At 41.2% G+C, this 60,948-nt stretch overlaps 1 protein-coding gene across 1 annotated transcript; it reads left to right on the top strand.

Annotated features, from left to right (window-relative positions):
• Positions 1-266: 266 nt before the first annotated feature.
• On the top strand, positions 267-48,468 carry col28a1a (collagen, type XXVIII, alpha 1a; the record flags this gene model as incomplete). The annotated part of the gene is made up of 34 exons (XM_038724294.1): positions 267-378; positions 2,336-2,901; positions 4,523-4,543; positions 4,786-4,845; positions 6,626-6,679; positions 6,777-6,821; positions 7,119-7,145; positions 7,417-7,461; positions 7,558-7,602; positions 14,001-14,054; positions 14,162-14,230; positions 14,350-14,418; positions 15,359-15,427; positions 15,837-15,905; positions 16,015-16,083; positions 17,286-17,354; positions 18,251-18,319; positions 18,408-18,479; positions 25,483-25,551; positions 25,865-25,936; positions 27,310-27,378; positions 31,922-31,990; positions 32,387-32,455; positions 32,547-32,615; positions 35,704-35,772; positions 35,870-35,938; positions 36,130-36,198; positions 36,292-36,372; positions 38,686-38,721; positions 38,812-38,848; positions 39,063-39,617; positions 40,095-40,243; positions 43,757-44,072; positions 46,883-48,468. Coding segments are annotated over 34 exons (3,555 nt in total), but the record flags the coding sequence as incomplete, so codon positions are not given.
• Between the last annotated feature and the right edge of the window lie 12,480 nt (positions 48,469-60,948).

Raw genomic sequence — 60,948 nt, 5'->3', positions numbered from 1 at the left:
GTTGAGTTGTGTGATCTGAATGCCTGCCTGCCATCACCATAGGATGCTGAAGGAAGTCAACCCTCATCTGTCAGCAGTTGTTACAGTCTTGTCTCCCTCTTGTGTCACTGTGAAATCATTGCAGTGTTTGTGCTTGAGTGACCCTGCATGGCAGATGCCAGCGGACTGACAGGGTCCATTATTAAGTCTCAAAGCAGCATGATTTACCACATTTAATATCAATTTCTCTCATTTTCCAGGTTTAGCAGCTGGACTAAACAATAACTATGCAGTGGCTCCTAAAGGTTTTGATCCTGACTTTGGCCCTGTCAAGCCCAACCAGATGCCAAAGCAGAAGGAGGAAAGGCCAAAGAGAAGTCATCATTAGTGAGACCAAAAGTGAGTGTTAAATAGCCATGAAATGTATCAGTGCTATACATCACATTGTCCAAAAATGATTTGAATTAATAGAGTTAATAAGAGATCGATAGAGTAGAACTAATTTCTTTCAGCATTTAACTGTAGGAAAAATGAATGGAAGTCTGTGCAGCTTTACAGGATTTAAAGGAGTGTGTGTTAATACAGTGTGTACTGTAACACTATGATCGACTGCACAGTTGATGCTGTTTTGGGACACAAATGATTTAATTCATTGTCTGACAGTTGCATAATGTTGCCATTTGCAAGGGGGGGGGGGGGCTCCAAACTGTTTCAGAGGAGGCTCATTGTTATGTTAGTTATTACATTAAGGGTGGGGCAGTGCTGGATAAGACGCCTGCCTTTGGTGTGAGAGACCCGGGTTCAATCCCCCACTGTGACCCATCCACCATTGTGTCCCTGAGCAAGACACTTAAACCCTAGTTGCTCCAGAGGTGTGCGACCTCTGACATGTATAGCAATTGTAGGTTGCTCTGGATAAAAGCGTCAATGTAAACATTAGCTACCAGAAGGAGATCACATAGAATAGCCAACATATGTGATTTGAGAGAGTTTGGACATTTTTTAGTCTGAAGTTATGTCAAACAGTAACATCAGGCCATCTTGGCTCAGTTGTTGGATATCCCCTTGTTAGTTGTTTAGTTTTCAAGATGTCTTGTCATCGAACAGGTTTGTCCAGGAAAAAGTCTGACCCAATGGTAGCACAAGATGGCAGATCAGTGTATTACCAAAGTCATCAGAAATTCCCTATCTGTTCACCATGATATTTCATACCAAATAGTCAGTAGTGGCTTGTTCTTGAGAGTTGAATGGGTGAAGGGACCATTGCTGGTTGGACAATGGAGTCTAACATTTCTAAAATATGCAACTATTTTGATAGAACGTACTTATAGAACACCAACTTCTTGAAACCTCTCTAAATGTTTGCTATTGCAGTTTTTCTCATTTGCTTTGGTTCAATTCTTGAATGAGATTTTGTTTCGAAACAATGAGTTAGTTTATTGGTCACAATGAATTTTTCATTCATTCAAGCAAATTGTGAAAAATGTGTTTTGGCACGTGTGCAAAAGTGTAAGAGCAATTGTCTATAATTTGCACCATAACCACTTGCACATGTCTGAGCCATCATGTGCAAAATGTTTGTCAAAAGACATACACGCACAAGATGGCATGGACGTCATTTTGTGGCAACGTTTTTATTCATTGTATGTGCCTTTACAGGTGCAGCTCAAACTATTTGGATTTTTTTTGTGGAAGTGTGGAATGGGAATCATGGGAAAATGACTGCAGTCAGCATGAGGCTAAGTGTGGGAATTGTTGCTGAGAAAACACTGGCTGACTTTTTGAGTTTGTAAGACTGAGAAGTTAAGTTAAATCATAAATTTGACGTAATTTACAGTATTAAAAATACAGGTGCAGCTCAAATTATTTTATTTTTATAATTTTTTGAGATGCACCTGTACATGAAAGGTCAAAGGTGAATTTTCTGCTTACAGTAACACCCTGCTACACAAATATATTTACTTTATACTTACAAATGTGCATTATCCATTTTCTGTGTACTACAGTACTGTACAGTATTGACTTTTTAGTATGGTGAGCAGTCAGTGTACACAGAAAAGTAGAACTCAACAGAGATTTGCATATAAGAAACATTTCCAGGGTTGACGTTGGCTGTTCATGGTGAAAAAACTAAACTCTCCTGCTCACACTGACAAAACAACACTTTTGATTTACTGACACTGTAACTAGGTTGTAAATGAAACCTACCTTTTGTTGAAATGTAAAAGAGTAGTGATGTCCCATGCAACGACTGTGCTTACAGTTTAGAGAATGTTCAGACTGATTCAAAAAATGAGACACAGCGATTAAGAAAAACTCTAGAGTGTAAGCCTGCTGTGTTTTGCCTCCTGCTTAGCCCTGATCTGCCCGGTGGAGATCATGTTCATCGTGGACAGTTCAGAGAATGCCAAATCTCTGCTTTTTGAGCAACAGAAGGAGTTCATCCTGCGCTTCAGCACCAAGCTCATGCAGCTCCATTCAGCCGGCTGGCGTCTGCGTCTGCGACTGGCCGCGCTGCAGTACAGCAGCACCGTGTCAGTGGAGCACAACTTCAGAGACTGGCAGGACATGGACGTCTTCCAGAGCCGGGTGGCCTCCATGACCTTCATCGGCCACGGCACCTACTCGGCCTACGCCATCACTAACGCCACCCAGGTGTTCAGCCGCGAGACATCTTCTAGCAGCCTGAGGGTGGCGCTGCTGATGGTGGATGGATCGGATCACCCACGAAGCCCCAGCGCTGTGACAGCTGCTGCAGAGGCCAAACGGCACAACATCAGGGTGTTCACTATCAAGCTTTCAGACCTGCCCAAGGACGGTGCCATGGGTACAAAACTACGATCCATTGCCAGCGCCCCCCCACAGCAGCACGTCTTCAGCCTCACTGACAGCCAGCTGGATCACAGACTCTTCAGTGAACTGGTCAGTCATGTTTGTGTCACTTTGCACCAGTCTGCAGTTAGTCTTCAGTGTCTGAAGCATCACAGATGATGTTGGTGCACCGCCAAATCTACTGCCATTCATGAGGAGGAAACAGAACGTAGATACAAAGACATAAAACAAACAGTTAAAACAGATGAATATAAACAATGAAAGCAATCTAGGGTTACATAACAAGTTGAGCCACCACATTGGTCATGTGACCACACATTTTGAGTCCCATTTTACTCACCCTGTGATGGAGAGAGGCACATGGAATAAGCGATGAGCACATTTACGTTAAAAGAACAGATTTTTGCCATTCAGAGTGATTTTTTTCATTCAAGTAGTCATGAGTCTGAACTAGGGCTGAAACTGAAGATTGTTTTCATAGTTTATTAATCTGTTGATTATTTTCTCGGTTCATTGATCACTTGTTTGGTCTGTAAAATGTCAGAAAATGGTGAAATATGTTTAGCGGTGTTTATCCCAGCCCAGGCTGACGTCCACAAATGTCTTGTTTTGTCCACAACCCAAAGATATTGAGATTATTGTCATAGAGGTGCAAAGAAACCCAGGACATATTCACATTTAATAAGCTGGAATCAAAGAATCGTGACTTTTTTTCTTAAAAAACAATTTAAACCGATTAATCGATTATCAAAATAGTTGGCGATTAATTTAATAGTCAACAACCAATCAGCTAGCATTTTTAGTTTTAAAAAAGTAAGCTTTAAGTTACAATATGAGGTGTTATTTAACTGTAATTCTACACTGCATTTTTACATTTTACCACCAAAATGAATTTTAGGCCAGAAACCATCATGCCATGCTTCTGTAAACGGAAGACAGACAGGGCTTTAGCTCCTCCTGTGGATTTGGTCAGAGCAGAGGGGGAGGTACAGAATGGGAAGTCCATAGGTGGCAAGGGACATGAAGACCAACATGATGACTTTAAAGCGACACACTGATGTGAAACAACTAGGAGACACAGTTGCAATGTTTCACAATTTAAGTGCAATGAAATGTTGTGAACCTGCATTTGAGCAACACAATTACAATGATGTCCCTGACCCCCATGTGGCTCAACTTATCCTCTCCCTTTGCTCATCTTACAACTTATCAGGGCCAAGAGACCACTTTATCCTTTTTTCTTTCTTCTGGAAAGTGATATTTTAGATCCAAAGTGATTATTTCCAGGGATGCACCACATCCTGAAATATATGTACATATTTCAGTCGGATACATTTCTGTCATGTCCTCACTTTAAAGACGCCTCGAGCAAAAACTGGCTGAACTCACAGGGCTCTCCCCTATGCTGCTGACAGTGTGAAAAGTTTTGGATTAAGGTTAGGGCATATTCAGGCCGTCATTGGCATTACAGCAAGAAATGTAGCCTTGTTCGTGTCACTGAGACCACTATGTGGTGCAGCACGTCGCACTAGCTGAGGCCTCATGGACGCACATAATGTTTGGATAATAAATGTTAAAAGTAAACAACATATAGGCCTGTATGACTGGAAATGATGCATAGCCCTTAAGTGTGTTTTTATGTTGGTGCAGATTTGTGATTTCTGTAGGACTGGACAATAAGTAACTCTCCTTTTGTCTTTTGTTCTTTCAGAACACAATTGTCAAAACTGGGGTAAGTACTATGAGATTTTTAACTCCTATTATCCCTATTTGTTCACGTGATCGTCTTCTGTGTTATTTTATTTTGACATTTGATGCTTTTCTGACAGTCAAGATTAAAGAAACAGTAACACTCAGCAAGCTATCAAAATTCATTTGACAGTTTTGTAAACACAAAGTGGAGGAGGCTAGAATTGTTCTTCCATGTTTCTGCTAGCTATTTCACCTCTTCGTTTTCCTATGTCTTCATTTCAGTGCCCACTGCCTAAGACCTGCCTGTGTGAGAGTGGGGAGAGGGGTCACCCTGGAAGCCCGGTGAGTGTTTTATAGGATCTGTGCTATCATCCATAACACTGTGTTAGACTTCTGTCGCTATGGTACTATTCACACAACTATGTGGTAACATTTCACCACTCTTAGTACAAAAAACACAACAGATCATCAAAAAGGACCTTTTTTCACAACTATAAGTACATCTGACATTGACTCTGCACAACAAAACATGTAGAAAGACATGTTTCCCATTGAAAGACATTATGTTCATAGTACATGCAGATTGTTTGTTAAGATTTTCTTCTCTATTGTTAAAATACCTTTTACTATCACTATGTTCATTGTTCCTAATTGATCATCACTGAAACATTTGCTTAATATTTGCTTAATGTATTGTTGTTTCATTTGCCTGAATCAGAATCATTTCACTGCATGTGACTTCATTGGGATTCAAACCCACAACCTTGGTGCAAGTAGCTTAGTGCTCTATGTAACAAACAGAGCCACAAAGGACCCCTGCAAGGATTTTAGCATGTACAATATAATACTGCAAAACACACTACGTGATTACCATCCGTAATTACATTGGTAATTTCACGTGGTGGTAAACTCAACTGGTAACCATATACTGTGGAAGGGGGGTGTGAACACCAGCAACTCCTTTCAACGTTGAGCAGAATAGGCAGCAAAGTAGTGGTATCGATCAGATCTTGTGGACAGGCTCAGACAATGTCTTCATTGATCACAACTTGATTCCATATAGGATAGATATTATGGAAATTATAGATTCTGTAAATGTTGTGTAATGTAAGTGTACTGCCTACTGTGAAAACTGTGTAATCTGTCTTTTACAGTAAACTGTAGCATAGTACTTTCAGCACTTCTAAGGGGATTTGAAACATGTATCTTGTATTGTTTGGTATTGGCTTCTCTGATAGTTAAAACCACTAAACTGAAAAGATATCATTATGTTGTGTTTTGGTGATTACACCATATGTTCTCATGACTTTCACGAGAAATCTAAATTTTGAAATTCATTCTAAAGTTTTGTACCAAGAGTTGTAAACTTTTACCACGTACTTGCAATAATAGTACCAAAGTGATAAAAAAATAACTGTACCATATACATAACCACTTGTTACTTCATTGAAAAGTCATATGGGTAATAATCTTTGGGCATATCAGTGTTAAACATTTTCATTCCAAATGTATTAGCTGAAATTCTGTACTTACTATAACTAACAGATAGTATTTGCCAAACTCTCTTTAATGGACATGAGATAGATAGATAGATAGATAGATAGATAGATAGATAGATAGATAGATAGATAGATAGATAGATAGATAGATAGATAGGCCACACACAGCCCAGTAAGCCTCACACTGTGGCTTGTTTTCCCTGGATAGCTGGGGATTCTCTCAGCCTCCGCAGGCTGGCGGCCTCCATCAGCAGGTGCGCCTGGCCTGCATCCAAAGCACTACAGGGAAATTATGTGAAAGAGCAGGAAATGTTTCCCACAATGCAAGTGTAGCAGGTGGAGAGAGGACCAGCTGAAAGGGCTGTTTTCACTGGTAGCGCTACTGAAGAGAGGCCCTTGGAAAGAAGCAAAGGTCAAGGATGGAAGATTAAACCTGAGCAAACACACAGGCTGCAGTGATCTGAGAACCTGCTGCGCTCAGTTGGAAGTTTATGTTGGACAGGGGTTACAGACAGGTCACATTGAGAATGCCCTACCTCACCTTTGCCTATACATACACGTCCAAACTAAAAGGGGCCCAAATATTCTCATTCGGCACAACCTCTCCCTTTACTTTCATCTAGGGGAAACCAGGCGAGCCGGGGTCTGATGGCGCTCCAGGTCCAAAGGGATCTCGTGTAAGTCTCTATTGTCTTCATAATCCAGTGCTGGTAACAGAATAAATCCACAAAGTGTTGTTTGATGTGCTGTTTTGTCTGGGCTCGCTCACTTCAGGGGGAACCTGGCATTAATGGACGTCCAGGAATGGAGGGCCTTGTGGTAATCATCAAATATTTTTCTCAAAATTCTCTTGCCTGGATTGCAGGTTTTCAAGATGTAAATCTGAGTATGGTATATTCCACGGTTGCCCCTGTTATTACAGTTTTTTTTTACCATTAAAACAAGTAGCAAAATGTTATTCTGTGACATCTCCTGTGCTCCCATCATATTAAGTAGTCCTGTGTTGATGTTAGTTGGCTGTTTGACTTTCTTTACCAGTACCATGATGGTTGGTGGGCAGGCAACTGTCTGCTATAAATTAGGAAAAGGTTTAATGTAAAATTTCCTTTTCTCTAGGGTCGGCCTGGTAGCAAAGGGGAAAAGGTTTGTATTGTTATTGTTTTTGTTGTGATATTTGATAAATTAAAATGTTTATTTATGAGGAATCACCACTACTGAATCCAGGTATGGAAATATCATAAACATAAGCATAATTCTACATGAAATCCCATAAATACAGATCTTGCCAGTTGTCACAGTTTCAATACTAAAAGGCCTACAGACCTTTAGCCAGTGTCAGACAGTGTGACTTGGCACGGTGTCCAGATTAGAAAGTTGTTTGCTTACCTGCACCTTTACTGGTTGTATTTTCCAGGGGGAACAGGGTGAATGTGGTGCCCCCGGTAAAAAGGGTGAACAAGTAGGTTTAATACATTTTTAATGATTTATTTGCAACGGAGTGTGGCCAAGTGCTGAATGTGAAAATAGTGATATATATATTGATATCTTTCCTTAGGGTGCAGATGGACCTCCTGGCTCCAGAGGGCCCAGAGGAGAGCAGGTGAAGTTTTTATACTTTTTATCCCATTAACCAATACTCTGTGCACATTGTGCACAAATGAAGGGCTGTGTAGCACACTGATATCCCATTATACACTGAGCCTGAGTTAACGTTTTCCCACGACAACTGATTGTGTCTTAGCTCAGATGTCTTCCCTCACACCGGATACACAGCTGATGTGTTGTAATCATTGTGAATGGCAAAATGATGCGGTGCGTCAATGTTGGTAATCTCATGTAATAATAATAATAATAATAATAATCTTTATTTGTAGAGCACTTTTCAAAAACAAGTTACAAAGTGCTTCAACAAGTGCAAAGACAACAATACCCAAAAGACAACAAAACAAGCAAGAAAACATTGAGACCAAAATACACGTTTAAGATAAATATAAAATAAGTAAAATAGAATAAAATAAAAGGGATAAAATAAAGTCAGATAAGATCGGGAAAGGCTCTCCTATAAAAGTATGTTTTAAGAAGGGACTTAAAAGAGTTCACTGACTCAGCCGACCTGATTTCCTCGGGCAGGCTGTTCCAGAGCCTCGGGGCCCTGACAGCAAACGCTCTGTCCCCTTTAGTTTTCAGTCGAGACTCTGGAACAGACAACAGACCTCTGCCCGAGGATCTCAAGGTACGTGCTGGTGTGTATGGGACTAAAAGGTCAGAAATATAACAAGGCGAGAGGCCATGAAGAGCTTTAAATGTGATCAATAGAATTTTCAAGTCAATTCTAAAACATACTGGGAGCCAGTGTAGTGAAGCTAAAATAGGAGTAATGTGGTCATATTTCTTTGTTCTGGTTAAAAGCCTGGCAGCTGAGTTCTGGACAGTCTGGAGTCGATCAATAGATTTTTGGGTTAAACAGGTGAAAAGGCTGTTGCAATAATCCAGGCGTGATGAGATGAAGGCGTGTAAAATGGTCTCGGTGTCCTTAAAAGTTAACATAGATCGAATTTTTGCTATATTTCTAAGTTGATAAAAACATGATTGAACAAGTTTTGTGGTGTGCTGCTCGAAAGTTGTAGTAGTTGTTTACAAACACGCAAAACTTCCTATTTGACAGGTAGGATGAAAACTATTCTAGGGCAGTACCAGAGATCCCCACCCAGTGCCTCAGTCTGTCTAACATGATGTTGTGATCAATGGTGTCAAAAGCAGCACTAAGGTCCAGGAGTACCAGGACTGAGCACATGCCTTCATCAGCCGACATTAAAAGGTCATTGGTGACTTTAAGCAGGGCAGTCTCAGTGCTGTGGTACTTCCTAAAACCAGACTGAAACTTTTCAAATATTTTGTTATTTTCCAGTACAGTGAGCAGCTGTTTGGACACAATTCTTTCTAGAATCTTTGCAATAAAAGGCAGTTTTGAAATTGGTCTAAAATTATGTGGGAGGGAGGGATCTAAACCAGGTTTCTTTAAAAGTGGGTTCACGCAAGCCGTTTTAAAATAATCAGGGACACAACCAGTAGATAGGGAGCTGTTGAAAACAGAGATCAAATGGGGGCCAACAGAATCCATTACTTTCAGTAAAAACTTTGTAGGTATTACATCAAGTGGGCTGGAGGACACTCTCATTTGTGATACTGTTTTTAAAAGCTCAGACAAGTCGATGGGATAAAACTGGTTAAAACTCTCTTGTTGCTGGTGAGGAACCTCTGAGTAAGAGGCCGCGGGGGTAATAGAGGCTCTGATTGACACCACCTTATTGGTAAAATAAGATAAAAACAATTCACAGTCATCATTACTTCCAGCTGAGGCACAAGGAGGGGTTGGGTTTACCAGCTGATCCACAGTCTTAAACAGAAACCTGGGGTTGTGTTTATGTGTAGTAATGAGTTCAGAAAAATAGTGTGGTCTCTCATCCTTAACCATGTTATTGTAGTTAATTAATAAATCCTTCAGACTGAGATAATGGGCTTGGAGACTGGATTATTTCCATCTGCGCTCTGCTTTCCTGCATTCCCTTTTTAGGCTGCGAATGCTGTCATTTATCCAGGGTTGCTTACTAGCTTTAGACGTAGGCCTAACCTTTAGAGGAGCAGTAATATTTAGTGACGACAAGCAGATATGATTGAAGTGATCGACCAGATTGTTGGTGTTGGAATCAGACAGGTGTTGGCTTTGGCTCTGAAAGAATGTGCAAAACTTTGAAACACTTTGTTCATTAAAGAAGCGAGAACACACGGAGCTTGGTGAGGCGGAATGAGTAACAGGAGAATCGCAGCTAAAAACAATACATCTGTGGTCAGATATGGTCATGTCCACTAATTCCACAGAGGAAATGCTGACACCCAGGGTAAAAACCAAGTCCAGTGTATGACCACGGTTATGTGTTTGACCTTTGACATGTTGTTTGAAGTTAATAGAAGTGGCCATATTTAAAAAGTCAGTTGCATTAACATTGTTGGGGTCATCAACATGAACATTAAAATCGCCACAAAGAACAATTCTGTCATAATTTAAAACCAGAGTAGATAAAAATCCAGGAAGTTCTGATAAAAATCCTCCAGGCAGTTTTGGGGGGCGATAAATTATAACAAATATGATAGGTTGCAGCCCTCCAACTTTAAGAGTGAGAACTTCAAGTTAAATTCATCACAGCGTACTTGATGACATTTTAAATTTTCCCTATACACGCTCACTAGCCCACCACCACGACCACTGACCCTCGGTTAACTAAAGCAATCATATTGAGGCGGACACAGTTCAGCTAGCTGGCTATAGTCATTCATTTGCAACCAGGATTCAGTTAAAAACATAAAATCTAGATTTGCAGACAAGATAAAATCATTTAAGATAAAAGTCTTACTTGAAAGTGATTTTAAATGAGTTTGTTCTGGGTGCTGGAGTTGGTGCAGTTGTCCTAATCCTATCCGATTTCTATTATTTCTGTGTGGGATGTGCACATTTCGGTTTACTGGTCTATGTGTGATGATGACAGGAATAGAAGTCTTTGGAACAGCGCTGGGAGCAGACGGCTTTACATGCCAGCAGGTGGAGACAGTTAGTGGCAGTGAGGCAGAGATCTGTTCAGTGAGCGGTGGTGTGTCCAGGTGTGCTGCATGAATGATTAGTCATTCACGTAAATCATGTGTGGACCGCACCACATGCTGTATGTGCGCAGATAACATTTCTGAGCCCTGTCTTTTTGGGTGAAGTCCGTCTGTCTTAAAAAGAGGCATTCTTTGCCAGAAAATATTAAAGTTATCGACATAAAACACACGATGAGCCCTGCAGGCGGACTGGAGCCAGTCGTGGAGGCCAAGGAGTCTACTGAAGCGGCCAGCACCGCGACCAACTGTGGGAATGGGACCAGAGATAAAAACGGACAATGTTTTGCATATGGATCTACACTCACAGAGTATATAATAATTTCAAATTGTTGATAATTGACAATAAGTAAGATATGTATCAGACAGTGTTATAGTTTTGGCACCACAGCTGCTTGGCTGAGTTTACATTTATGAGGACACTGAAATGGAATAATGGAGATAAAACCCAAATACGCACCTCACATGCTGTTCACTCAAAACTCAAAAGATACATGTTTTTATGTTACTCTGTTGTCTGACAATGCTGTGACTCCACAGCGCTGTGTGTGTTGGTTAAATACAACAAATAGAAAATTCATCCAACAAATCAACCGAGCAGAAATTTTAGGATTAGTTCTACATTTTGGGAAATACACTTGATAACCATCTCATGTCTGTGTGTTAAGTACAGAGCTGGAGTCAGGATGTGCTTAACCTAACTTAGCATAAAGATGTAGAAGCAGGTGGAAACAGCCAGCCTGGCTTTGTCCAAAGTTCAGAAATGTGCCTACAAACATCTCTGAAGTTCACTAACTTCCACTTTGTATCATGTTCGTTTAAACCATTCACAGACTGTGTGGTTCATATTCATATAAATGAACAGACATTTGCATTTCAGGGCGATTTATTATTAGAAGTAGGTGTATGTGCCCTTTAGCTGGTAATGTTTAAGTTTCATTTAAAAGCTTGATATTACCAATATGCAGTACACCTATAATATGTTATCGTTCAAAAATTGAGTTGAACTCTATGTGCGTGAGCCTTCATACCCGAACGGGTGTGTGGTCAAATTGAAAGATTCCTGTGTCCCGCCACATCCGCACTGGAACAATCAGTGGTGCAGTGAAAGCCACACACTCTGGGTCCATCTCCTGCTCTGCACTTGTGGAATGTGAGCTGTGGATTAGATCTTATCCCTCTCCTAATGTAGCCTTTCTAAAGCGGGGAATCCAAGCTTGCAATGTTTGGTTGTCGTCTTTGAGCAGACGTTGTCCCAGAGGATTAGGATTTGGGCACATGTTATCCATTCCCTCTCTCCTTAAATGCTTGTTGCCCCCTTCAGCATCGGTAGAACAACAGCAGCCATCGTTGGAGTGCCATTAGGTTTCACTTCCTTCTGATCTGTCTCCAGTTCCCATGAAATGTACCTACATACCACAGTCAAAAGTTTATTCATTAATCTCTCATAGCAAAGTATCCACCATCATAGTATTAGTATCCACCAGTCCTTAGACAGGTGAGGGGGGAATGAAAGGACAAGAGATGAAGGAGGTTAGGCGCTAAACTTGAACCATACTGATACACACATACTAACTTTGGAGGCCTTCCCTGTCAGGTAATAACTAACTATTTGACAGAGTTTGTGTAGGAGGTTATTATACAGGTGACCTGCTTATGCAGTCACTCTACAGAACGACAGCAATAATCAAATATACATAACAATATTAAATTGTATTTTAGGTATTTTACCTTGTTTCCCCCTATCTTCTGTGATATGAAAATCGGCCTGCAAGAACTTATTTTTCTGAGTCAGGTAATCTATCGCAGTCATCATTACATCTGTTAAAACAAAATCAAAGCATGCATCATCAGAATTATGACTTTACAAATGACTCACAATGTACAGTTACGCCTAATTGGCTCAAAAAGTGATACACTGGACACCTGATAAAAGCCCTGATGGTTTTTACAATTTAATGTTACAGTTACATGAATCAATAGGCATACTTGGCTGCCTTTGGTTATGTTTTCAAGATACAAATGTCTGTAGATTTCTAACATTTGAGGATATGATTTGCATGTCAAAGGTTCATGTTTACACTCCTCTTAGATTCCAGCAGAGGGCAGTCACAGCCCATTAACCAGTGCCACACACTGTGTCTGTGTCACTGTGTCTTCAGAGAAAGCTGAATGAAGTCTAATAATTTGCCTCATGTGATGCCACTCGAGTCTGTGTTGGTTGAGGCTGAAGACTGCAAGTTCGAAAATAAAAAGAATCTGGGTTTGTGGAGTTAGTGAGCTTTCCAGACGTCTGCAGCTCACCCCTCTGTCTGCTTGCTAGAGGCCCAAGACTTCATAAACCGCTACTATCATAGCACAGCCAAATCTCCAACTGAACTGTCTGTAGCTGAGTTGCATTGTGAGTAATGTAGGCTCCAGATTTTGACAAGAAAGTAGAATGTGTGACATAGTTAGTGGTATCTCTGGTTCTGCTGCATCAATTTTTTAAATCTTTTTTAAACTTTCCTTTGAGTCCAACAATGTTATAGGAATGCAATGCTCAATCGAGTTCTCTTTTAACTCTTGTAACATTGTGAGAAATGTCAGCAGTGCAAAGCATATGTGGTTTGCAGTGAACAGGCTCAAGCATGCAAGATATTGGTATGATCTTTTAGAACTCAAACAGTCTAGTTAATGTATAAGGTTATCACTTTCTTCTTTCTCATTATCAGTTTCTTTTACCGTGCTGCATGTGCTCAGTGTCCACTTCTGAATAGGTTTAGCACCTCTTAATGAATCTCTTAGTATAATAAGCTTTACAGCATAAAATACGTTTTCTTGTAATGTTGTCATAACCATTGTGTGGATCCCTTGCTAGCTAACAAGTAACCAACAAGTAGTTCCTCCACAGTGTTGCCTATTTACTGCACATTAAAAAACCCACAGCAGCTGGATTGGCTTAATCCCACCCTTAAATCCTTAAAATTTCACCGTTCACCGTGTGGTTTTGGGTGGAGCAGTTGAAAAAACTCACTAGCCACAACAGGGACTGGGGCCTAATACCCCCTGCTGTGTTAGTCAGTGGGAAGCTGGTAAGGGATCATTTTGTAATGACAGTTAATTCCATAAGTATCAGAAAAGACACACACTTTCCAGAGACAGAACAGTTATAAGAATGGGGAACTTAGCTTTCCAAAAACCAAAAAACAACACAACCATTAAATTACCTGTCTTATCTTTGTTTTAACTTGTATACAATATATCAAGAACATTGACACATTGAAAATGGTAGTGAAATTAGGTAAATTTTATCTTTATTTACATATGTATTAAATGTCGATTCCTGTTTTGTTCCTGTCTCAGGGAGCCAGGGGAGGACCTGGAGACCATGGTCCAGAGGGGCCATCTGGATCTAAAGTAAGAACACTGGCAATCAAGTTTCAAAATAAAGTAAAGTAAATCAGTATGTTAACAGGTCAAAGCTATGGGCGTGTTGGTAAGTTTCTTTTTCCTTCTCATAAAAGGGTGACCGAGGACCGAGGGGTGCACCTGGACCTCCAGGAGATAAGGGCATTGGGTTCCCTGGTCCCAAGGTAAAAAAAGTTAGATTTGGTTTAGTATTTAATTAAATAAAGAATATTTTCCTACTTATCTAATGAGGCATGTAATGTGCTTTTCAGTTTATCTTTATTCTGTCAACTGTATTTTTCAGGGTGACAATGGGAACCAAGGAAGACCAGGCCCTCCTGGACCAATGGGTGTGGGTGAACCAGGAACACCGGTGGGTGAAAATTCAGTAACTACTCATATAGCTGATATATTTATTGCCATCACCCCATTCCTATGTAATGCTTAAATCAATACCTAATACCACGGGGGTGCACATCACAGAGGACCGTGATGTGCACCTCCAGGAATTTGGTGCTGCTTACCTGTTCCACAGCAGTTCCATTGATGGTCAGCTGGATGTGGCCCTTCCTCAAAGCAAGATAGATCTGAATTTGACTAACTGCATTTGAGCAACCTGAATGAAATTGTGAAACTAAAAAACTTGAAATCAAGTTTCGGAACTCTTATAACAACAGGATTCAAACCACATTGATTCAGACATCTTTCAAAGTAAAATATTTTAATAATTTAAATTCAGCAGTGTTTGTCATATATTATTTATAAATATCAACATTAAGTATTTGTATAAATATATACCATGCTTGTTACATTTCACAATTACGTATATATTTGCTTACAAAATTCAAATCATAATGACCTCACTTTGCTTCTGTAGAATTTAATTTAAAGGCCCAGCCCACTCAAATTTAATTTTTTGTCACTGACCCATAGTAATATGATACAAGCATATAATTAGTTCACTGTGTTGAAAAAAATTTCAAATGTCATTTTTGAACACTCTGACTAGCACAAACACACTTCCCTTTATCTCCATTGTATTGGGGTGGCAACGGTTTCATTCCTATCTCAAAAACATGTAAATATATCTGCATCGTTTATTTGTTGAACCTATCCTTTAAATGTTGCTGCACAACAAATGCAGAATAAAAGACCACACAAGTTACTGTTGGCAGTGCAGCTCATATTCCAGCAACTGACCTTTTATTATTGCTGACTTAATGTTATCGTGCCTCTAGTTACAATCACTACTGTAATGTAATATCTGTTAATTCTGTATTTAACATTTACTTTCTTTGTGTTGATGTGTTTAGGGTCCAGCAGGGCCACCAGGCATGCAAGGATCTCCAGGGTTTCCAGGTGAGGGTCTCCCAGGGCCCAAGGTAAGTTGCAGGAGAAGCTGGTTCACTCCAACTAGCATGTATCATTTTATTTATTCATTTTTAAAGATAGTCTGCTACGTACAGGGATACACATTTCCAGAAACCATCACAGATGTTTTACAAAATTTAATACGTGACACATTAGTGCTTTAAAACCATAGAGGGAGATGAGAAATACTCATTTTAATTACTGTTTCATTTATCAATTGCACAGAGGTTTCAAAAATCCAGACTGGACCAATCAGACTTTATGTGGGATGTATTCAGATGTAACTGCCCCATGTAATTAGTGAATAAAAAAAGATGTGTCATTCAGGTTATGGTAGTATGATTTGAGTCATTATGATATGTATGTTTTGTTTTTCCAGGCCTTTCTGTTGTCTTAACCATCCCAGTGTGTTTCTTACAGGGTGGCAGGGGGTATGAGGGTCCCAAGGGCAGCCGTGGACCGCCAGGAGTCGGCTACAAAGGTGATAAGGTATGGTTATGGTTTATAAGGTTAACTACTAAACATGGCTGGCGGTACAGACGCATGTCCAGTGAAAACCTGTCATTCGGTAAAGCATATCTGACCTGTCTGACCTCAGGGAAACACAGGAGCACCCGGGCTGCCAGGTTTGGTGGGGTTTCCAGGGGCAGGCATCCAAGGAGAAAAGGCAAGGCCAATGCAAATTTGAAGAATTTGCTTACCATATTGATCCTTTCTTTGTATTGTAAGTCATCAAGGTATCAAGATTAATTTACACAGGGTTACACAATAAAATGTAAGTTGTTGCCCCTTCGCGCTACACACATAGAACATGCATAGAAATGTTTGTCAATTGTTATTTTTTATGTTTAGTATATACAGTACATGCATACATATCTATACACGCATACACCCAGAAAGTATGTACAGTATGGGCATAGATATGTGATAACCATATCAGGTTCTCTGTGATGCTTTGGGGACCTAAAACTGTTCACCTGCTCCACTTCAGCTCCACTGATGTAGACAGGAGTGTGCGTCAATATTTTTGGCGATTTACACACTCCTCCCCCTAGGGAATTAGTCTGTTCGACTTTTCGCTGTGCAGTCTAAACCCATTGATGATTAAAAGTTGTACGTATGGTTACTTTCCGTAGTAGGAAATCAATGATTCGGCACAAAACATGAAGTTGTTGTAACTTCAGTGTACATGCTCACATCTGCACCAAATTTTACATGTTTGATAAGAGTCCCGCCCTAAACACATACAAGCCAATATTTACTTATAGTCATAGCGCCACTTACTTAGAACTATGTCAGAAAACCCTGAACACGTTGATGACGTTATGTTTTCCTACAAAGGCGTGTCCGTGGCTTGAAACATGAACAGGTTGTAACTTTACTGTACTTGCTCAAATATCTCTCTACCAAACTTTACGTGCTTGTAAACCCTAACCCCACACCGAACACATCTACTTGCCGATATACAGATATAAGCACGTGACAATTGAGAGCCGCGGTGCAAGAGCTGCGGCATCTGGGCACTCCAACTGCTTTAATTGTGTTTGTAATCGCCACACCATTAACACATTTGCTGATGTATGATGTTACTTATGCTGTACATTCCTCAACATTGACATGGTTTTCCTGGGCTTACGGCCTCTCTGAACATGTGCCAGTCCGTGCACTAAAAACAGTCCTGTTGAGCTGGTGTAGTCTCATCTGTCCACACTTTAACGGGGTTTTTTTCCTGATGGTTTGACCATTTTACCCAGCTGGGAGTAAGCGGAGAAATGTACAAATGTAGCAAAGTTTGAGAGATCTACTGACTGCCCATCTTGGCATGTTGTGTAACACATCTTAAATTTGGATATTTCTCTCTGGCTTTAGGGGGACCAAGGGCCAGCTGGGCCTTCTGGTCCCAGAGGACCTCCTGGACTGGGTATAGTTGGACCAAAGGTTAGTAGCAGAATATCAGTAGAGAGTTTAAACTGTGGATTTTATATTATTTATAGGAATGAGTGATATGTTTAACATACATTAATCATTTATAAATGTAATGTGACATTGAATGAGAAATATATAGAGAACACATTATCACAGATTACTTTGAAGCACTGTGTAAGGCCAAAGTGAGATGTAGCATGTTGCACTGCCTTTTTCGTTGAAGCCTACAACTTCTAAAAGAGCAGCTTGCAGCATGTTTTTATTGTTTCTAGGCAACCACCAAATCCCTGGTCCTCAGCATAACCGCTATTTTGCTGTGAACTAAACTCTCAAATCTGAACCGATTGGACAATGTGAAAAAATCACAAATGACTTCAGGTGCTTTTCTGTTCTGAGTTGATTTATTTTCAATTCGAGGCGTTTAAAGTGCTCCTGTAAAAACGTGAGCAGTGCACTCCTGCCTCCAGAAAACAACTGGAAAAGATGCTTCTCACTGGAAACAAATGCGCCCTGTGTGATCATGGTCAGATATTTGAAAGAAGAAACGAGATAGTCTTCCTCAAATGTTACTTACTATATTAAAACCAACAGTCAGTTCATCTGAATCACTTAACTTTGAGGTGAAACTGAAAGTAAAAGTCAGGTCACACAACTACAGTATATTAAGCACAAGTATAGTAGGTTAAAGATGAACCAGGAAGACATTCTGCTGTGATGGATGTGCATACATAGTTTTACCACAGTATTTAATACCAGTTTTACTTCATTTTCTTTTCTCTTTAAGTCGTAAAATCTTAAATTAAAAAAGTACAGTACGTGACACCAACTATGGAGCACTAAAACATCTGGTGCACCTTTCAGTTGTTGGTCATCTGATGTGACATTCAGTCATTTGTGGTGCTTCCCAGGGCGACCAGGGTTTTCCTGGAGAGCCTGGACCTCAGGGAGAGAGGGGTGTTGGTGAGACAGGACCAAAGGTAGACAAACAAACCCGCCTTGAATAATGCATGCTCAGTAGAATGAGGAGTGAGACCTGAACATGTTGGTGTATGTGTGGTTTTCCAGGGGGAGCCAGGGCCTGACGGGGCTGCTGGGATACCTGGCATTCCTGGTGAGGATGGAGCTGTTGGGCCTAAGGTGAGTCAGTGACTGAAACTCACTAAATTACTAAATTGTTCAGTACTTTCTATATTTTGGAATGTTTCACGCGTTGCTGAAACTGTCACTATGACAGCACTGTGAAACTGACAGCGCAGAAAAAACTTCCCCATAGATACACCGAGCTAATGCACTGCTGCAACATACAGTAAGAACTGAGCAAGTCGGAAGCTCCTCAAAAATCTGGATGTGTGTTTCCAACTAAATGTAAAGTAGGCTGTGTGAACAGAACAAGACTTGTATTTACTATGGCCAAAAAAAGGAAACCTTGAAGTTCACATAATGTCAGATGGTGACCTCATTCTGCACTAGTAGGAGGGAACATGAAGTGATCACTGCATTATGTCCCACCTCAGAATCTTGTTTCAACAGGTCTTACATAACATTAAGGAAATAAAGAGGCAAACTCTTAGTCTTTAGGTAAGATGAACCAAATGCAGGCTGAAAATCCTGCTAGGCGTACCACATAGACGTTGCTTCCTGCTCTACCTGTACATGCTTCCCCTGTGTGATGTGATCTGCAAAGACGGTATTCACTTCCATTGTTCTGCAGTTCATACTCAGTTCTTCTTCTGAAGAACTCAGTGTGCTGGCCTGCCTGGCTGACAAAAAACTGGTTGTCAATGAATTTTCTACAGCTAAATACCAATAAAACAGAAATGCTCATAATAACACTTTACTAAACATACTATTGGTCACTTGTCTAAACACATTAAGCCTGTTGCTAGAAATCTTGGTCTCCTTTTTGATAGCAATCTTTGCTTTGAACAAGACTTTGCTAAGCTTTTCCAGTCGCGCCTCAACAACCTTAGAAATATTAGACAAGACAAGATCAGTCTTAAATGCCAGAGATGCTAAAAAAGCTGTACATTCCTTTATCTCCTTTAGCCTAGATTATTGCAACAGCCTGTTCACATGTCTAAATAAAAAAACTTGCAGACTATGCAGAACTCAGCTGCGAGGTTATTAGTCCAAACTAGGAAGTAAGACCACATTATACCCATAGGCAGAAATCACAGGGAGGACAGGGGGGTCAGGTCCCCCCCTATCTGAGGGGTGTCCACCCCTTAAAAACCATCAAATAATATGATGATATATAGGGTAGAGTGGGGTAAGACGCCCCCCCTCTAAGCTCGCTGTCTATTTTCTGACACATTAAAGAACATTTTATTGACTTTTTTGTATCTTTAAGAAGACCATGCTTAGTGCAACATATTATAAAGTAAAATAAAAACAAATGTAATTTAATATGTTCGTCATCTTACCCCAAACATACTAATCTAGCATTTTACTACTTCAACCAAAAACTATAAAACCCAAAAGTCATGATGATTGTAAGTGCTACTGGAATTAATTAACACACAAAAACTAATGTATTTTTCATTTCCACTTGAAAATGCGGACTATACTATAGCTGGGACTTATTAGCTGGAAAACACTGTAGGGCCACGGCATAAAGCCTTACCTAGTCCAAGTTAAAATTTCATACCAATACCATGAAAAATGACTATTTTACACAGGTTTTTCTAAGTGTATGTCTTAGTGTATTTTTTCTAAAACAGCACCGCCCCTTGGCAGCAGGCATCATCGCTCCATATTAGCCGGTAGCTTGACGCAGATGTGTTTTCATAGACAGTATATTACTGGACGAAGCCACCCCGCTGATGTGAAGCCAGTTTTGGACCAATAAAATACTACTACAGGGCTACTTCCTGTTCGCACCAGCATCTACTGCGCATGATCGCGCAGCATAACCGTGGTTTAATGACGTAGAACAACAGCAGAAACACCGTAATTCTGGTAGCTGCATAGCTGCGCCAACAAAAAGTCTCATGGCTCAGTGTGTTTGTCTGACTCGGATCGTCACTGTTTAATCTGCCCACCTACAAGGATCACCTGTGAAACACCAACGCAGCGTCACTGATCGCTGTTTTTTGCTGGTAGATCATGAGCTTCCTACTTAAAACTGGATATCGTTATTTTCAGAATTAAAAGTTAACATTACACAAAGTGCCATTCATTGATTGTCACTCAAAAGGTCCGAGTTCAGCAGCTAATTTGAATACAAGCGTATCGTAGTTGTTTACATTCAAATCAGAGTTAATACGAGCCACGTCTGCCGGCAAATATTTATCGCAAGGACCTGGAATGTTAAGGGGTTAATGCAGGGGCGTAGGAGCGACGTTGAACCTGGGGGGGGGCGCTGAAATGCTTGAGGGGTTCGGGGGCATTCCCCCTCGATTATTTTAAATAAAGCACTTAAATGCTCATTTCTAATGATTTTTGAAAACAGAATGTACTTATTAGTGTGGCTGAAAGAGAAGAATAGACTGGAGAGGGGAGATTATGAAAACTCGAAGAGGGAGAGGGTCAGAGAGAGGGAGTATAATATAACTAGAACAAAACCGACTACATACCATAAAAACCATGGAACAGCTGCTAGTTAATGTAGCCACAGTACAAATGTATTCAGTTATCCTAATATTACACTTGATGTAGCTGTCTGATATTTCCTGTGTCTCACTTGGACCTGACTCTTCCTGCAACAAATGTTTATGAACACAGAGAGCTGTCTTCAAAGTAAACTGATGACATGCGGTAGGAATAACAAAGTCTTTTTACTACGTGAGTTTTAGAATTTACTACGTCTACTAGCTATCCATACAACTTACAAGCTCGTCCTCCTCAGTTTCTTATCCTCCTGCTCCTGTGACCTCTGACCTCTTCCTCTTAAAATACTGCAGGATGCTCATGTTCTCTGTGTGAACATTTTGAATACTTTTCAGTTGTTTATGGGCACGTAGCAGAGACACATGCACACCTCCTGGCCAGGGACGTGCACAGGGGGGTTGCTCTGGTTGCCCGGGCAACTGCCCGTTTGCCTTTCCTGACTCAAGTTGCCCTTCCGACTCGCCCTTCCGAGAGAAAAAAATAAAATAAAAAAATAATCGCGATCGCAAAGCCTCATTCACTTCCATTCGGGCACCGAAAGTGAAAGTCAGTAGGGGAAGAGCAAACTCTGTTTAAGTGGCTGCACTGCTGCAGCGCTGCCTGCACGTCAGTTGATTCTGTTCCCTACCCGAATTCCTGTTTCCTTCCTTTATGCAATCATACTACAACAAATCATGCGTAGTTTTGCCCAGTTACCATACGTGATACGTACCAACAGAAGTGAATACGAGCTAGAAGCGCAACTGAATGTACGGGAAGCCAAAAGGTTAAAAAAGGATTGTATTTTTTTCCGAAATCTAAGCGTTTTTTTATTTAATATTTTATTAGAAGCGAGTTTTCCCCATCTGTCAATTCAATCTAGATTATTTATTTTCAAATAAAAAAAAGGAAAAAATAATAATAATAATGATTAAAAAAAACAATAAACAATTATATAAGGAACTCTTTTTCTCATATGTATTTTGGTGACATTTATATTGTTAATACATTTTGGATACTGTGTTTAGTGCCTTTTTTCAGGTCAGAGCAACTGCCCTTCAAAATTCCTGTGCACGTCCCTGCTCCTGGCACAAGTTTTTTCACAGACGGAGGCCAAAAAGTGGCCCAGGAGTTTGTCCCTGGTCAGTCCGCTCTCCAGACAAAGCATGTGTCGGGCCCTCTGGGTCTTTAGAAACCTTTATTCCTGCATTCTTGAGAATTTTATGCAAGTAGAGTACATAACTAAATGAGCATTTAAAATACATTTTCAAAACTAGAAACATCCCTCTAACACTCTTCAAGTAAAGTAATCACTTCAGCTGAGCCATTGAGTAGATAAATAAATAAGTCATATCATCATCATTATTACCATAAACTGCTGCTTTGACTCTGTTCTGCTGTTGCCTTCATCTCTGCTGTCTGTCTCATGTTCACCATGACAGCACTAGTACTGGTGCTGCTGGCCAGTGGCAGGTAGAGTACTCAAAATCTTTACTCAAGAAAAAGTACTATTACTCCCATAAAAAGTAAAAGAAAAAAATGACAAACCTACTTCAGTAAAAGTAAAGGCTAATCATATATTTCATCTGCTGTTCATCAGGTTTAACGAAGCCTATAGCAGATTACAGACTGGTGAAGTTATGAAGGTATGAATGGAAAATATAGCGATATTAAAAGTATATTGCTGGCCCACAGAAAATACTGGAGTAAAGAGTAAAAGTAGGCTAAAAAAGGAACATGAAAAGGTACCAATTACTTTATTTTATTTTATTTATTTATCAAAATCACTACCCCCCCTGCAGCAGGCGTCCCCACGGCTGTCTTCAGGTACAAAAAGAACAGCACAAAATAAACGTAATATTGAGGTACTTTGTTGCACCTGCCTCAGCGAACTCTTTTTTTCTCCCTTAACTTTTCAGCACCGCATTTGCGTTGTGTCGCATGTTTTCTATAGGCCTACATGATTTTTGTCCACGTTTCAACCGTTTAATCATGTCTGATGCGGTGTGTGTCATTGATTAACTAGTCACTCAAACCGCCTGGCTATGAGCCAACTCCAAAATCGCCCAAAAAAAAAGTGAGGGGGACAAAACATAGATTTTGAAATGTGGGGGGGACATGTCCCCCTCATGTATAATGGCTCCTACGCGTATGGGTTAATGTAAATATACATATATAAATTGAACACAATTAAAAAATGAATACCTTATTTTAAATGACAAAAAAATTAGATCAACTTAGGTAAAAATAAAACTTTTTATATATAGGTGGTGATGGCGCAATGGATTTGACTATGCCTTTGGTATGAGAGACCCGGGTTCAATCCCCCACTTTGACCTATCCACCATTGTGTCCCTGAGCACTTAACCCCTAGTTGCTCCAGAGGCGTGCGACCTCTGACATGTATAGCAATTGTAAGTCACTTTGGATAAAAGCGTCAGCTAAATGAATAAATGTGTATATATATATATATACATACACTCACCTAAAGGATTTTTAGGAACACCTGTTCAATTTCTCATTAATGCAATTATCTAATCAACCAATCACATGGCAGTTGCTTCAATGCATTTAGGGGTGTGGTCCTGGTCAAGACAACCTCCTGAACTCCAAACTGAATGTCAGAATGTGAAAGAAAGGTCATTTAAGCAATTTTGAGCGTGGCATGGTTGTTGGTGCCAGACGGGCCGGTCTGAGTATTTCACAATCTGCTCAGTTACTGGGATTTTCACGCACAACCATTTCTAGGGTTTACAAAGAATGGTGTGAAAAGGGAAAAACATCCAGTATGCGGCAGTCCTGTGGACGAAAATGCCTTGTTGATGCTAGAGGTCAGAGGAGAATGGGCCGACTGATTCAAGCTGGTAGAAGAGCAACTTTGACTGAAATAACCACTCGTTACAACCGAGGTACGCAGCAAAGCATTTGTGAAGCCACAACACGCACACCCTTGAGGTGGACGGGCTACAACAGCAGAAGACCCCACCGGGTACCACTCATCTCCACTACAAATAGGAAAAAGAGGCTACAATTTGCAAGAGCTCACCAAAATTGGACAGTTGAAGACTGGAAAAATGTTGCCTGGTCTGATGAGTCTCTATTTCTGTTGAGACATTCAGATGGTAGAGTCAGAATTTGGCGTAAACAGAATGAGAACATGGATCCATCATGCCTTGTTACCACTGTGCAGGCTGGTGGTGGTGGTGTAATGGTGTGGGGGATGTTTTCTTGGCACACTTTAGGCCCCTTAGTGCCAATTGGGCATGGTTTAAATGCCACGGCCTACCTGAGCATTGTTTCTGACCATGTCCATCCCTTTATGGCCACCATGTACCCATCCTCTGATGGCTACTTCCAGCAGGATAATGCACCATGTCACAAAGCTTGAATCATTTCAAACTGGTTTCTTGAACATGACAATGAGTTCACTGTACTAAAATGGCCCCCACAGTCACCAGATCTCAACCCAATAGAGCATCTTTGGGATGTGGTGGAACGGGAGCTTCGTGCCCTGGATGTGCATCCCACAAATCTCCATCAACTGCAAGATGCTATCCATCAATATGGGCCAACATTTCTAAAGAACGCTTTCAGCACCTTGTTGAATCAATGCCACGTAGAATTAAGGCAGTTCTGAAGGCGAAAGGGGGTCAAACACAGTATTAGTATGGTTCCTAATAATCCTTTAGGTGAGTGTATATATATATGTGTGTGTGTGTGTGTGTGTGTATGTATAGATATATATATATAAGAGAGAGAGAGAGAGATCCACTATCCTAGAAGAAACCTAAATTACTATGTAGCCTAGAGGACACAAGTTATTTAGGATAATATGGCCGCGTGGTGAACCTATGAACTTAAGTTACATTTATCCTACAATTTTACAATTTTGGCTGTATTATTTGTGTCCCCTTCAAAAATTGCTCTTGAGAAATTTTATGTTTATTGTCCCTCCCTACTGTGAGATGAAATTTACGCCCATGATCACATCCATTTTAATTTCTTGACATTGGCTCCCTGTTTGTTTTAGGATTGTTTTAAAGCTCTTTGTGGCCTGGCTCCAGAATATATTTTTGATCTTTTAACCCCTTACGATCCTGCGCAAAGCCTTAGATCCTCTGGCAGGGGTCTTCTGTGCAGCATCCCCAAGTCCAGCTTGAAAACAAGAGGAGATAGAATCTTTGTGGTCAGGGGCCCGAGGCTCTGAAATGACCTGCCTGAGGACATCAGGCTGTCTCCTTTTAGGTCCCACCTGAAACCTTTTCAGATTTGATCTGATCTACCAGCCCTTTTTATTGTTTTACTTTCATTTTAACTTGTGCATTTCATGTTATAGTGACTATCATTTTAATGTATTTTATCTGTATGTGGACTTCCAGCTCTTTAGTCAGGAATATGTGCATTACATCAGCTCAGTTTTATCTGCTTGTTTTACCTTCAGTGGGCTTCTATGTTCAGAACACTCAGACGCATCACAAACAAGCTTTTGATTCACTAGAAACATTTGGTTTGTGGAATGCTGTGACACAGTTTGACTTGCTGTTTAATCCAGGGAGAGATGGGTGTACCAGGTCTGCGAGGCCTAGAGGGCGCACCAGGCAAAAGCATCACTGGAGAAAAGGTAATCTGCCATGGTGCAGCTGCTTCCAAAGTATATTTCCAGTAACTTGGAGGATATCCTGATTGCTGTTTGTTCAACATGAAGAAGTGTTGCTTTGTTATAATAGCCCTCACATGAGGATTTCCTGGTAATGCAAGGTGTAAAACCACCTAGGTAAATAGTTACTTAGGATTCAAAGTGATTAATGTCCATATTTACATACCTGTAGTGACAAAGATTTCACTGAAACAGGCATACGACCAACTGAATTATTGTACTTAGTTGTATTTACCTTTCAGAGCTGATGTGTCAGTGAGCTTTTCAAATTTCACAGGGAGACAGAGGTGACCGTGGGCCAAGGGGACTTTCAGGGTCTCCAGGTCCAGTTGGACCTGCTGGAGCCAAGGTATGTTACAGTGTACAGGTTACTCCTAAGTACTTTCAGGTTCACGTCTGCTCACAGTAGGTGGAATTGTAACATAGTGTTCGTATTGTAAAAACAGCTGTCTGCTGCTGCTGGAAATGAGAGTAGTGAAAGGGAACTAAAAAAGTACGTTGTTTGAGCTGAAAAACAAAAAATTTAGTGATTGTTAATATACTTTAGAGTTTAAATGTGGCCATAAAGGTTAGCTTCGGTTAGCTCTGACTTGCTAATCCTGATGATTTTCACGGGAGACTCCCGTATTTCATCGCCCTCTCCCGGTTTACTCCCGGGGTCACATCTCTCCTGAATTATGACAAATGTTCAAGACTTTCTGTCCTTTCCATGACACAACACTCACTCTCTCGGACGTAACTGAGAAGAGAGCTCTTGACCCGGTGGATTTCAGGTGTAAGAAAGGGAATTTGTGAGCACATGATAACAAGGTAGAGGAGGAAGAGAGCCACATGTTTAATAATGGCATTTGTGGAGCTTGTGGGAACAGCACCTCTACAGTGAAGTCAGAGTTGCATCATTTCCGATCCGACCATCTAGACTGAGGCTGCATTCCCAAAATCTGATCTGTATTGGATTTGGTGAATAGAATAGAATACAGTGCAGTAATCAGTAGCTTGTTTTTTTTTCTTACGTTAAGTTGCTTTTTTTGGACAATGCAATTTTTTAATTTTTTAATTTCTTTGCATATTTTCTTATTATGAAAATGAACCTTTCTCAAAGCCTTTTCCTTTGTTATTTAACATTTGTCATTGCAAGCTATTTTTCAGAATATTTTTAACATTCTTTCAAAAAGTGATGGGGACAAAATCAGCCATTTCAAAATGTGGTCAGGACATTCTGATTGTGACATGTCCCTAGCGTGCCCAGTGTAAATGACCCCAATGGCTGTCAACCTTTTTTTAATGTCCTGCCCCATCCATGCTGTGATTCATGAAAAGTGAAATTGACAAGCTACTTTATGCACACGTCTGCATGAAAGGCGCCAGAGTTTCTCCCTACTCTGCCGGCAGAGATCAGCAGGCATGAGAGAACGGGAACAGATGAGTGTCACAGAGTGAGTCAGAGAACCTGATATGGAGAGGGCAGCAAAGAGTAGGCCTACCGGCAGCTTGTGAGAAGTGCCAGTAAGCCAGAGTAAAATGTAGAGTAAAAAGTGCTGGTACTGCATATACTTCAAGCACTGCATGTAAACCTTTATCAAATACTTGCATTCAAATGGTCAGCTCCTGAGACAAAGGCTTTTGTGATGTGTTTGAGAAAAGACATAACATGTTAGCTCTGCTTGCATGGTCCTGACACAAACACTTAATGTCTGACATTTTACTGACTTTTTTATCCAGGGAGAGCCTGGCAGCCCAGGAATGGTGGGCCTACCTGGACCTGCTGGCCGAGGTTTACAAGGATCAAAGGTGATGACACACACACGCATACATGCTTAAACACACACCCTGACTGACAAGCTTGGTCCTGCTAATTTGCATTCAGAAGGAAGGAATCAGAAGGAGCTTTATTGCCAAGTAGTGTTTTACACATACGAGGAATTTGCTGTGGTGATAAGGTGCTACACGCAGACATACAGTCAACATAAATAAATGTAGAAATATAATAAATATGGAATGGAAGAACAACGTTGCAGATATATACATGAGCATTATTCTGGGTCTGTGCCGTGCAGAAGTAACGCAATGGAAGAGAATATTGTGTACATATAAATATATAAACTGACAACATAAAAATATACAACAACAAAGATCAACAATCAACAACAAATATGTGCAATGTGCCAGGTCTGTGCACGACGAGATGAAACAGTATTTACATGTGCAGAGACATTTGTATCGTTTGCGGGGGGGGGGGGGGGTCAGTGGGGGACCCGGGCCTTGTTAATGAGGCTAGCTGCAGACGGGAAGAAACTGTTTTTGTGGCGAGAGGTTTTGGTCCTGATGGACCGCAGCCTCCTGCCAGAGGGGAGAGTCTGAAATCTTTCCTGCACGTCTCAGAGTCCTCGAGGTGTGCAGGTCCAGAAGAGAAGGAAGACTGCAGCCAATCACCTTCTCTGCAGAGTGAATGATGCGCTGCAGCCTGCCCTTGTCCCTGGCAGTAGCAGCAGCGTACCAGATGGTGATGGAGGAGGTGAGGATGGACTCAATGATGGCGGTGTAGAAGTGCACCACTATTTTCTTTGGCAGGCTGAACTTCTACAGCTGCCGCAGGAAGTACATCCTCTGCTGGGCCTTCTTGGTGAGGGAGGTGATGTTCAGCTCCCACTTGAGGTCCTGGGAGATGATGGTGCCCAGGAAGCGGAAGGAGTCCACAGTGGTGACTGGGGAGTCACACAGGATGATGGGGGAGGGTGGGGCTGGGCTCTTTCTGAAGTCCACGACCATCTACACTGTCTTCTGAGCGTTGAGCTCCAGACTGTTCTGGCTGCACCAGGTCACCAGATGGTCGATCTCCCACCTGTAGGTGGACTCATCCCTACCTGAGATGAGCCCAATGAGGGTGGTGTCGTCCGCAAACTTCAGGAGCTTGACAGACTGGTGACTGGAGGTGCAGCTGTTGGTGTACTGGGAGAAGAGAAGGGGGGAAAGAACACAGCCCTGAGGAGAACCGGTGCTGATGGTCTTGGAATCAGAGACAGGTTTTCCCAGCTTCACGTGCTGCTTCCTGTCCGTCAGTGATCCACCTGCAGGTGGAGTCAGGCTCGTTCAGCTGAGAGAGCGTGTCCTGAAGCAGGACCAGGATGATGGTTTTAAAAGCAGAGCTGAAATCCACAAACAGGATCCTGGCGTAGGTTCCTGGAGAGTCCAGATGCTGGAGGATGTAGTGAAGGGCCATGTTTACTGCATCATCTACAGACCTGTTGGCTCTGTAGGCGAACTGCAGGGGGTCCAGGAGTGGGTCTGTAATGGATTTTAGGTGGGACAACACTAGGCGTTCAAAGGACTTCATAACCACAGATGTCAGGGCGACGGGTCTGTAGTCGTTTAGTCCAGTGGCCCTTGGTTTCTTGGGGACAGGGATGGTGCTGGAGACTTTGAAGCAGGCTGGCACATGGCATGACTCCAGTGAGGTGTTAAAAATGTCTGTGAACACCAGAGACAGCTGATCAGCACAGTGCTTCAGGGTGGATGTGGAGACAGAGTCCGGCCCAGCTGCTTTGCAGGGTTTCTGCCTCCTGAAAAGACCGTTGTCTTCCCTCTCTGTGATGGAGAGAGGAGGGGAGGGGGTGGACCTGGCCAGCTCTGAGGAGGGAGGGGAAGAAGTGGTGGACCAAGGCTGAAGCTGAGCGGAGGAGTCACAGAGGATGGTGTCTGATCGACTCTCAAAGCGGCAGTAGAACTGGTTCAGCTCATTTGCCAGGCGAGAATCGTTTATGGAGTGGGGGACTTTGGGTTTATAGTTTGTGATCTGTCTGAACCCCCTCCAGACAGAAGTGGCGTCGTTTGCAGAGAACTGGTTCTTTAGTCTCTCTGACTACAGTCGTTTAGCTTCTCGCACCTCCCTGCTAAACCTGTACTTTAACGAGTTACGAGTTTACAGAGCTTTAGTTTTTGCCTGTAAGCGTGAATCAGATGGACCATCACGTGATCAGAGTGACCCAGTGGAGCGCGTATAGGCACTGCTAACTGTGGTGTAGCAGTGATCCAAATACCGGAGTCCGGTATCAGCACAGCCAGGTCATTCACAAAAAATGAAACACAAACTCAGGAGATACATGGGAGCACTCTACAAAAAGCCAGTTATAATAACAATTACTCATCAACCTCATTGCTGTGATCAAAGGATGAGTGATTTTGCTAGCGTGACAATCAATCAATAAATCAATAAAAACACATCTTCACCGACCTTATTCGGAAGAGAAAGTGTTAAAATGATTATTCAGTTTGTCTGCTGTAAATATCCATTACACACTTAGACTCACTTCCAGTTTGACCTTTGCTTTCATTTGTGTGAGAAAGTAAGCCAAATTAATTTAAAGCAGTGGTCCTGTCCAGATGCTGTTGAGCAATCTCAGCAAGTACAGCAGGTAAAATATGTATTGAACACATCACCATTTTTCTCGGTAAAAAATTTCTAAAGGTGCTATTGATGTTACATTTTCACCAGATTGTGGTAAGAACCCAAGTAATTTATACATACAAAAACCCCAAAACAAATAAATTCAGAAATTAAGTTATGTGTAATAATGTGCGATTGGGAATGATGGCCACAGCTACGTAAAGAGGTGGTATTCTGCTTTTTGGCTTTTCCCCTCTCCTTTATTGACTTATTTCTCTTTTTTGTGCATGTAATAGGTTTGCAAAGTGAAAAAGCCCAAAGTCCAGCCCGAAGGGAGTTCCCATCTCCCACAGAAAACTCTGCTCTGAACTGCCTGAAAACAGCTCGTTTGTAGTCCAGCCCTTCACTTCCTTTACTTGTGACATCACAATGAAAACGCATCATAAAGCTTGCCGAGCAGCTAGCGGGGTCAGGCACGCCCTCAAACCAAGCTAGTCTGAGCGGAGGCCCTTTGATTTTAGTGAAGCCCCTTTTCCACTGCACAGTACCAGCTCGCCTTTGTTTGGTTTTCCATTGTAGAAATGTTGTACATGTACCCAGGGTGCGATTTGTGTAAAAAACAGAGGGGGGGGGGGGTTTCTTACCTCATGAAAATAGGTAGTGTGATTTGGATCACACCACCTTGTTTCTTACGACCCGCCCTTCTCTGCTTCTGATTGGCTAGTAGTCCTTACCAGGGAACTGCGCATGTGCAACTCCCAACAAAGATTTTGTACAAGTAAGATGCATCACTCTGTAGCTTAAGAGCGGAGCGTACAACACAGGGTGAAAAGAGGAGCTGTAGCAATGTGCAGGATGAGAAAAATATGGTGTTTTGTGAAAATTAAACCATGTAAACCTGTTGTAGTACAACCCCTAATTAAGATTTTGAACCTGAAAATGAGCATAATACCACCTCTTTAAAATAATCTAGGCACACAGCTAAATATACTTTCTAGTCTTTTGACCACTCAAAGCGCTTTTACACTACATCACATTCACCAATTGAGCCTTGTGCTCAAACAGAAACTGACATTGTCACGCCAATGGTACAGCCATTGGGGGCAACCCGCTCTATCTCCTGAGCCACAGCTGCCCCTATCACCCCAGAGTCATTTTTTAAGAAACATTCTCTGATTCTAGCTTATTAATTATCACCCCCCATTCCCCACCTCACATAAGCAGGTATTTTATGAGAGTGGGGTATAATGCTTTCACACAAATATCCACATTTATGAAGGCCATTTTTAAATCTGTAAATAGTGAGGATGTGATAATGATAATCTGCATGAGAAATAAAGAAAAAGAAAAAGGTTGGTGATGATTATCATGTACCCTCAACAACAAACTAATGGCTTGGGCAAGGTCATCCCAGTCATCTGGACTGTATGATACCAGTCCCATATGGACGTGGAATTCTACGCCCTGGTTAAAAACTATCCCAGTAAGTATCCCAGTCAGCTGTTGCCACCTGAGCAGGAGGGGTGAGTTGTTCTCTTTTCCTGCCTTACTCACTTCTCTTGTATCAGCCTCAAGGCATTGTCAAGTTTACACAGTGTCAAGTTTACACAGTGAAGCAGTGTTATGCTAATTTGGTGCTTTACACAGAAACACAAGGAGTTTGAAGTCAAACGCACGTTACATAGTGTAAAGTCCTCCGATATTGTCATAGTGTCAGAACTCTTGGCCACGCCACAGACAAACACAGAGAGACGTACAGAACAGACAGGAAACACAAGGAAGGGGGAAACAAATGAAAACACAAGGGATGAGGTACTACAACTGATATATAACACAAAAGACAATTTGGAAGTGTCTAAATAAATAAACAGTTTTGTTTATATTATGAGCCAGTCAGAATGCATTAATATAAACAATTGTGAGCTTGTTGTTCACTTGTCCAAATAACAGGGAGATCCTGGGCCTGTAGGACCAGCTGGACCTATTGGAGAACCTGGAGTAGGAATCACTGGGCCGAAGGTAACACTAACTCAGAAATTAATCACTCTATCAATTTATCACACCTCAGTGCACTGTGTGGAAGTGTTATACTAGCTGATGGCACATATTTTTAAAACATCTTTCTTAGTGCTCAGTTCCCTCAGGGCCCTTTGCTGCATGCCATCCTGTTTCTGTGTCCCACCTTTCCTGTCTCTCTCTGCAGCTGTTTCTATCATATAAAGGCAAAAAAATGCTATTTCTTTAATAATGTAATGTGTGGATTTTTCAGGTCACAGTCATACCACATTACCGTATGTTTGCAATATACAAACCTGCAGGTCAAAATGATTTTATGCTAATATGTACAAACAACAGCATTTTCCTACTGTCTTTGTCCCTCTCATTATTTTCACTGTTCTCCTGTTCCTCCTTCAGGGTAACAAAGGAAATCATGGACCTGTGGGGCCACCAGGAATGAAGGGAGATGGCTTCCCAGGACCACAGGTGACAGGGAAACGGGGGTATAATTGTATTATCTCATATTCAATGCATAAGAAAGAAGGGTTTGTAAATGAACATCTTACTTCATCATTAGGGGCTGCCTGGTTTACCAGGAGTGCAAGGAGAGATGGGGCCTGAAGGGAAAGGACTACCTGGACCCAAGGTGGAGCACTAGTGTTACTTCATTAAGTCATCAAGTGAGGGAAAGTCCTCAGAGGGACATTCAAGCTCAGGAGAACTGTAGTGTTTGTAGGTAAAAACAAACAAAACCTGAGAATGTTCTGAAAAAAAAAATTAAGAACGGCTGAGATTAATGTTGCAAATGTATGATAAACAAATGTGAATATGCTCTGAGGTTAAAGTGGTAAATTTATGAGAAAAAAATCATACATTTGCGAAAAGAAAATTTTGCTTGAGGGTATTCAGATGTTATTAACAGCAAACACATCTAAGCTACTTTCAATCAAACCAGACCAAAAGCACAAAAAATGGGGAAGAACTGCAGACGTGTAAATAAAAAGGAGCATCTCAGAAAATTAGAATATCATGAAAAGTTTTTTCCCCCTGTAATTTAATTCAAAGAGTGAAACTTTCATATATTTTAGATTCATTTCATATAAACTGAAATGTTTCTGGCTGTTTTTTGTTTTATTCTTGATGATTACAGCTTGCAGCTCTGGGAAATCAAACATCCATCCATCGTCAACTGCTTATCCTGTGCACAGGGTCGCGGGGGGGCTGGAGCCAGTCCCAGTTTACATTTGGCGAAAGGCGGGGTACACCCTGGACAGGTCGCCAGTCCATCGCAGGGCGAAAGTCAAAAAGCCAAATCTCAAAATATTAGAATATTAGAATCAGTGTTGGGCAAGTTACTTCCAAAATGTGATGCATTATAGATTACTAGTTACTGTCATTTGAAAGTAATTAGTTATATTACAATATTACTGTCTCTGAATTGTAATGCTTTAAACTACTTTTGCGTTACTTAAACTGTTGTTTAATGGGCGCATTCTTCTGATGGTAAGATCTGTGGGTTCTAGTGATGTGCAGAGCTATCCACGGATCGGGGATCGAGTCTTTGTCATAAAAATTAACCTTCTGATAAGTAGCAGGGGTGTGGGCTAGGGTGGATGGGTGAAATAGGATAAACTGTGTCCCCATTAAGAAAGACACTGTGCGCATTTACGCAGGAGGTACAGCAACATAAAGTCACTGATTATTTGAATCTCCGGACAATCCGACAGGATCGGTCAGGATGAGCTGACAGCAGCCTCTCTGATCATTAAAGAAATTTGTTAAAGCACAAACACACAGCCTGTAGAAATCTATTTACGCATGATCCATCAGGGGAGCTACCATCTTGTTGAGAGGAGCGGAGCTCCCCCGTAGTTTGCACCATGCCTACATTTTTCGACCATCTGATTCCCAGAACAGGAAGTAACGTCACTCTTTTACCTCTTTGGATTTGTTTTTCTGGTGACAAATGGTGTATTGTTAAAAAAAACAAACATCACTTAATTTCGAGTTAAAGTGTGTTGTAACACGTGTTACTGAGATTGTTACGGGTATAATATTACCGATTTTTATTTAGTAATGCCTTATATTACTGTGTTACAGCAAAAAGCAATACATTACTGTAATTGCGTTACTTTTGTGCGTTACTTTTGTAACGCAATTACTCCCAACACTGATTAGAATAAAGAATGTATAATACAGAAATGTTGACCTGAGAAGAGCTTTTCATCTTTCAGTCTGGTTCAGTACACAGAACCACAATCATGGGGAAGTCTTCTGACTTGACAGGTGTCCAGAAGACACTCACTGACACCCTCCACAAGGAGGGTAAGCCACAGAAGATGAAAGGGCTGGCTGTTCACAAATTGTTGGATCAAAGCATATTCATGGAAAGTTGACTGGAAGGTTAAAGTGTGGTAGGAAAAGGTGCATAAGCAACAGGATGACCGCAGCCTTGAGAGAATTGTCAAGAATAACCAATTCAAGAACTTGGGAGAGCTTCACATGGAGTGGACTGAGGCCCGAGTCAATGCATCAAGGGCCACCAGGCACAGATGTGTCCAGGAAATGAGCTAGAAATGTTTCATTCCTAGTGTCCAGTCACTCCTGAACAAGAGACAACGTCAGAAGCGTCTTTCCTGGGCTAAGGTGAAAAAGAACTGGACGTTGCTCCAAAGTCTTCTTTTCAGATGAAAGTAGCATTTAATTTCGAAATCCAGGTTTTAGAGTCTGGAGGACAACTGGAGAGGCACAGAATCCAAGCTGCTTGAAATGTAGTGTCAAATTTCCTGTCAGTAATGATTTATGGTGCCATGTCATCTGCTGGTGTTGGTCCCTGTGTTTTATTAAGTACAGTGTCAATGTAACCGTCTACCAGGAGATTTAGAGCACTTCATGTTTCCATCTGCTGACAAGCTTCTTGGAGATGCTGATTTCCTTTTCCAGCAGGACTTGGCACCTGCCTACAGGGCCAAAACCACTAATGACTGGTTTGCTGACCATTGTATTACTCTTCTTGATTGGCCAGCCAACTCCCCTGACCTGAACTGTGTTGTAAAGAGGAAAATGAGAGACACCAGACCCAGCAATACAGATGAGCTGAAGGCAGCTTTCAAAGCAACCTGGGCTTCCATAACACCTCAGCAGGCACAGTCTGATTGCCTTCATGCCACATTGCATTGATTAAGTCACGTGTGCAAAAGGAGCCCCCACCAAGTGCTTAGTGCATAAATTAACCTTTTTTAGAACTGTTTAACTTTTCAGAAGGTCAATATTTTTGTAGTCTTTATACTAATATTCAAATATTTTGAGTTATGGATTTTTGATTTCAATGAGCTGTAAGCTGTAATCATCATGGTTAAAAATGGAAATATTTCACTTTATATGAAATGAATCTAGAATATATGAAGTGTCATGTTTCGACTTAAATTACGGGGAAAAAATAAAAAATTTGCTGAGTTAAACCTGTAAGGGATGTGATGAGACACTTAGCTACATTACGAGATGAGAAATTACAGAAAAAAATATTCAAATTTTCTGAGACACACCTGTATGGTAGGCCATGTGATCTGATTAGAAGACTGTTAGGAGACTGTTGACTTATATTGTCGGTGATACGGACTGGACATTAAAAGACAGAAATGGAAATGGAAAAAACAAAATCATTTGTGGGCTGTATAAGATGGAGAAGTAGTGGAAAGGATTCTTAGTCCGAGTTTGTCTGATTTGTGGGTCAGGGTGACAGAGGCATACCAGGGGTGCTGGGGCCATCAGGTCCTCCTGGAATTGGACTTTATGGACCAAAGGTCAGTGTGTGTATACAGTATGAAGAAATTGAAACAATTTCTATTGTTTTTATAAACCATTTTTTCTGACAATTGCTGTAATGAATTGTATTTCTAGGGTTCTACAGGACAGCCTGGTCCACCAGGTCTGCCAGGGCCTCCAGGAGAGGGCATCCAGGGACCAAAGGTTGGCAATAAAAAACTTGTCGTTCACCAAGAATTGGTTATGTACTTGTTTTTGGGGATTCAGCACCCAGCTACAGCTGACCATGTTGATCCATTCTCTTGTTCTGCAAGGATGACCACTGTCCGTAAGATAAGTCTATATGCTGATGATACCTTTATCATGTTTACCAGTTCATCCATCTTTATTCTTAGGGTGAACCTGGGTTTCAGGGCCCAATGGGCCCTCGGGGGGCGCCAGGGGATGGCCTTCCAGGGGAGAAGGTACAAACAATACTGCCTGTACCGATGGTTGCATTACATATTGCCTCTCATTACCAGTTCTCCAAATTTGCTATAATGCTTTGACACACACAGGGTGATAGAGGCATTCCTGGAGACCGGGGAAAGAAAGGAGAAAAGGGGGACTATGGAGAACCTGGCTCTACTGGACTGATGGTAACATAGCATGTCACCACTTCAAATGCCTCATGGTCTCCTAAACTGTTCCTCAAAAGGTCTGTGATGATCATAGTTGCCTGTGAATTTCTTTTTCATTTGTTTTGGGGCGCAGTTCTTCTTTTAGGCACTGATGTCTTCTTCCTTTCATGTAAAATGGAACTTCCCGGTTTTGGTGTTCATTTCCAGGTTTGGAATAATGCATATTTCAGCCTTTTCAGGCCGAGTATCGACTGGTCCAAAACTGATTACTAATTAGATTCTATACCTATTCTTAAAGTCCCTATTTGTAGGGAGTTTGCAGCCATCAAGGTCATAGTCATCCAAAGACGGTTAGAATCAAGGGCATTTCACCGAGAGGCTACTTCAGTAATGGGAGGCGAAATGTTTGAGTTTCTTCAACCTAGTCCAGTTGCCCTTGATTTTAACGTTCCTTTGATATTTGTAGGATTTCGACATTTCTGACTTTGGTGCCTCCTAGTGGTAGTAACACAAAAGACACTTTGGTAGAAAGCAGTGCATTCCATTAGGTCCAGTGTGTAATATTTTGGAGGATCTATTGACAGAAATGGAATATAATATACATAACTATGTTTCCAGTGGTGTATAAATACCTTACATAATGAACCAATATGTTTTTATTACCTTAGAATGAGCCGATGTCTATGAAGATTCTCAGTCATCCAGGTCATAGTTATCCAACTTAGAATGAGCCATTTCTACCTATACACTGCGGGTCCCCTGTCATGTGAAATGGAAATTATTTCCATCACACATGGAAGTTGCTATGTTGCTCTGCCATGTTTCTACAGTAACCCAAATGGACAAACTGTTCTACAGAGCACATTTCGTCACTACACTGAATACGTATGTAGAAGAAGTAGAAGTAGTAGTAGTCTAGTTTGTTAGAAGTAAGAGAAGTGAAATTTGGACAAATGGAGGACCACAGGTATTATATGGATATTGGACTTCCTCACAAACAGACCCCAGTCAGTTCGGATTGGCGGACTCACCTCCTCCACTCTAGTGCTCAACACAGGAGCCCCCCAGGGCCGTGTGTTCAGCCCCCTCCTGTTCACACTGCACACCCACGACTGCATCCCCCGACATGGAGAGAACTCTGTTGTGAAGTTTGCGGACAACACCACCACCATCATCGTCCGGATTTCAAACAATGAGACTTCATATCAGGAGGAAATTCATAATCTTGCAGAGTGGTGCTCAGAGAACAACCTACTGCTCAACGTCAGCAAAACCAAGGAGCAGATCATTGATTTTAGGAAGGAGGAGATATAGACACACACTCCACACAGTTTCAGGTTCCTGGGAATCACCATCACAGAGAACCTGACATGGTCGTCTCACATCTCCATGCTGGTGAAGAAAGTTTAGAAATGACTGTATTTCTTGAGGAAGCTTAAGAAGTCCAAATTCCCACGCCAAGTTCTTGTTAACTTTTACAGAGGAGCAATAGAAAGCATCCTGACTGGAAACATCACTAACTGCCATGGGATGTGCACGGCCCAGGACCGGAGGGCTCTGCAGCGGGTGATTCAAACTGCTCTGAAGATCATTGGTACCCATCTCAGGTCAGTGATATCGGTGAGGTGAGGTGTCTGCAGAGCCCAAAGGATACTAAAGGACAGTACCTACCCAGCCACAGCCTGTTCACCCTGCTGCCTTCTGGGAAGAGATATAGAAGTTTCAGCTGCCACACCACCAGACTGCAGAGCAGCTTTTTCCCCAAACTATCAAGACTCTGAAACTCTTATTCATCCTCAGCACTGCTCCACTGAATATAGTTTATTTGTTTTTACCATTTTTATAATTGGTTTTATATTAATGTATATTGTCTGCTATGTAGCAGAAGGGAGTTACAAACTCAATTTCACTGTATAACCTTGTACTGTGACAAAATAACTAATCCTTGTACCGTGTACCTGAATGGAGAATTTGCACCACCATTTATGTCAATGAACCACCTTCTAATATCCATATAATGTTTGTGGATGGAAACACACGTCATTTGACATTTTCTTTTTCAGCTGTTATGGAAAAATCTGAGATAACTGACTGAGACTGATAATTGACTTTCAGTACGATTTCTTGGAGCAATTCTGAGACACCTGATAAATACAGGGCTTGAAGGTCTCTAGGAGCTCTGCTGTAGAAACTAGCAGGCAAAAACTTGCTTTCAAGAAAATAAGACCTGACACTCCATAGTTTCTAATGAATCACCACGCACTTGTCCTAAAGAGATTAGCCCAACACTATTTATTCATTATACTTTCTAATTTGAGTTTAATTTTACAGGGGAGACCAGGAGAAAAGGGGGAACCAGGACTGACTGTGAGTAAAGGGACTGACACAAATAATACTGAGCTTAATCTCTTAACATAAAAATTTAAGACCTTTTTCGTCTTCTTTTTTTGTACACAGAGAGAAGAGGTCATCAGGATTATAAGGGAAATCTGTGGTAAATTATTTGTTTTATCAGCATTTTATAGCTATATAATCCTCAGTCACTGGCAGACTTTTTTTGTGTTGCATAGTTAGGAACTAATGTCTACTAAATCTAAATTAAGTCGACAAAATATTCATAACATCTTATGATAAAATGCAGTCCCAATAAATGGAAAATGCTTTGAAATGTGCGATAGCTGAGTGTACCTCTTACATTTGTTGCCCAGGCTGTGGTCTGAAGTGCAGAGAGAGCCCTCTGGAGCTGGTGTTTGTGATAGACAGCTCTGAGAGTGTGGGACCAGAAAACTTTGAGTTGGTGAAGGACTTTGTGAACACTCTTATTGACCGGGTGTCTGTGAGCCGAGAAGCCAGTCGGATCGGTGTGGTGCTTTACAGCCACGTAGACATGGTGGTAGTAAGTTTGCAGCAGCAGTCCAGCCAGGATGATGTGAAGGCCGCCATCAGGAAGATGCCTTACCTGGGTGAAGGTACCTTCACTGGCAGCGCCATCCATCGTGCCAATCAGCTGTTTCAGGCCGCACGGCCTGGTGTGAGGAAAGTGGCTGTGGTTTTAACGGACGGGCAGGCTGACCCCCGGGACATCATGCAGTTTAAAGATACAGCAGCAGAGGCCCATGCACAGGGGACCGAGATGTTTGTTATAGGAGTCGTAAACAAGACTGACCACCTGTATGAAGAGTTCCAGGCTGAGATGAATGTAATCGCCTCGGATCCTGATGAAGAGCACGTCTACCTCATAGATGACTTCAGGTCACTTACCAGTAAGCAAACAGTGTTGTCTCACATATTCAGCCACCACACTGTTCACTGTTAACATGCTGACACATTTATCAAAGAACTTATACCTTATAACTTCAGATCTTGTCTCATTATTTTATTATTCTGCAAATACATGATTAATATGCAAGCACGAATTGTAAAGAAACACAAGCTAAACAAATCACTGAGAAAGAATGATGGAAACTATAGTACTAAAAACTCTGGTTCTGTTTATTCCAGACAGAAAAAAAGCCAGAGTGACAAAGTCTGTCAATAATATCTCTAGATTTTCCTTTTAAAGATCTTATTTACATGTTGTATCCCTGTAATGCTGTGTTATGAACAGTGACAGGAGCAGGGATTGTTTAAGTTTGTTGTCCTTGTGGTATTCAGTTCATAGGGTCACTTGAGAATTAGTCAAGGGAGACGAAACTAGCAATAAACATGTCATGTTCCCTTCTTTGTTCATTTTCATACAGATCTGGAAAGCAAAATACTGAGTCGGATTTGTGAGCAGGATGACGCAGTGGCACTTCTGCCAAACGCTGTCTTTCCACCCATGGAAACCCACCCAGAGGCTCCTGAAGACAGCCACTCCACAGAGTTCCCAGATGAGGAAAACATACAAGTAATTCTGCTTTAGTCTCATTTTGAAAAATTAAACTTACTTTATCAAATACTGTTGACCTCTGTCTTTCGGTTACGAATATGTCAAGTCGAGTCGAGTCTGATAACAGACAGACAGACACTGTCTCCTATAAAGGTTGGAATCACAGGGTACTTCAACATACGATACAATTCACAATACATGGCTCACAATACCAATAATATCACGATACAGCAATTCTGTGATAATCGATATATTGCTAGACAATCCTGAAATGATACATCGCTATGCTGTTCTGCGCCCTTCTCTCCCCCGAAGAGGCGGATAACTTTTCTGTTCAGGACAAGGAGGTGTGGTGTCCCACCCACTCTCTGGACAAAGCCTTCGACCTGCTGTTACCAGAAGAGCGGGAGTCAGATGCAGACAAGATTACAAGCTTGTGAGAAGTGCTGGTACGCAAGAAAAAGTTCCGGTATGCCAAAGACTAAAATGTAATAGTGCCGGTACCGGTCAAAGCAATGCTAAAACGCACACAATGAATGCAGATAATAGCCTAATCATGGACATTTTGGGCGATTTAGAAATCCCAACCAGTTGCATTTGTGACTCCCAAAAAAAAGGACATGTCGGGGAAAAAGAGAACGTGGTCACCAAAGTTAATGGAAATTCCCATTATATGTTAGCATTGAGCTAACCGTCAAAGTGCTAATTTTTCTTATTTTTATGTATCGATATGATGGGTTGGAATATCGATACAGTATCGTGGAAGAAAGTATAACGATATATTATATCTGTATCGATTTTTTTGCCCACCCCCAGTTATTAGTTTGAATGATTTTAGATGTTATGTTACCACTCTGTCACAACTGTCTGGACTCACAACACAGAGCGCGTTCACTTGATCACTATCACTGTGTTCTCCGGTGTTGCATCAGCTGGGCGGTGTTGATTCGCTCAGCGAGTTAATGTTAATCAGTTTTGCATATGTTCTTCACTGCTTGAAAAGACTGATGTGTAGCGTGAGTGCATGTGGACATTGTCAATAGTAGGACTGCAGCTAATGATGATTTAGTAGTCGAAGCTTCTACAGATCATTTCATCAATTCATCAATGCATCGTTTAAGAAGTACTTCTGCTTGGCGGCGGCAGCACCCCCCCCCCCCCCCCCCCCCCCAGTAACGGAATGTGTGCAGTGATAGATGATAGATATTTATTAGTCCTTTCGGAAATTCATAGTGTGTCATACAGCAAACATCAGACCAAAAACATCTTCTTCTTCTTCTTCTGGCTTTCCAGCAGACTAGACCTGAGGCATATTGCTGCCTCTCACAGTTCAGTCTCAGTGTCGTTTTATGGCATCACCATTCTCAGAGGGGTAATCCTGTTGCAGATATAAAGTCCATGACTGCTTCCACTATCCTCAATTGGTTCTCATGAGGATTCAAAATGTGTCTCAATGTAACTGTCTGTATTCCAACTCCTGATAGCACAGGGTTTAGTTGTTCTCTTTGCCTTTTGCACTGTTGACATTCCATAAACACGTTTAACAGACTGTTCAGGTTCTACAGAGTCCATCCTTATGTTTGCCCATCTTTGTCAGGTCCAATGCAAGTCCTCAGTGTCCCAGTCTGTCCCAGTCACACTGCTGTAATGTTTTCCTTAATGACAGACCAGATCCACAAACTGCTAAATCAGTGTTTCTTTTCAGAGCAATTTTTGCTGCCTTGTCTGCCACCTCATTCCCTTCCACCCCAACATGTGACATTACACCTTTCAGAAAAAAATCATTAAAGACTTTTTGGCTGCCCTGTTCTCACTTTTATTGTATATCTGTCCAAAAAATCCCACTCTCCAACCCTTGCTATTCCACTGGATGCTAATGCTAAGTCTATTACAACAGTACATTTACTGTTCTAATATCGAATCTAGTTGGTGGGCCATCATTTAAACAAACTAATCTCCACCTGTCCATAAATTCCTCTGTAGTGTTAACATTAGTATTCTTTATTCTACTACCCCAAGGAGGGTTGTGGGAGTTAAAATCCTCCACCCAAATGACTGGGGTCCCTATTTGTTTCATAACCCTCTCCAACTCATTTAAATTTATTTGTAAACATTGGATTATAAAGGTTTACTATGTTAATCCACCTGTGCTGTCCCCAAAGATATAGATCTAGATTAGACTTGATTTCTACTTTCTGGTATTGTACATCTGACCTTATAAATGTTGCACACCCTCCCCCAGATTTTCCGTTTTTATCATATCTGACACTTTTGTATCCAGGAATCACAAAATCTAAGCATTGTTTAAGGCAAGTTTCTTGAATACAAATCACCTGTGGTAAATATTCTACAAATCTCTTAAATTCCTCCCCATTAGCCACCAAACTCCGTGCATTCCATTATAAGATGTAAAATATCAGCAATTTAACTATCATAATTTACTTCCATGCTTCTTTCCCCAGTACACTCCTCACTTTTATCTGTGTTCTTTCCTTTTCCCCTCCCTCTTTCATAAACTTGCAGTTTCTGCCTCATATACTTGTGCAGCTCTTCAGGACCCAGATATACCTCTTTCAGAAATCTCTCTGCAGCATCCACCACCACTTTAATAACGTCAGATCTTCTGGACTGGCCTCTAACATTCAGTTAGAGACCAGAGACTGACTCTTGTTGGCACAATATCTTGCTTGAATGTTAACAGCACAGCAATGCCAGATTCTTTGAATCTCCGTACTGCTTCAATCTCAGCTCCCTTTGAATTCTTCAAGATGGCACTCTCTGCTATCTCAGGGCTTACGTATATCGCTCCTTCCTGTTTTTAGCTTGATCTGGTATGAAACATTCTATAGGCCTGTTGAGCAGATGGCGAACTTTAAGGGCATTCGACCTCTGAGTATCATTTCCGCAGAAAACAAGTATATTTCCATTCATCATCATTTTAAGTTTTAGAACTTTTCCCATTCTGAGAGGATTTAAGGCCTTGTCACTCTTATTTACTTTAAATTTAACTTTAACTTTAGCTTAAATCCACCCTCCTCTTCAAACCTTGACATTTTCCTCATGCTTTGGGAATCGTCACTCCCACTCCCATTGTTGGTGTTAGTCCCATTGTCCCATCTTTTTTTTCAGTTTGCCTGGGATTTTCATCATTACTCCCCCCTCCTTCACTTAGCTTCCCTTTCAGCGGCATGGCCCTCCCCTGTCGGGGAGACCTATCTGCTGCTTCTAACAGATCACAATCCTAGCTCTCACAGGGCATGCCAAGTTGAGATGTCAAATACCAGTCACCATGTAAGGTTAGTGTGTCAGAAAAGTAATTTGAATTGCCCTCCAAACCGTACAACTCCTCCTTGCTCCACCACGTCCACCTGCCGACTTCCGCTCTCCAAAACGACCAACAACCAGACAACTGCTTTACCAACACAAACATCACCCGCGTGCTATACAAGTTATGCTAAGACACACAGTTAACTCATGACTGTGACAGCTTGAACTATAAGTGTGTCTGATTTGAACTTCTTTATTTCCCAGATTGAACTCCCAGTGGAAACAGTAACAGCCCCGACTCCACAGTCCCAGGAGTCACGTCGGGCCCACAAGAACCCGGTTTATACTAAACTGTTTGTGGAGCCTTGGAACGAGCTGCCAGACATCACATTTGCCTCTCCTGGTGGCAGGGGGCAGCAGGGCCCTGGTGTGACCTCCATGGTGGGTCCTCAGATTCCACCTGACTGGCTGTATGAGGCAGAGAGCAAACAGGCTCCTATGAGCCGCCCTCCACCATCCCTGACAGACTCTTCGGTGCCAGGTAAACAAGAAAAACAACATCTGATGAATACCACTGATGGTTTGAATGACACTTGATTGCTTGCTGTACCAAAGCCAAAAAGATGATCTTGAGTTGTTGTTTGTCACATCTTGTGTTTGTTTTTATTAATAAATCTTGCTGCCAACCATTCTCAAATAATCAACTTGTTATTAACTTACTAATTAGCAACCAAACACACCATTCAAAACAAAACATGCTTACCCTTTTGGAATTTAAATACCTCCACTTCCTTTATCTGACAGCTATAGTTATACATACTTTTCAGATCCAGATTTTACACATGAAACATACCCTCAGTTTATAAAATATAAAGCATTGTTATAAAATAAAAGCATTATTATTGCATCAATTATGATCATCATATAACGCTCAAAGGAGACATAAATACTTTTAAAAAAAAATACTTCTAAGTTAGCATTTTGTTTCCAGGTCTGTAAAAATATCAATGCAGGGCTTTAACTTGAAATGGAGTACTTTTATAGTGTGGTATTGCAACTTTTAACTTTCACTTTAAGTAAAGAATCTGAAGTAATTCTTTCTGTAATGCAAATTGAAACACTTCTGTGTTTAAAAAAAAAAAATTTTTTGACAGCAACCAGCAGCTGTGTGTTAATGCATGAACGTATAGATGCATGTATTCTAAGTTTACGCATGTTTTAATTAGTTTTAAACGGGCAAAGCCAGGTAGGTATAAAATCAAATTAGGCAGCGGACTTGTACAGTCTTTGTCAACTTTTGATAAAGAAGATACATGAGACTCTGTGAAGGAAACTCTTGTCTTTTCAAATTTAATACGAAAAGAATGTATTTACGCCAGCTGTTGTAGGAAGCAGGGGAAGAGTGTTAATATGATATGACATCTAGCCAATAGGGTTGGAAAAGCAATTAACTGCTGTAAGGAAACACTTTTAATAATTTTAATCTTTAAATGATTAACACAAATAATTATTAATATAATTTCATTATTATTAGATAGCCTACCATATTTTTACTGGCCATTTAAAATGTAGCAAAGTCATGGTCTTCACAGATCCAGCACTTTGGACTTAAAACAGATCCGTACCCAAATCTGACACGCATAAAATATTTTTCCCCCAAAAAGAGACCCAATGCAAAAGGAACCCAAGAATAATTAGATCAGATCCAAAAAGCACTCAAGTCCCAGACAGAGAGACAACTACAACACGGGCAGCAACATCATCCTTCAAAAAGCAACAATACATGTTTCATTATTTCTGCATATCACACTTGTTGACCAATTGAGTGGAACAATACACAATACACAGTGGAACAACTCTACCTACCTTCCCGCCAGAAGATCCCACCGTCTCGTGCTGGATCACGGACTGTCTCTTGGACATATCTGCATGGATGAAGGCTTGCCAACTTAACCTGTCTAAGACTGAACTCTTGGTCATTCCAGCCAAGCAATCTATCCACCATAACATCAAACTACAAATTGACTCCTCAACCATCACTCCAACCAGGGTGGTGAGAAACGTGGGTGTCATGATTGATGACCAGCTGTACTTTTCAGACCATGTTGCTGCTGTCTCACGGTCATGCTTTGCTCTATACAACATAAGGAAAATCAGGCCCTACCTCACTCAGTACGCCACCCAGCTTCTGGTACAGGCCATGGTTATCTCTCACCTCGACTATTGCAATGCCCTCTTAGCAGGTCTCCCAGCTTGTGCGGTGAAACCCTTACAAATGGTTCAGAATGCAGCAACGCGTCTGGTTTTTGATCAGCCCAAAAGGACTCATGTCACTCCATTACTCAGTGTCCTCCACTGGCTCCCCGTGGCCTCCAGAATCAGAATCAAGTCACTAATGCTGCATACAGAGTGACTACTGGGTCTGCACCCATCTACCTAAACTCCATAATACAAACTTACGTTCCTTCTCGGCCACTACGCTCCTCCAACGAACGCCGCCTGGCTCTGCTGTCCCTTCACACAAAGCAGTCCCAGTCCCGGGTGTTCGCATCTGTGACACCACGATGGCGGAACGAGATACCAGACGCCATCAGAGCAGGGGCGTCCCTCTCTAACTTCAAGAAGCTCTTGAAAACTCATCTCTTCTGAGAACACTTCCTCTTATAACACCTCTAACTCCTAACCTCTAACATGCACTTCCTGTGCTCTTCTTCTTCTATCCCCCTACAGTTATCTTGTATTGATTGCACTTTTTTGTTAACTCTAACTTCTTTCCCAAGGTATTTACCCCATTGATGCGATATGTGCCATTAGCGCTTACTAGTATTTATTGCTGCTTTTATTAATATGTATTGTCAGTTGTAGATCTTGTGCTGTATTTTATGCTCTGTTAATTATTGTATGTTGTTCCTCAAATGTAAGTCGCTTTGGATAAAAGCGTCTGCCAAATGAGTAAATGTAAATGGTTTGATGATTTGCAAATGGAAACCAGGTTGTCAGATGTCTCTGTTTGAACTTTATCTGGGTAAACTGCGTGTGTTTACTTTGTTTGTGAAAGAGTTAGCCTAGCATGCTAATACTACATAAATATGGATGAGTCGCGCCAAAATGGGGCAAAAATGATCATGTCCGTCTGGGTGTCATGTTTCCATCACCGCCAATCAGAGCTGGAGCTGATCCATACCTGTACTACTGCAGAGTCACAAATTGCACCCTTTCCCACTGAAGACAAAAGCCAGATGTTAGATGGTGTTAGTTTTTTTGTCCATGCTAGTATCAGCACAACGCAGGTTAAACAAATGACCTGCCACATGTTGAAATAGTCAAACGCAGTAATTTATTTAATCCAAGCCTAACAATTCACTCATTGCACCCTTTTTGTCCTTTCAGATGAAGGGTGCAGTCAGCCTCTGGACCCAGGTCCCTGTCGACAGTACGTAGTCAAGTGGTACTATGACCCCGAGGCCAATGCCTGCGCACAGTTCTGGTATGGAGGCTGTCAGGGCAATGCAAACAACTTTGAGACTGAAGCTAACTGCAGGAATTCCTGCGTCTACACATAACAGACTGTGTTTGGAGAAAAGGGTGTATGCAAAGCCAACACGCTCTATCAGCGTCACTGAGGAAAAGAATGGACTAATGACGCACGCTTTACTGTTTAACCAGAGTTCAGGCCAGCAGCTGCTGCTGTGGTCACACTCTGTAAACTGCTGCAGGTGAAGGACATGATGGAGAGTAGACCTGGACCTCCTCCCTGTCTCTCAGGCTACGTTCACACTGTAGGTGGTCCTGCTCAATTCTGAACTGCTGCACATGTACTAGCTGTCTGATCATTTTGGACAACTACTTATATCTGCTATGGGGTGTGTAACCACTAAAAACCAATACCAACTGACAGAAGCATCAAAAGACTGGTTCAACTTTGCACCCCAAATGCAAATCATTTTATTTTCACTTTTCCTTTTATTGTTGGATAGTTGTTCTCCAGGCTTACTCTGGAAAACCAGGGGCATGTGTCACAAAGCAAGTCCAGCTTGGTCTCTTTGGTTTACCTGTCTTCACTGAACCCAACATTGGCGATTCTGGGTGAACCAGTAACACAAAGCTGGTTATCAACTGGCTCAGTTAAATCTGATCTTTCCATTCCAGCTCTAAGCACGTTCATGTGAAAGAGGTCTTGATTGCAAGCCGTCACATTCACCTTTCTAACTACCCTGAGTACTTACTCTAATATGATGTGAGATGAACCAATCTGCACCTGTACACTTTTGAAAATGATATCATTTTTTTCTATTATATTCTATTATTCAGGATTTTGTCTCATCATTAAAACATTCTTATCATCAGATTTCCCCCAGACCACTAACAGTGGTCATACTGTTTTATTGGTAGTTTTAAAGATTTAATTGACTTAATATCAAATTTGACACTTGATGAAACTCAGTAACCGCTAGCACAAAGACTATACTATACAGACATTTACAGTATTTACATGTTTTTGGCAACCAATTTCTGAATAATGTCTACATCTGGTCAGTTCAATTATATCTTGACAACAGTACTGTGTTGTATCAGAATTGAGGCACTCACACCTACAATGTCAATATAGTCAACTGTACTGTATTTCCTGTTACAGATGTATTTTATACAACATGTATACGTGTATAATTGAATGTTTTGTTATTGTGGGTCACTGTTTGTAGGTGTTTCTTTAAGAGTTGTCCACAGAGCAGCAGTGCCTTTAAGGACATCTTGATAACTACACACAGTGTGTATTCGTAACATGTCTATGATATTTCCCCACCTCAGTGTTCATTTCTTAAGCTCTAGTTGTTTTAGTTCAGCTTAACAGAATCTATTAACCCACTCTATGTTGAGTGTTGTATGTAAAGAGACACACTTTACTGTAAAATATATTGTTTATTGTTTAACACCATAAACGTACCAGAAGGATAGTAAAACTAGTAGAACAAGGTTATTCCATAACTTTTTTCAATAAAAAATTTAATTTCTTAAAATTGCCATCTAAAGATTGATTTCAATAAACTTTTTCAAAAGATCAACACAGAGATATGACATTTACCATCAACTACACACAGCCGGCACATGTAGTTCTGCTGATCTAAAGCACAAACAGATTACACTAGACTAGACTATTTAACATTAGAGTGGTACAAAGTGAAAGAAAGGCAGGGTCCTGACAGAGGCGAACTGTAGATGTTGTCATTATGGGGGTAAATTCATGGTTCCACAAGAACTCTCCAAATCGTAAAGCAACAGATCAACATTTTGGGACACACATTGCACCTATTTACTTTCTTGTCCAGAGTTAGATTAGTAGGCGGGCCACTGTATATGTTAGCTACAACCAGCAGCCACACAAAAACTGAAATGTTAAAACAGATAAGTTAATAAGTGTTATTGGGTTTTATGTGCCAGACTATCTCTTGGCTGGGAGCTAACTTCCTGGAGAGTTGCTGGTAGACAGAGCAAGTTGTTTTACTGTTTTGCAACACGCAGCACGCTGCCATCAATATACTGAACAACATGTACTCATATCATGCAAAATTAAGTAAATATTCTTTTGCATAATGTGCTTAATTTGGACAAAGCTACAGTGCTGGGTTCCTGCAATGCAAGGTAGTGTCAGTGAGACAACAGCCAAAGCACATACTATGTGCACAGTACAATGTGCATAATGTTGATGGCGAGTATACAAGAAACTGCTGCTTTGTCTGAAGAAGCAGGTACCCAAGCATAAACTTTATACTCAAAACATAAATGTCCATTGGCTGTTATCCCATATTTTTAAAGATCCCACCTCCATATAAACCCTATTTGTCACAATGTTGATATGATTTACTGTTGTCGCTGTCAATCTACACATGAAGCTTTTGTCAGCAACTTCAACACAGAAAGTACACAGATGTTTTCCCAGAGAAACGTATCCTTCTTGATGTACAATACACGTTTGTAAAATGTGAGCCTTTTTCTGTTTTTCTTATTACACACAGTGACATAAGTGAAAGCTTAGTAAAACAGACCCACTCTCAGCCCAAATCATCATGAACACAGTTAAAGATCTTGGCAGGAATACTTGAGTAGATGGAGGGAATCAATACATCTTTAAACCTGAAAAGCTTCTAAAGTTATAACATTACATTACAGAGAGAATTCAATATATTATACTGAACAAAATTATAAATACGCTACATTTTTGTTTTTGCCCCCAGTCATCATGAGCTGAACTCAAAGATCAAAATATTCACATCTTGCTTTATTGCCATTAATCTCTATATTTCTCTGTCATCATGGATTATACAGAGCGTCAGACTTCATCCAGCCAGAGGGAACTATCACCTGACTGTACGCAGTGGGCCAGTCGCTCCACGATCTCCTGTCCCTGGTCCAGCCCACTCCCTCTCCAGTACGGGTTGTGCTGCTAGTACGACCAACACGCTGTGAACGGTTCGTGATCGTTCCCTCTGGCTGGATGAATATTATGCATTTTCCATGTAGCCCTAATACTGCAGCTGGGGTTCCCCCAGCGCCATGCAACTTTCTAAATTCTCCCCTCTCATGGAGAAAAGAAAGGTCAGGTTGCAAACACAGCCGCAGCTGTTGTGTGAAGCGTAATTGTAGCAAAATGGCTACATATGATAATAAAAATTATCATTATTATTATAATAGGACAAACATGCCTGATACTTTAACAGTCAGCCCCAGGCCTACATGCTTGCAGCTATTAATGATTCAGCAGTAAGAATCACAGTTGGTGCCTCTCCTCCCCGTCACGGGAAAAAAACTGAGCTCCCCCAAAAGCAATCCATAGTTCCATGTTCTATGTAAGAGTTACCTCTCCTGCAGAGGATTCATTAGAGTTACCAGACTCAGAAAATGCAAATTAACAGCAGCTAAGATTAGAGCCCACATAAATGCTTCACAGAGTTCAGATAGGAGACCGTACTTCTCAGCTGATTTATTACCTCAGTGAACAGTTTCACACTGAGTTTAGGACCATAAAGCAGAGTATGCTTCAGGGCGGGATTATCTATGATTGACAAGTCGTTACCATGGCAACCTCATGGCAAATCACTACTCTGACATTGGGTTACAGTGAGTTTACTGTCAGTGTCACAGCCCTGCCATGAAACATTTATCACTCACTTTCTAATAAGCCTCCAAGTCTGGAGTTAGTACATTAAAAAGTAAGTAAACCTATGTTGGTGTGTACGGAAGCCCTAAGAAATTATTTGGTTATCTTGGGAAAACAACATTTGTTATTTCTAGATAATGACATAAACTAACTTAAGATCTCAAGAAAACTGAGAAATCTCCCAAACCAAAATACTGAGTCTTTACGAAGTAGGCATTGTGAAAGGAAAATTATTTGTAGACTCAATAAGAGATCGAAGTTGGCTCATGTGCTTGGGCTGCAGTGACATTACTTTGACATTATGTTGTGAATAATTTTAGAGCATTATAGCCTAAATTGCAATCATTAATTACTAGAGCAATGGTGGTCTACATTTTCATCATTTAAAGTGTTATTTTATAGTGTAAAGTTAGGATCACAGTGTTAAAACTCTATAGTTCTGAGTGTGTGTTCTCCTTTCTGCCCAGGCTCAGCAGTAGCACATGTGTGTGTGTGAGCAAGCATGTGTGCTTTGGGAGCAGAGTGAGGGAGCACAGTAAGATAGCAAGGCTGCATCAAAAACACCTGCAAAGGAAAATGCAGAGGCAGATTTTGTGAAAGTTGTATTACAAACAACACCAGTTTATTCCACAAAGTCAGGTTATGGATGAAATAGTATGATCAGCGGAGGGCATGCAAAGGACACAGAGAGGAGGAGCAGCGCAGTCAGGGACTTTCTGGGACTTTCCCAGATCCAGGTGCAGTAGGAAAGAAAGCCAAGAGATGATGTGAAGCCAAGAAACAGAGCTATAAAAGGAGGTGAAAGTCAGTCGTTACATGGTTTTCATGTCAGCTCGGGTCTCTGTTCTGGTAACAGAATGGGGCTCTATTTTGCACCGATCTCTGACACACTCCGGTGGAACTTTTGTATTCTAATTGGTGTCTGTTTTTGTTGATAATAAAAATGTTGGTAAAAGTTCAAGTCTTGAATTTTTTACACGACATTACTTGTCGAGCTGCACCAGGAGAGTTGAACATTAATTACCCCATGTCATAAACTGTCTTCTAACTGGTTGATCTCACTCAAGATATCACTTTATAATGTATCCCACTGATTTTGTGGACTCAACCTGTAGTGCCACCATGAGGTTCATATTTGTGTATTTTTGAGTGATATGTGCCAACAACTATTGGATAGATTGTTATGAAATTTTATGCACACATTCATGTCCCCCTGAGGATAAATTGTACAAGATAAGAAATTCAAATGCTAACATTCACAACAAGATGGTGGACAATAAACCTGCTAAACATCAGCATAATATTGTCATTGTGAACATGTTTAGCAAGGGGTGGTGATGGAGCAGTGGATAACATGCCTTTGCTTTGGGAGACCTGAGTTTGATTCCCAACAATGTGTTTTTTTCCACTAGTTGCTCCAGAGAAGTGAGACCTATGACATATGTAGCAATTGTAAGTCACTTTTGTGTCAGCTAAATAATTGATTATTATTATTAGCATGCTGATGTTAGTATTTAGCTCAAAGCACTATGCCAAAGTACACACTGACAGAGGCAGTAGCATGGCTGTAGGCCCAGCACAGCAATGCTGAGAATGGCAGAGAGCATGGGGAGAACCAGGGGTGACAGCTCCCCAGCCCAACCAGATGCCAGCCCAAGCTCTGCCCAGACCCTGGACGAGGGCCCCAACCCCCCAGACAGCCACCACAAATGGAGCAGGCCAATAAGCAGTGCGACAACATCGGCTGTGCGCATCTGGAACAACAGCATGCCCTCGCCATGGGACAGCCGGCAGGTGGCAGCGGTAGCAGCCCCACCCCAGGCCAACCGACACGCCACCCACCTAGACATGAGCAGGCCGACGGCCAACATGTCAGCATGCCCCCACATCAGGGGGCCTACGCCCCCCAGCACGCAGAGTGAGGGGAAACTGGGAAGGTGTACCTTAGCCAAATTGATAGGTCTTCACTTATCAGTCTCTGCCAGAACATTTGGACAGGTGCGCATAGCAACACAGCATGCATGTAACTATCAGAGATGTTACCTGAGCAGTTCATGTTTGACTGCATAAGACCCATTCTGAACATCCTTTGTCCTGTATAGTGTGTTCTGTGGAGAGTTTTATACTGAATGAGTTTTAGATTGGGATTTATAGTCATACTAAAAGTATTTAAACATACTTGCATCCAGAAGTTTTGGTCTTGGTGTTAAATAGCTTTTTGTTAATTATGTGGCATTTAATAAAGCCTAACGTTATTACAGTGCAGTGACGTTGTGCCATATCATTAACACAGCCATACCACAACACTACTCCTCCAGTGTGTTTACAGCTAACAGCTGATGGGAGTTACTGGGTTTGCACATTGTGGAACACATTGTTGATGCTGCGCGTAAAGGGGAAGGTTACCTGGAACGGGCATAATATAATGGGGTTTACTGACTACTCCAAAATCTTCACTGAAAAGCCTCTTCAGCAAATGCAAGATATTGTTCCCTGATTTCCTGCAGGAGACGCATCTATTAGGCCAGGAATCACAGAAACTACTCCCTGAATGGATAGCCAGGAAAATTGCAGACTACAGAAACCAAGCTTTAACCTGAGATGCCGACAACACAAAATCATACCCAACAGCCTACATTTACGCGGTGAAAGGACACAGAGCCGATATAATCCTAGAGAAAGCACAACGCCAGCTTCTGAATGAGAAGGTGAGACAGATCCATTTCACCATTGAAGCTCTGGATAACGAATCGGACAACTTACACCAAAAACTGGAAACACATCTGACCAGTACAGGACTTGGTTACGTATAAATATGTGTTGTTATGTATAAAATGTATGGGTTGGCAGATATATGGCACGCAAACAACCCATCTAGCAAGGATAGATTTTATTCTCCACCTCATAGTACAGTAGTTTCTCTAGAACAGATTTTATTTTGGTGTCGACTCCTGTGATCTCCTCCACTATATCGAACTACATTGAAACATTTATAATATAATTCCCTTTAGCAAATCACAAAAATCACCCTGATGGAGATTCAATTCTACTCTTGATGTAAATCTTGATGTACCCTAACTTTAATCTTTGAGAACTCAGATAACCTGCATTTTACACCATCAAAAGAAGTCGCTTGGGATGCTTTTAAAGCTTTTATCATATATGACATGTAATCCAACATGTCACATGCCTAAATGGGCTACAGTTAGTTTTTTTAATGAAATAAATAACTTTTTTATCACCTGTGTGTGAATAGGACTGTAACCTCACACAAAAACAATCCACTTGCCAGGTTTTTCTGTTACCTCTAAAGGGCAGTATGCCTATTCCTATGTGAAGACTCCGGGTCCGATTTTCCTGGAAATCCCTTGGCTGTGACTTGCATGCATGCTGTGGAGCCTCTTGCCTTGTCTACTGACTCTGCACTAAACAGCGATGACACTGCAGCTAACGACATGGACTTCCTTATCACACACAAAAAACAAACGGCTTCCAGTGCAACACAGACACTAACACAAACTCCACGTAAGGATAAAAAACAACTCTAATGTTGTGTAAACGTGCTGCAGCCCTTCAGTATGTGAAATATATTGTGATTTTGTGCTTTAGTTGGCTAGAGTTAGATAACATGAGCTTGCCAACTAATGCCAACCAGTTGCTAACGTTATCCAGTGCAAAATACTATAACTTTGTTGTTTGGCTTTCCACATTACTTAAGCACTGTTCCACTGGTGTTATGTCAAAGTGTTGATTTTAGCCAAAATTATGTAAGGGTATGAAGCAAATATTGAACGGTTTGTTTATACTAGTTAGCCTAGATTGACGCAAGGCAGAGGCAGGGGTTAGCACACATCGTTGTTTACTTCGTAACTGTGGAGGTGGCCATGGTTTGCATTCAGATGCACTAGGGAGAGGTGGGGCAGTTTGCTCAAGTGAGCAGAGCCAGGAAGAGCTAATTGTCACAGTGGCTGAGCATTGACTAATTATGCTCTCCCTCTAAATGCAGTAGCATGCTGGACCTCAGATGACTTTTGCCAGGCTGCCACACACACACTGGGAAAAGACAGCACTGTTGGATGTTGGACCCACAACCACCTCTACAACAGTTGCCAGTAACAATGCTGGTACAGATGCTGGCACAGAGGCTGAGTCAGATGGCAGGCGACACCAGGCCAGGGTTCTGTCTCCAGTGCTTTCAAGTTTCACCCTGCAGAGGATGACAGCAGAAGGATGACCCACAGTCCTTCTTGGACATGTTTGATGGCCATGGCGATGGCATGCGGCTGGCCAGCAATGGAGTGAGAGTTTGTGCGCCTGCTTCCATTACTGGTGGGAGATGCTCAGGTGACGGCGCTCAGTCTGTCATCTGCTGCACGGTGCAGCTTTTTGAACAATAAGGAAGGAAGGGCTGGACCAAATGGGCTTCTCCTGGGAAGATGATCTCCGCCAGTTCCGGAACACCAAGCTGGGCCTGTCAGCCATCCCTTTGTGTATGCACAGCAGCTGAGGTACACAGCAACTAGGTGGCTACAGGTGAGGGAATCCACTGAAGAGGGCCGGATGTGGGCTATTTGTGCTCCAGCAGTTTATGGATGGGCTCCCAGATGGTATGTCGGAGTGGGTGCGTTGCCACCATCCCGCAGACCTCGCAAAGAGCGAAGGGTCGGCCACCGTTCACTTCCACCGCCAGTGCCCACTTATGGTTGAGGTTGAAAACATTGTAAGGCTGCGGTTAGCTACCGGCTGGCGAATCCCGTGATTTTGGGTACAGATTGGCCAAGGTTTACTAGGATAGTGGGGGAGTTTGCAGAGGAGCATTCACGACTGGTAGTGACATAGGATATGTGTGCTGTGCTCAGCAGTGACACGAGGTTGCCCAACACTGCAGACGGGAAAGGGGAACCGGACAGATGCTTCGAACAGAGGGTTAGGGGATGTCCAGTCCCAGCAGGTGCGGGGAGTCAACTGCACAGTTCTATACATCAGCCAGAAGCTGTCTGAAAGTGAAACACGGTACAGCACAGTGGAGAAGGTTACTGTGCAACAGTTCAGTTTTGCTCTTCCACTGGTCTCAGTCGCTGTAAGTTACGTGACCTGCATAATATTCAATAAAACATCATAACGATGCAGGTCAATGACACAGTGGAAGATCAATTCACTTGTATTGACATGGATTAGTTCAATGTCAAGCTGATAACATATTACTGTAATGTTGAAGTGGGAATTTCCAACATGAAGCTGTCTCCTGATGTGTTGGTCTGTGTGTATCACATTCAATCTATGCCCTCTCTGTTTAGAACAGTTGACAGTTTTCTCGAAATTTTCTAGATATAAGGTGAATTGGATAACATCAGACATACTTTTAACAGACAGACTTTTTTGACAGAACTTAGTAATACTGACATTTTTCTATGGAATAATAAATGCCTAAAACTAAAATTACAGACACTGCAGAGGCCAGTGGATCACAGTGGGCTGGGAATCCCAAACCTCAGGTTTTAGAATCTAGCATTTAGTTTCAAACACATCGCACATTGTTTTTACCCCAGAGAGAGCCCCACCCTGGTTTGTCTTGGAGAGTGCTTTATTTAGTTCACCTCATCATAGCTAAATTACCCTTACCAAAAATGGTCGCTCAGATTCACAAGATCAGCCCCTCATCTTCACTCACATGCAGGAATTTGGCTAAATCCTAAGCTATGTATTGACAAAGACCTGAAACAGGCTACAGGTTTGAGGTGATCTGTATGATGAGGGAACAGTTAGATAATTTGAAAATATAAAATAACAATTTGATAACCCACAAAATCATATCTTGAGTTAATTTGCATCTGCTGATACAGATATTTGGTTCATCCTCTGTGGCTCCCCCTTGTGTGGATAATCTGGTGTCACAAAGACATTTTTGAAAAAGGGTCATGAGGCAGTAGCATATTATTCCCGTGCAGCAGCAGATATCCTGTTCACACCAAGCTTACATCTTGGGAGGCCCCATGGTTTTAAAGGATCCTGTTCCACTTAGTTATGGATATTTTTGTTAACCACTGCTATAAACCACGACTTTTAGTCAGTCTAGTCAGTTTTGTGTATGTGTCTGCTGAATGAATAATGAAAAAAAGTAAATTCTTGCACCAATTGTCACCTCTGTATTGATTTACAGTATCTCACAAAAGTGAGTACACGTGAGTATAATTTGTTGGTAATGCCTTTAGTTTATACAGAATGTGATTGAGCTAATTGCATCTAAATTGGTGTCTGCGTTTATAACGGCTGATTAATGACTTTTAAAAAAGAAATGGAGAGACAGATTTTTCAATAATGAGTGTAACAGCGCCACAAATACACCCATAGGTGTCATTGGGGACGCTGGGACATTTCCCCACCACTTTTTTGAAAGCATTGTTCTGTAAACAGCTCGCACCAAAAAATATTAACAAATGAAAATTCTCTGAGAAAGGTTAATTTGCACAATAAGAAAACATGCAATGCAATTAAAATATAGATGAAACATTCAAAAACCAAGCTGCTGATTACAGCATTATATTGTTAAATTTTTGTATTTTTTAATTGTCAACCGCAAGCTGAATTTCTTTCCCCTTTATATAAATAAAGAGATTTCCACAATAAATTGGAGCAGAAAATGTCTCCAGAATGCAGGAAATGAAGTGTTTAATGCTAGTGTATCATTACACCCGTAATCTGAGCCCTTATGTCCCCACCACTTTTCAACACAAAGTGATACCCTTGTATCCGCCACAAACAAAGCAATCAGCTGACCAGTCGAGCAGAGCATATAGAACCAACAACTAGATTAACTTTCACCAAACTTCAAATATGTCCCGATCCTGTCCTGAGTGCTGTGTTTTTAGGTTTTGATTCTGAGGGTTTGGTTTTGTATCTGAATGTTTGTGCTGTCATCTGTTCCGTTTAGTTCTGGGTTTATTCATTTATCAGTTTGGTATCTGTTGTTTAGTCTGTGTTTTGGTTCCATGTCTTAGTTCCCAGTCTGGTGTTAATGTCTTTGTATTTACTCCTGGTCCATGTACTTCAGTGTTTGTTATTTCGATCTGTTCAGTATCTGTCTTAGAGTCGTTGAGTTTTGGGTTCGGTTCTATCTGTTGTCCTTTGTACAGTATCTGTTATTTAGTCTGTTGTGTTTGGGTATTTCCCTTATTTGCTGTTCTGTTCCATGTTTAAGGTTGTCCTATTCCCAGTCGGTTCTGTCTCTGTTCCCTACTCCAGTCTGTTAGTCTGTCATCATGTTTCCTGGTCTTGTGTTCTCGGTTAGCTCTGCATCTTAGCTCCTAGTTCTGTCTCAGTTCATGTCTTAGTGTTTACTTTTGGTCTGTGTACCTCTGTTTAATGGCCCTTGTCTGCTCTGTGTTCTCTTTAATCTCAGCTTGTGTCTGTTTTTCATTGTTGGTTTTAGTTCTTGGTGATCTGTCTGCTTGTGTCTTTATTAGTTTATATTTATTCCTCTGATCTGTTATGTGTTCAGTAACCTGTGTCATGTGTGTTCCCCTACAGTATCCCTCTGCCTGGCTGTCTCTCTGTTATCCCCTGCTCTCTCCCTGCCTCTCGTTAGTCTCATGTCTGTCACCTTGGATTTCTGTTGGATCACCTGTTTATTTAGATTGTGATTTTGGATTTTGGATTCAGCCACTCTGTACTAAGTGTGCTCACCTTCTGTTTGTGTGGATAAACCTTTGGAACTGTACCTGCACTATCTGTGTCCTGCATTTGGGTCCTCCAACCTGCTTCACCACCACACACCCCTGACAAAATAACAGTAATTTACAAGCTTTAGCATTAACAAATACAAATAAAGTGCACATGTTCCGGAGCAATGACCATAAACAAAATAAACATCGACATCAGAAGGCCGCCATGTGGGTTACACATTTTACACGGGAGCTAGCTACACTTCAATTCAAACTGAAAAAAACACTGTTTTACACACATAACATATAATGAAGCCTTAAAAATGTGTGTCTGTGTGTGTCAATGTGTGTATAATGTGTATTAATCAGAGTCACAGTCAGCTTGAAGTGGGCCAGTACTCACCGGTATGCAGTACAAGCACTTCTATATTTTACATGTGAACTACATGTGAATGGGGAGCACTGGTCACAGTCCTGCCAAATGAATGCTGATGCCTGATCAGGGAGGAAGTAGGTAAATATCTTAATCTTAATTGATGCAGTTGGTGTTGTTACAACTCTCCCCATGTTACAACCATACCCGGTACCATACCCCTGTCTCATCTATACAGTTGATAGGAACTACTTTTCCTTCCACCTGTCAAAGTCATGCTTGCGCTATGGCTCTGTGACAGAGCTTTTTATTTTTGAGTTGAATATATTGAAAAATACAATGGTCGGGTATATTGTATCTATCTTTTAATTGGTCGAAGGTCATGAGCTGGCAGTTCTCAAATAAATATTCCAGGTTGGTTACTCCTCTCTATTTCCATAATTGAAAAAAGAAGGATTTTTTGTTGATGAGAAACATTGGATTATGCCATAAAGGTGTCATAGCAGAAGGAGATGGATTGCTGTGTAGAATGTCATTAGCTATTAGCTCCACCATGCACTCATTGTTGTGTGTATAATGTTGTTTTTGAAACAGATATGCATTTTTATGGATTTGTCAATAAATGGTAGGTCGGATAAAAATAATTCTTGAACAGTTGTTTGTTCAGTGTCTAACCGTTTAGCAGTGGTATTGTTGGTCGAAGAAGATATCCTGTAAATGATTAGCAAGAAAGTAGTAATAAAAATTTGGGGCGTTTAGTCCACCAAGATATTTGGGTTTCTGTAAAGTGGCGAAATAAAATCCAGTAATAATTGAGTTAAGAGAGGAGAACCAGCCCAGAGGTGGACTAACAAGGGTCATGGCGAAGAGGTAATTACCTTTGGGAAGATTTTTCATTTTAATAGATGAGATGCGGCGAGAGAGAGGACGTTTGTTCCATCTAGTTAAGTCGTCTTTAATGATTTGAAGTAATGATGTAAAATTGAGTGTAAAGAGTTCTTTGAGATTAGATGAAACATGAATTCCAAGATATTTAATAGATGAGTCTGTTTGTTTAAGTGGTGGGTTATTGGCCCCAGCATCCCATTGTTGTACAGTAAGAGGCAGAATTTCAGATTTGGACTAATTGATGGAATAGCCAGATACTCTGCTATAGCTGCTTATCAAATTCTGTACTGATGGGAGAGAAGAAGATGGGTTTGTTATGTAGAGTAGTATATCATCGGCATAAAGACTAATTGTCTTTGTATTCCTTCTATGTTCTTACTTTGTCTAATAGAGACAGCAAGAGGTTCAATGAATAATGCAAATACAGTGGAGATAATGGGCATCCTTGTCTTGTGCCTCTATACAGATGGAAAAGAAGATTAGAAATGTGTCCATTGACTGCAACTGAGGCAGAATTATCTATCTTAATCCAGTTAATGAAATTTGGACCAAAACCGAGGTGTTGGAGAGTGGAGAAGGGCCAGTATACTCTATCAAATGCCTTTTCAGCATCTAATGAAGCAATAACAACAGGTGAGTTGATTTTATGGTCCGTATTAGTTACAAGATGAATAATATTAGATAGCAGTCTTAAATTTTCCGAAGAATGTATCCCTTTAATGAAGCCTGTCTGGTCTGTGTGTGCTATTGATGAGATAACAGTCTAGTCTAATGGCTAAAGCTTTGCTTATTATTTTATTTTTTACATCTGTGTTTTTTAAGTGATAATGGCTGATAACTGGAACATTTTGTGGGGTCTTTATTTGGTTTTAAGAGAAGTGTTATGAGAGCAGTGTTCATATGCTCAGGTATTTTCGATTGACTACAAATTTCAGCTAAAACTTTTTGGAATAGGGATGGGAGTAGCGACCTGATGTGTTTGTAAAATTCAGCTGGGTGCCCGTCTGGCCTGGTGATTTATTATTGGGCATTAGATTTCTGATAGATGAAAGCTTTCGTATATTCTTCTGTTGTTATTTTTTCAAGTTTATCTGTTTTGGTTTTGTCTAATTGTGGAAGATGGACATTCCTTAGAAATGTGTTCATCAGGGCAAGTGTTGTGATCTGGGGTGTAAAGATTTACATAAAAGTTAGTAAAAGAAGTTTCCCAGACTTATTGCCTAATTCAAAATGTTCTTGGTGAAGTTTAAGGAGTGTAAATTCAGTTTTTTCAGAATCAGAATCAGAATCGGGTTTATTGCCAGGTATATTTTTACATACGAGGAATTTGCCTTGGTATGAATTGGTGCTTACAGTACACATAACATAAATAGTAATA

This window comes from Micropterus salmoides, unplaced genomic scaffold, assembly GCF_014851395.1.
Source record: "Micropterus salmoides isolate LMB-PRFRI ecotype aquatic unplaced genomic scaffold, ASM1485139v1 Ms_hic_scaffold_17, whole genome shotgun sequence".
NCBI classification, from domain to species: domain Eukaryota; kingdom Metazoa; phylum Chordata; class Actinopteri; order Centrarchiformes; family Centrarchidae; genus Micropterus; species Micropterus salmoides.
Note: the sequence above shows the minus strand (reverse complement) of the source record. Positions and strands in the feature narration are given on the sequence as shown.